The sequence below is a fragment of the Cervus canadensis genome, chromosome 17, assembly GCF_019320065.1.
Source record: "Cervus canadensis isolate Bull #8, Minnesota chromosome 17, ASM1932006v1, whole genome shotgun sequence".
NCBI classification, from domain to species: domain Eukaryota; kingdom Metazoa; phylum Chordata; class Mammalia; order Artiodactyla; family Cervidae; genus Cervus; species Cervus canadensis.
The window spans coordinates 41,029,415-41,090,362 of record NC_057402.1 but is presented as its reverse complement, the minus strand read 5'-3'; the positions used below and the strand labels follow the sequence as shown (position 1 = coordinate 41,090,362).

At 43.5% G+C, this 60,948-nt stretch overlaps 1 protein-coding gene across 1 annotated transcript; it reads right to left on the bottom strand.

Annotated features, from left to right (window-relative positions):
- Positions 1-1,977: 1,977 nt before the first annotated feature.
- TMC3 (transmembrane channel like 3) lies at positions 1,978-52,984 on the bottom strand. Its single transcript, XM_043490106.1, has 22 exons — positions 52,896-52,984; positions 50,863-51,009; positions 45,387-45,462; positions 41,664-41,745; positions 35,181-35,287; positions 33,954-34,052; positions 33,709-33,851; positions 30,449-30,596; positions 29,729-29,772; positions 28,157-28,304; positions 26,115-26,224; positions 24,390-24,468; positions 22,132-22,371; positions 20,647-20,775; positions 20,320-20,387; positions 17,281-17,409; positions 15,646-15,756; positions 14,257-14,382; positions 13,536-13,614; positions 11,727-11,769; positions 9,190-9,439; positions 1,978-2,797 (listed from the first exon to the last, which is right to left on the bottom strand). The coding sequence occupies exons 1-22, from the start codon at positions 52,982-52,984 to the stop codon at positions 1,978-1,980; spliced, it is 3,267 nt and encodes a 1,088-aa protein (XP_043346041.1).
- Between the last annotated feature and the right edge of the window lie 7,964 nt (positions 52,985-60,948).

Sequence of the window (60,948 nt, the reverse complement as noted above, 5' to 3'; positions counted from 1 at the left end):
TAGATATAATTAAGGTCTCTGACTAATTAACTCTGAATGAATCAAAAGGACATTATCCTGAATGGGCCTGACCTAATCAGGTGAGTCCTTTAAAAGATAATCCACGTCTTGCCAAGAGAGAGATTCAAATGTTAGAAGGCCTTCTCTTGCTGGCCTTGAAGATACAAACGGCCACACTATGGAGAGGATCATGTGGTAGGGAAATGCAGGCTGCCCCTGGGAGCAGAACACCTCAGTCCTACAACCCCAAGGAAGTGAATGCTGCCAACAGCCACACAACATTGGAAGGTGACCCCCTAGCCCCAGATGAGATGCAGGCTCTTGGATGACACCTTGCTTGAGACCCTAGCTGAGCATCCAGGTGAACTATGGAAACTGAGTTGATAAATAAGTGTTGTTTTAAGTTACTAAGTTTGTTATGTAGTGAGAGGGAGAAAACAAGTACAAAATGTGTTATGTATCAGTTACCAGTTCTGCAGAAATGAATAAACACCATTCCTCTCTCAAAGGAACTCAACAGTCTGATGGAGGAGACAGAAAACTTAAAAGATAAATTTAAAGTGAAAGAGTTATCATGGAAATAGGACAGGAGTGCAAATGGGTATAGCTCTGTTCTTTCCTTGGGGCTCATTGGCTGGGTGCCATCAACCTGGAATTTTCTGTGTCTGTGCATTCCTCCTTCACCTACTACATGGAGAAAGCCTGTTGGCAGTAAGAGAAAACAAGGTCAACAAACAGAAGTAGAGCTGAGAGGTGAAAAGACAAAATCCAGAAGATGTTTGATAGCCAGGTCCAGTTGAGCCTGAAGCTAGCTTGATTCTCATCCCTCCTAGTTAAAGGAACCAATTAACCTTGGGGATTTTGTTACCTCCAACCCAAGGGTCCTGACTAATTAATACAGATATATGTGTGTGCTTCATCACTTAGTTATGTCTGACTCTTCGCAACCCCATGGACTGTAGCCCACCAGGTTCCTCTGTCCATGGGATTTTTCAGGCAAGAACACTGGAGAGGGTTGCCATTTCCTCCTCCAGGGGATCTTGCTGGACCCAGGGATCCAACCTGTGTCTCCTGTCTCCAGCATTGCAGGCCGATTCTTTACCCACTGAACCATGGGGGAAGCCCTAAGACAGATACATAGTTGGGTAAACAGTATGGTACATTCTTCAGTTCAGTTCAGTTCAGTCACTCAGTCGTGTCCAACTCTTTGCGACCCCATGGACTGCAGCATGCCAGGCCTCCCTGTCCATCACCAACTCCCGGAGTCGACTCAAACTCATGTCCATTGAGTCGGTGATGCCATCCAACCATCTCATCCTCTGTTGTCCCCTTCTCCTCCCGCCTTCAATCTTTCCCAGCATCAGGGTCTTTTCAAATGAGTCAGCTCTTCGCATCAGGTGGCCAAAATATTGGAGTTTCAGCTTCAACATCTTACATTCTTAATAAATTTTAATTACTCTGGTCACTATCAAACTGATCATTACTGTGAAGTAATTAAGCACTGTGAAATCTTTAAGGGCAGCCAACTCATTTTGGGGTGCTTATCAGGGAGGACTGAGATATGTATGCTGCAAGAGAACATTATAACACAAACAGGTCACTCCTAAGATTCAGGACAAGGGTAGACATGTCACGTAAGGGTTTTGCAATTAGGTGAGCTGCCTGGCTTGCTTATGATCTGGCATCACACTGAATGGAGGTCAAAGGTTGATTTTTTTGAAACAATCTCCTAAAGTGTCTGGACCCAGAGACCCCCGGACACAGCCCACTTGTGTTCAGTTGCTGTAGATTAGGGAGTCATGGCCCTGTGGGTCTCTGGGCCACAACCAGCAGACGACGTGCCTGGATATGCCCCACTGATCACATCCGCTGGGTGTGTTTGTCTGTCTTCCCAGAAGGGGAGGGACCATGCATTGTCAACCACACCACACTCCACCAGTAGGAGTGATTTCTAGGACAGGATGCCAGAAGAAAACCCTAGACATTTGAACAAATCAGGTCATTCAGACCTGCAGTCAACTCCTGCCTCGATATTGCCTTCCTCCGGCCAAACTGGCCCGCAGACCTTGGCCACTTGGGCTGGCTGTGGGTGACCTGGAAGTACTGGTTGGTGCCACTGTTCTGCTGGTCCCTGCTGGATGCCGCTGACATGAAGTCAGATTCTGTGATGGATGGTTCAAACTTGGCCTTAGCCCTGGGCTTCAGAGGGTGCTGGGGGTATTGGAAATTCTGGGAGCGTGCTTTTTTGTGCATGTACATTGGCCTGTCAAGTTGACCCCCAAAGCCATCATTCCAAGATGTGTAATGTGTTGGTCTCTGGAGCTCAGGAGTCAGGGCCTGACTTCCTGAACTTTCGCCAACATAAAAATGATGCACCCCGTGGAGGTCAGTCAAGGAGCGCGGGTGGAAGGCCTGTCTGCTCACCTGTCTCCTCGGAACCTCCTCCTCTTCTTCACTGAGCTGTGGAGAGGCCAAGGGTGCACACCGTCTCATGTTCCTGGGGTACATGTCCGCAGTGTCCCTGGAGGTGTCTATCTTGAAATGTCTTTCTGGCCAGAAAGTTGAATGTTTCTTTTGCTGAGAGTCACGTTCATTAATGAGATAGTATCTGGGGGCATGGGACCGAGGACTATGTGGCACCAAGGCTGAGACCACTGACCCATGGTTGATTGGCTGAAGATCTTTTCGGAAAAGAGGTTCTGAGTGAACGTCTTCAATGTGCTTTGTAAACATCCCAGGTGTGCAGGATCTGCTCCTATGAAGGTCACTTGTGCTCATACATGGGCCACATGGATACCTGAAAGACAGAGGTAGTTAGACACCTGTGGCTTTGGTGTTCTCAGAGCCCCAAGCCATCCAAGTGTTGCAGGACAGGTGGCCGCTACCACTACATTTTCACCAAAACCTGCTCTGAAGTATCAGTGAGTGTCCAGTGGGGACCTCCCTGGTGGTCCAGTGGTTAAGACTCCACGTTTCCACTGCAGGGGGTGCGGGTTTCATCACTGGTTGAGGAGCAAAGATCCCACATGCCATGAGGCCAAAACACCAAAAGGCAAAACAGAAACAATATTGTAACAAATCAAACCCCACTCATCAGGGCCACTCCCCCACAGGGGAGAGGAGAGCGCCCAACTCCTGCAGGACATTCAGGAAACTCATCTGCACAGGTTGCTGACCACACTGCACACAGGCTGGTTCAGGGGACTTACTATCCTATCCTAAACTTCCCAGTGGTAACCTCAAGGATAGCATTTGGAAATCGTAGTGTCTTTGTCCTCCAATATGAAGGTAAACCAGGGTCAGGTCCCTTTGAATTCAGCAGTTCAGTAACAGAAGCTACAAGGTAGACTGATGTGAGGCAATAGCAGTAAGAGCAGGCTTCAAGAAAAGGAACCAAGGACCACTATTATTAGGTGCACAAAAGCCTCAGAACCCCTATTCCAAATGCCACCTTGAATAACATTATAATAAAAAACATCTAGGAAAAATTTTTAAGAAATGTGTAGGACCCTGTATTAGTAATAGCCTGTGTAGTGTTAGTCACTCAGCAGTGTCTGACTCTTGCAATCCCATGGACTGTAGCCTGCCAAGCTCCTCTGTCCAGGGGATTCGCCAGGCAAGAAAACTGGAGTAGGTTGCTATGCCCTCTGCCAAGGGATCTTCCCAACCCAGGGATCGAACCTGTGTCTCTTGCATCTCTCACGTCTCCTGCATTGGCAGGCAGGTCTTTATCACTTTTGCCACCTGGGGAGGCCCAGTAGTCTGCAGGGCACCATAAAAGAAAAGCACACACTGGATGCCTTAAACAGCAGAAATTTATTTTTTCACAGCTCTAGCAACTCGAAGTCCAAAATCAAGGTGTTCTTAGGGTTGGTTTTGGTCAGACTTCTTTTACTGACTTGTTGACAGTCCTCTTCTAACATTGTAGCTCTTGTTTAGTTGCTAAGTCATACCCTACTCTTTTGCAACTCCATGGACAGGACTGATCCTGCCAGGCTCCTCTGTCTCCATCCTCACATGACCTCTTCTCTGTGTACACACAGAAGGAGACAGAGTTCTGGGTGTCTCTCCCACTTTTTATAAGGATGCTTCCTATTGGATTAAGCCACCCCTCCCCCCTCCCAGTTTGGCCCCCATTTAACCTCTAACCTCCTTATAGACCCTGTCTCCAAATACAGGTGGTTAGGGCTTCAGTATATAAATTTTGAGGGGATACAGTTTGGTCCATAACATTCTGGCTTTTGGCCCCCCAAATTCATGTCCTTCTCATGTGAAGAACACTCACCCCATTCAACATCTCCAGAATTCTTTAGGCCTAGGGGCTTCCCCAGTGACTCAGAGGTAAAGAATTCACCTGCAATAAGGGAGACACAGGAGATGCAGATTGGATCCTTGGGTTGAGAAGCTTCCCTGGAGGAGGAAATGGAAACCCACTAGAGTTTTCTTGCCTGGGAAATCCCATGGACAGAGGAGCCTGGTGCACTACAGTCCATGGGATCACAAAGAGCCAGACATGACTGAGTGACTAAACCACAAGGACAACATAGTGTGTCTAGGGATTGTGGAGTGCATTCTGTGAACATTGCCCCTGATCATCTCTGCCATGTAGCTGTCCAGATTCTTGGACAGTTCCTCCCCATAATGTATGGACAAAGATTGTCACCTTTAGTTACGCTGCCACAAGTCAAGAAACTACCAGAAGCCAGGACAGGCTTGGAACAGATCCTTCTCTAGAGCCTTCAGTGGGAACAGGGCCCTGTCAACAACTTAGGCTCAGATTTCCAGTCTACATAACCAAGAGACAATACATTTCTGCTGTTGCACTAAAAAAAAAAAAAAAAAAAGAATGTCACCTGCCATTTCTTTAAACCAAGAATGTAAAGCCATCAGGCACGCAGCTACCCAAAACAGTGCACCCTGAAGGAGTTTCAGAATAGAGAAAAACAAGATACTGGCCCTAGGTAGTTGAGATTCAAATCAAATGAATGATTTCAGTGAGCCCAGACTCTTGCATCTTTCCATAGAGGAACAGGGAGCTCAGCTCGGTGCTCTGTGATGACCTAGAAAAGTGGGATGAGTGTATGGAAGGAGGCTCAAGAGGGAGGGGATATATGTATACATATGGCTGACTCATGTTGTTGTGCAGCAGAAATAAACACAATATTGAAAAGCAATTATACTCCAATAAAAAAATTTTTTTAAAGCACTAAAGTCATTAAGTTGAGACATCTGTATTTTGCAACTAGCAGTTATCCTTTGATGTTCCACAGCATGGTTTTTTTCCAGCAAAACTTCCTGTGTATTCTGACTTCTCCCTTACCTTTTTGAAACAGTCCCTCAGAACTCTCTGAGATGCCATGTCCTAGGCCATAGTCCTCACTGTGTGTGTGTGTGTGTGTGTGTGTTAGTCACTCAGTCATGTCTGATTCTGCGACCCCATGGACTGTGGTCCATCAGGTTCCTCTGCCCATGGAGTTCTTCAGGCAAGAATACTGGAGTGGGTTGCCATTCCCTTCTCCAGGGGATTTTCCTGACCCAGGGATTGAGCCTGGGTCTCCTGCATTGCAAGTGGATTCTTTACCATTTGAGTTACCAGGGAAGCCCAGTCCTCAGTAAGTCTGCTGACTAAAACATAAGTCTCAAACTTTAGGTTGTGCGTTTTTTTGTTTGTTTTTTTTCAGCCGACACCTCTCCAGGACTATTGGAATCCCTCCTTCTTGCCAGAACCCAATATGTACACAAAGACAATTCCTGTTAACTTACTGTCTTTAAAACAAGACAATCCCCCTGCCAAATAACCCTCCTATGTTTTACCTATATTGTTTTCACTGTGTTACATTCTGATCAAATATAATTCTCCATATAAGTTAGGGGCAGTGCGCCTTTTTGATATCCAGTCTCCATGAAAGACTGCAGGGTTCTGCTTTCTTATGTGTAGGTACAGTTGAATAATAATAATAATAATAAAATATATTATATATATAAATAATATACATAATATAATATATAATAATATATAATATTATATCTATTATATAATATAAATATAACATAATAATAATAATAATTGACCCATATAATGCAGAAATGGTCTTGCCAATAACTTAGCCAGCCTAGAACTAAAATATAAAAGATCTTGCCAATAATATAGTCAGTCTGGAGTGAAAACAAACAAAAAAAGATAAAAAATTTAAACAACAAGGACCTACTATATAGTACAGGGAACAATAGTCAGTATTTTGTAATAACCTATCATGAAAAAGAATCTGCAAAAGAATGAGGTGAAAAGAAAGTGAAAGTCACTTTGTGACCCCACAGACTATAGCTCACCAGACTCCTCTGTCCATGGGATTCTCTAGGCAAGAATACTGAACTGGTTAGCCATTCTCTTCTGCAGGGGATCTTCCTGACCCAAGTATTGAACCCGAGTCTCCCGCATTGCAGGCAGATTCTCTACCCTCTGAGTCACCAGGAAAGTTATATGTATATATCTATGTTTATATAACTGAATCACTTACTAATGTGACTTTGTAAATCAACTATACTTATAATAATAATAATAAGGAGACAATGTTCTAATTCCAAAGAGACTCAAAGGCCTTAGTGGTTCAGCATCACACTTCTTTCCAGACTCATCTCCTGCCCCCCTCCCAGGCTCTCCTTGTATGTGTGTGTTCAGTTGCTTAGTCGTGTCTGACTCTGTGACCCCATAGGCCCCTCTCTCAGGTGCACTCTGTCCATGGGATTCTCCAGGCAAGAATACTGGAGTGGGTTGCCATTTCCATCTCCAGGGGATCTTCCCCACCCAGGGATCGAACCCACGTCTCCTGCATTGCTGGTGGATTCTTTACTCCTGAGCCACCAGGGAAACCCCTCCAGGCTCTGTTTTCTATGGTCATTTTCCAAAGATGCTTCACTTCCTTATAACATCATACCTTTGTTCATGCTTATTCTCTGCTATGGTACATTCTTTAATTTTTTTGTTTTTAATTTTTAATTTTTTTTGTTTTTTCTTTATAACATTCTCTCTATATCCCCAAACCAAAAATATAATAAATGGAAACTGGTTAAATAAATCATAGTCTGTCTGTATAGTGGAATAGTAATGGACCTTTTCAATTACTAGTATAGTAATATATACCTCATCTTTATTGAGGTATAATTGACATATAAAAATTATATATGTTTCAAGTACACAACTTGATTTAATATATGTATATATTGTGAAATAATTACCACACTCAAGCAAATGAACACATTCATCACCTCACATAGTAACCACTTTTTTTACACAAATACCATTGTCCGGTTTTTTTACTCTACTGCAGTGTCTCCTTTTTTCTTAAACTTTTTATTTTGTATTGGAGTATAGCAGATTAACAAGGTTGTGATAGTTTCAGATGCACAGCAAAGGGACTTAGCTTTTACATATGCATGTATTCATTCTCCTCCAAACTCCTCTCTCATCCAGGCTGCCATATAACATTGAGCAGATTTCCCTGTGCTAGTTGGTTATCCATTTTAAATATAGCAGTGTGTACATGTCCATCCCAAAGTTCCTAACTATCCCTTCCCCTCATTCTTTCCCCTCAACCCCCTGGAAACCATACATTTGTTCTCTAAGTCTATGAGTCCCTTTCTGGTTTGTAAGTCCATTTGTATCATTTTTTTTAGATTCCACATATAAAGTAGGTCATACGGTATTTCTCCCTCTCTGTCTAACTTACTTCGCTCAGTATGTAAATCTCTTGGTCCATCCACATTGCTGCAAATAGCATTATTTCATTCTTTTCAATGCCTTGTCTCCTTTTAATGGAGGGATTTAATTGACTAAGAACTGCAAACTTTTTTTTAACTGGTGTAGGTCTTAGGCAATACTGTCTATAACCAACCAAGAATTCTCAGGAACATATTCTAGTTTGTTTCTTAATAAATAAAAAGAATTGTACATTGTCACCAGGTGTGTTTTATCCCAGAAATACAAGAATTGTTCTTTTTAAATCAATTTAAAAAGTGGCTTTTCATCAATACTAGTTTACGGGATTTTCCTTGTGGTCCAGTGGTTAAGACTCTGTGTTCCTGATGCAGGGAGTGTGGGTTTGATCCCTGTACAGGGGAAATAGATCCCACATACTGCAATTAAGACCTGGTGCAGCCAAATAAATAAATAAAAGTTTAAAAAAAAACAGTTTATTACTCAATACTATTCTTGGCTTTTCTCCATTAGTGAGCTCTTACTTAGTCTTTAAGGCTGAAGTCCAATATTATTTCTCCTATGAAATATTTATGCATTCTCCACATAGACTTACCCCGTCCTCTGAAAGTACATGTTTATCACAGAAGCATAGCATTTATCACATTATATAAAAATTACCTACATCACTCTCTCACTATTCTGTCAACTCCTTGAGGCAGAGATGTGTCTGATCATCTCTGCAGCTATGGTAACCACAGAGACTAGGATAGAGTTGATTCTCAATAAAAGCTTGTTGAATTAGACATTAGAGAATTCTTTACAATAAATTTGTTTTGGGAATTCATGAGTTAGAGTGTTGCTGCCATTGATAAGCAAACAACTGACACACCAATTAAAATTAATCCCTCTGGGATTTCTCCAGTGGTCCAGTGGTTAAGATTTCACCTCCCAATGCAGGGGGTGCAGGTTCGATCCCTGGTTGTGGAACTAAGATCCCACATGCCTCCTGGCCAAAGAACCAAAACATGAAACAGAAGCAATATTGTAACAAATTCAATAAAAGACTTTAAATATGGTCCATATTTTTAAAAATCTTAGAAAAATATTGATTTAAAAGGATAAAATAAAATTAATCCTGCCCTTCATTAAAGTAAGTCCCCAGTGGAAAAAAAATTTTTTAAGGCATTTTCTTTTCATACCCTAGGCTGGCAGGAAGGTTTGCTTATAGGTTATATGGCAGAAGGCTGAGAAGGAAGAATTTGTCCTGCTTGATAAACTTTGTCCTTTCATTTCTTCCTCAATCACAGCTGTCACAGGAAGAAGTGGCCTTGTGATGTTCAGCAGAAATGGAATGTAATGGCTCTCACTTCCTTGGAAACTATTAGGGCCTTTGAAGCCTTAATGGCTTTTTATGCTGCTCTTTATGGCCCTGGGCCATCACGGGAGGGTATCACCGAGGAGGCAGATTTTCTGCCGAGTTGCAGATGACTCACCTGGTAGAATAGTGCCTAGACCTGGAGAAGCCAGGAAGAGGGGAACTGGGGCTGCCAGGCCCTGGCTGGGGGCTTGGGGTCGTGGGCTGGGCAACGGTCTCCACCCTACTACTCCTGCTGCTCGATGAGTCAAAATTGACCACAGTGCCGTTGTTCTGGGGTGTCGCCGAGTGAGCCGAGGACAACTGGCTGCCGAGATCACTGTCCTTGGGAAACCTCTTGGTGGTTTCGTCCTGGGTTTGGATGCGGGCTGCAGGAAGAGGGAGGGCAAGAGGAAGACACACTCAGGTTGGTGTCACTGCCAGTATCCTGACTTCCTGCAGGTGCATCTAGAGTTGTGTGCACTTGCGGATACTCCTAGCTGGATGGGTGAAACTTTATCATTCAAATCATTTCTTCACTGAGAGTTGGAGTTGGAAGGAAGTGTTGTTTAGTCGCTCAGTCATGTCTGACTCTGCGACCCCATGGACTGTAGCCTGCCAGCCTCCTCTGTTCATGGGATTTCCCAGGCAAGAACACAGGAGTGTGCTGCCATTTCCTCCTCCAGGCGATCTTCCCAACCCAGGGACTGAACCATATCTCCTGCATTGGCAGGCAGATTCTTCACCACTGAGCCACCTAGGAAGCCAGAAAGGAGTGTAGGAGGAATCAAAGGAACCCCAAGCCTTTTTAGGTGCACCATCTAATGGCCCCATTAGCTCTGGGGCTCTGGTTGTTTATCTATGTAATGGATACAATGGAGCTTGGATGATAATTATGGTGTTTTAGAAACAATTCAGAGAACTGTGAAAAATAAATGTGGTCTTGGGCTGGGAAATGGACGTTAGAGGATGATACTGCTATCCTGAGAAAATTTATAGAAATCCTAATTTTTGAAGGTAACTGGAACTAAGCTGAATTATGCTCCATTGGCAAATAATACTTGACAATGACAGTGGAATTTGGCCACCTGATGCAAAGAGCCGACTCATTAGAAAAGACCCTGATGTTGGGAAAGATTGAGGGCAAGAGGAGAAGGAGGTAGCAGGATTAGATGGTTACATGCATCACTGACTCAATGGATATGAATCTAAGCAAGCTCCGGACAATGGTCAAGAACAGGGGAGCCTGGTGGGCTGCAGTCCAGGGGTTGCAGAGTGGGACACGACTTAGTGACTGAACGACAATGAAACAGTGGAATTTTGTAACATAAGCTACAGTCTCTTCCCACAGCAGTTTTTATGTGTAGGCTTGCTCTCTGAGAAAGTGGTTGGAGCGAACACAACCCTGAGGCCTCAAGACTCTTAATCAGGCATTTTCCTGGAAGGAAACACATCCCTCCCAATTAGCTCTGGATTAAAGCAGACGAAACGGGACTTCCCTGGTGGTCCAGCGGCTAAGACTCTGAGCTCTCAGTGCAGGGGGCCCAGGTTCCACCCCTGGTCAGGGAACTAAGCGCTTGCATGCCATGACTAAAAATCCCATGTGCCGAAACTAAGACCTGGGGCAGCCAAATAAAGAAATAAATAAATATCAAAGAGCCATAGAGTTTAAAAAAAAAGGAAAAGTAGACAAAAGAACCGGCCAACAGAGCCTTTTGGGTCATCTTCTCGTTCATTTTCTGCAGGAGAACACGAGCCACACAATTTTGCCATTGTCTGGTGATCCTTCTGGCTCATACCATGACCTGTCAGTGGCTCCAAGTGGCAGATGTGTTTCCTTTGAGCTGTACCTGTCCACTTTCCCCTCCCTTCAGCCCACGATCCTCTTTATATTTTCATTCTTTCTACAGGGATGTTCTTTCCTTCTCCCCGGATAAGCCTAGATGGGAACAAGTGTGTCCAGGAACTGCTGGGCAAGACAGGAAGATGTGAGCCCACTGGGCTTGGATTCCTTACTGGGAAATCTGTTTTCATGGCTGGACCTGCCTACCTGACATTGTTCTGCAGGTGGGGGACACAGAGGCCCCCACATGGTCATGGGGGATATGACCCAAGGGGCAGAGACAGGGGAGGGCATCTTGCAAGGAAGAAATGAGCCACTGAGAGGAAGTACACAGATGTAAACAAGGCCAAGACATTCTTATGGGCTTCCTCCAGAATTTTGTGCTGCTTTTTCTTGCCTATTTCAATATTTCCTTCTGATTTCAGGCATGTTTTGGGATTATTCACAGGCCTAGGTCTGATGTAAAAATTATAGATACAGACCAACATTTATATCCTAAGATTATTTTTTAAAGAAGGCTTTAGGTTATAGTTTTTGTTTCATTTTTATTTTATTTATTTTTGACCACACCTTGAGGTATGTGGGATTAGTTCCCCAACCATAGGTGTAGGATCGAACCTACACCCTCTGCATTGGGAACACAGAATCTTAACCACCAGACCACCAGGAATTTGCCTATCCCTAGATTTTTATCGGGTCTAATTAATTGTGAAAACTGAACTAGAGTAGGAAGTCTTTTGGTTGGTGTTGTTTTTGTTAGTGTTGAACCTTAAACAGCTGTTTTTTAAAAATGCCTACCAACTGAGACATCAGGAACTCTTGTTTGTACTTACCTTCTACCATTTGGGCAACCTTTTTCCTATCTTCAGATCTTGCCTAAAATATAAATGATAATCATACATTTGTTTTGGATTTAGCAGGAAGGAGTAACAAATACTATTCTTACGGGGACTGGGGAAGGTGCTGGGGAAGGTGCTGGCCATCATTGCTCGTAGTTGGGCCATGGCCAAGCTACTACCATCACCTGAGGACAGCATCTGCTGAACCTAAGCCTGTGACTTGAATGAATACATGCTGACACCTGAAAGCTGAACTTTAATCCCTGGCAAGTTTCACTTTTAGGGGCAGCTCTTTGATAGATTTTTGTTGAGATTCTGCTAAGAATAGTTTGCCTGAGACACAAAAGAGAAATATGGATCCACCATATGGGAGATGTATGTTTTCATAAAAATGCACTTTGCAACTCTGGCTGCATCTCTCTCTCTCTCTTTCCTTTCTTTCTCTCTCTCTTTTTCTTTTTTCTTTTAGTGGCCAAGCCATGCCGCCTGTAGGATCTTAGTTCCCGCATCAGGGATTGAACCTGTGCCCCCTGCAGTGGAAACCCAGTCTTAACCATGTGACTGCCAGGGGAGTCCCCAGATACATTTTTTATTTGACTTGTTATGAAATGAGTTAGTGTTTCTTTACATTAATTGATATTTATGAGAGTTTAAAAAAAAGAAAGGTGGGAGTTTTTCACATGGGGTTCTGGGGCTGGGGTGAAGCAAGTGAGATCTCCAGGGGCCAAATTTAAGGAGGAGCTCACTCTTGGGGCTGTGAGAGCCCAGGGTCGATGTGACCCTCAGAGTCTGTGCCTCTAAACTGGGCACCCTAGTGCCTCGCTTGCCTCCTCCTAGTCCCAGGCCTAGGGGAATACCTGAGATGCGTGCAGAGGAGGAGAAATTGTGGAAAAATTGGTGAGTACTGGTCATTCTCTGATTGTTCTGAGATCTGTGGTTTGAGCCCCAGACAGGAGAGAAGGTATAGTAAGTCCCCTACACATGAAACTTCAAGGTACATACTTTCAAAGATGTGAACACACATCCCATCAACGTCTGGCCTGAGTGACACCTCAGCTTACCCTCTGTTTCCTGTTGCTGATGATCCTTCAGCTCTACCATCTCCCACCTCCACTCCCTCCTCTAGTCAATGACTCTTCTTGCCTGTTCACTCGATGGGGGCCCCTGTGCGCCAGCTGTTGTACTGTGCTAATATACTTTTCAGGGTACTGTACTGTAGGATTAAAAATGCTTTTTTATTTTGTATGTCTGTTTGTTATGTACTTTTTATGTGAAAAGCATGATAAACCTATGACAGAATAGTGATATATAGCCAATTATGCTAGCTGGGTACCTATGCTAACTTTGTTGGACTTACAAATACACTCTCTGAACAGAACTTGTTTGTTATGTAGGGGACTTACTGTAATGACAACCAGAAATTAAAAGATAGGGAAAAGGTGGGTCTTTGAGTCTAAGCAGTGTCTTTGGACTCTGATTCCAACTTGACATGGGGCTGGGGAGGAATCCTTTCTCCTCTCCTACTCAGCAGAGCCAGGAGAAGAGTTTAGTCCATTGTAAGCTCCGTGTGGGCACAGGAGAGGATGCTGAAATGCTGAGGGCATCAACAAAGTCTCTGGGATAGGAGGCTCATTCTGACACCAGAAGGCCTGGGTATTCTTGTAACTATATTATCCTGGGAGGTCCTGACAGGGGGAGGGAGGGCCAAGAGTCCAAGCATGACCTCACTTGTATTCCCTAGCCAGGGACATCAGTCAGATGGCTGACACACCTTCACAACAGCAAAGGTTACACAATACTTGCATTTTGGATCTGCATTCTGAGCTGGTGGTTGCTGAGTTTTAAGGATCTTGCGATGCTCTGCAGGTAATAGATGAGCATGCTAGGGTGGAAGAGCACAGGGTGGTGAGTGTACTTCATCTCCTTTTTCAGCTTTTCTGGCCATGTTCCCCGCCAGATGTGGGCGACCAGCCAACCCCCACTCCCACCCCAGCCCACCCTCTGGGGACAAAAGGTATCAGCAAGTTCTCAGGCTGGTGAGCACCAGGAAGGGGCAGCATTCCTTTTCTCTCTCCTGATTTTTCAAAGCCACCTCCGTGGACCTGAAATTCTTTACAGGTGACAACAGTAAGGAAGGAGTGAAGATGGGTGAGGCATTTACAGTGCATCATGCCAGGAATCTTGGATCCACTATTTGATGTTCTTTTCCCTTTAAGTCAAAACAGATGCTACCAAGCTGCACTGTAAAATTCCATGTTGAGATTAAACCTCTGGAAAGTAAAATAATGATAATGACACTGAACACCATGATAATGGCCACAGTGATGGCCCAAATGCTGGTGATGAATCCATCATGCTCTGCCTCCCTGGTCCCCATGGGATTCAGTGTTCCTGTTCAGATCATCAGGCTCCATAAGTGACTTTTGAATGAACTCACTGAATTTATACTCTAACTGGGAAGCAGTGATTTTCTTGTTGGCCAAACACATAGAAGTCCCCCTACAACTGGCAGGAAAGTACTCACAAAAGTAGCAGTACGGCTGGCAGGATGACCACAGGGCTACTGATGTACCCAATCACAGAGCCAAACCACGCGGGAAAGTCCTTCTCAATGGTTTCTGACACGATGTCATAAATTTTCTCTTGTCCACTGTGAGAAAGAAAATCATAATTCCAGATTATATTGCTTTTGGCAGAAGGATCCTGTGAGCCATTAAAAAAGGGGGGCTAGTTGACCAGAGGCCAATCCTCAAGTCAGCTTCAAAGCTAAAATAAGTATCCGATGAATGTGGATGATATGTAGGGTTCCTAAGATGATCCTATCTGAAGTATCCATTTAATTAACATGTAGGCTTGAAGTCAATAATTACATGGGGGCATGTGTGTGTGTGTATAACGTATACAAAGACAAACTGTAAATGTTACATAAATGTATCAAAACTGACTTAATGGGATTTCCCCAGTGGTCCAGTGGTTGAATCCATGCTTCCAATGCAGGGGGCGCAGGTTCGATCCCTGGTGGGGGAACTAAGATCCCATAGGCCATACAGCCAAAAAATAAAATTAAAAAAAAAATTTTTAAAACCCTAATTGAAAGCAAATCCTAGGTGGAGATAACTCTAGGGACTTCTGTCTTGATGTAGCTAGATAAATGTAGAATCAAAAGTGACACTGGGGACTTCCCTGGCTGCCCAGTGGTTAAGACTCCATGCTTCCAATGCAGGGGGTGTGGGTTCGATCCCTGGTCAGGGAGCTAGGATTCCACATGCCTCATGGCCAAAAAAGTCAAAGCATAAAAAACAGAAGCAGTGTTGTAACAAACTCAATAAAGACTTTAAAAATGGTCCACATCAAAATATCTTGTTTAAAAAAGTGACCTGCCCTGAGCTCTAGAAGGGTAAGACTGCCCAGGTAGAATTTCTTCCCAGCACTGAGGCAAGGCCTTTCCCCGTTTGGATTTTAAGTTGGCTTTAAGATGAGCACAAAGATGATCATATTTGAGGGCAGCTGGCTTAGCAAGAGAAGAACACTGGTCATGGATTCAAAAGACGTGAATTTGCAGTTTCTCTCTGCTGTTGACCTGCTTTGTGAGCCAGGAGAATTCAGTTCAATACAGGAGTCCTTCCCCTTCTGCTGTCAGTAGCTCCAGGCAGAGCCAACTAAACCAAAATAACTTACCCATGGGTGCATGCTCAGTCATGTCCAACTCTTCTGAGACCCCAGGGACTGTAGCCCTCCAGGCTCCTCTGTCCATGGGATGCTCCTCTATTAATGGCAAGAATACTGTAGTAGGATGCCATTTCCTATGCCAGAGAATCTTCCCTGCCCAGGGATCTGACCCAAGTCTCTTGTGTATCCTGCATTGGCAGGCAGGTTCTTTACCACTAGCACCATCTGGGAAGCCCTGACTTACCTGAATGGTCCACAATTTAGAGATGGTTTGTACCGGACAATAGCAAAAATGGTTGGCAGCATGCATAGAAAGAGCATAAACAGGAGCATTGCCAAGTAGAAATTGTTGGATCTGCAAAGAAAACAAGTGCCAGGTGTTGAGTTCATTCCCTGGCCAGCTGCCACTGATGCATATGTATCACCCCACTTCTCCTTCCCCCCAAAACACCAACACAGAAACTGTAGCCCTAATTCTCTGCAAACAGAAAAATATCCTCCTCCATTACTGCTAAGGAAAGGGTCTGTCACAGGGTCACAGGCAACTTAGCAAACTAGAAATGGATACTCCAAGGAAATTAATGATCACCCAGCCCAACCTGCTCATCTACTAAACACTTGCTGAGCATCTGTCCACCTCAAACCAAGGGAGGGATGACCCCATGGCCTTCACATAGTAAACCTAATTCATGGAAAAAATCTTAGAACCTTTATCCCACCCACCTGAGTCCTTAAGTAGTAATTCCCTCTCCAGTTGCCAGCCTTGAGCTTGTCCCCTATGTCTGAGGATGGTGTGACTCCTTCATTGTGGTTCTTAACTCTCTCACTTGGTTGTGTCTCTCAGCCTTTTATCTGATCTGCTCCTGGCTGCTCAGGGTGAAAAATAGTCTCTGCCTGATTAAGCCCTGGGCCCTGGGCTCTAAGTTAGTATCTGAAGGCTCGGCCACTCAGGCTTCCCCTGAGGACAGTGCAGGTCTGTTTGGTGTTTTTAGGACTGTAAACAGCCCTGAAAAGAGAATGAATGATCTGTTCACCTACAGATTCTCAGACAGCATGTTCTCTTTAATGAAATAGACTGATTAGAAGAGTAAAGAAAATATCGGGCCACTTAGAACATAGTAGGTAGGTGAGTGTTAATCTGTGAAGCCTTTCTCTATTTATGTATACACATTCTTTATGCATGCATGCTAAGTTGCTTCAATCGTTGAGACTCTGTGCAACCCTATGGACCGTAGCCCACCAGGCTCCTCTGTCTATGGGATTTCTCAGGCAAGAATACTGGAGTGGGTTGCAGTGCCCTACTCCAGGGGATCTTCCCAACCCAAGGATCGAGCCTGTGTCTCTTATGTCTCCTGCATTGGCTGGCAGGTTCTTTACCACTAGCACCATGCAGGAAGCCCACACATTTTATATAAAATATATATATACATATAAATATGTATATATATATATATATAGGAGCTGAGAAAGCTCAGATGGTAAAGAATCTGTCTTCAATGCAGAAGACCTGGGTTCAATCTGAGTTGGGAAGATGCCCTGGAGAAGGGAATGGCAACCCACTCCAGTATTCTTGCCTGGAGAATTCCATGGACAGAGCCGCCTGGTGGGCTACAGTCCATGGGGAGTCGGCCATGACTGAGTGACTGACACTAGATGATGATTAAACTTCAGGAAAAAGTTGTAAAGGAAGTGTCATAAGCTTGAAGAAGAGTCGTGATTCCTTCCAAGGTCGGGGTGGAGGGGAGCAGTGGGCATTGGCAATGGCTTCAGGGAGGAAATGCAAATGGACAGTGAACAAGATTTTGACAGGCAGAGCGCTGGGGAGACCCCCCCTGGATAAGGTGAGTGTGGTTGATGTAAGTTCTCTCCACTCACTGACCTGGAGGCCCGGAAGACTTGCTGGTGCGGCGCATTGCAGGTCAGCACAGCCCAGCTGCGCAGGTACATGAGCCCAATGAGCTTGAGGACGTTGAAGGCAGGGAGACATGGGGAGAAGAAGGCTCCCATCCTGAAACCACAAGGGGAGCCCAGTTAGCTACTGTTCTCCTCGGGTCTGCCTTGGTTCTGAGAGTTCGAGATGTGTACTCTGTGCTTAAATAACTGAGGAAGCCCCTGGAGATCTGAGATCCAAAACCTCCACTTTCTGGAAGCAAGACTAGTCACTTCTGCAGATGAGCTGAGAGCCTATTTTAAAATAGCCTCTTAAGAAAAACCAGAAAGGACTTCTCTGGGGGTCCAGTGGTTAAGACTGCAAGCTCCCAATGTAGAGGTTCCATCCCTGGTTGAGGAACTAAGATCCCACATGCTGCACAGCATGGCCTAAAAGAAATTCTCTTGACACAGGAATGCTGAGTGTCTTTTCACAGTTAGCAAAGGGAAGACCCTCTTCTGGTCAAGATGCAAACAGTGGATAACCCTACGGTTCTGAGTAGGCTCTAGATTTTGCCTGTCTATGGTGAGGGCTGGGGCTTCCCTGGTGTCTCCTGCCTGCAATGCAGGAGATGCAGGATATGTAGGTTCAATCCCTGGGTCAGGAAGATCCCCTGGAGGAGGGCATGGCCACCCACTCCAGTATTCTTGCCTGGAGAATCCCATGGACGGAGGAGCCTGGTGGGCTACATGGAGTCACAAAGAGTTGGACACAACTGAAGTGGCTAAGCATCTAAGCATCCATGGTGAGGGCTACATTAATCAGTTGTTGACTTTCAGTTTCCATCAACGTATGTGCAGCACAGCTACTTTTGTTGCACCTTGGGCTGAGCATCCTCACACGTTTTGGCCCATTTAACCTTCTGCAATCATAGAGGAGGAGTAGGGACTTCTCTGGTGATCCAGTGGTTAAGAATCTGCCTTCCACTGTAGGGGACACAAGTTCAATCCCTAGTTGGGAAACTAAGATCCCACATGCTAAGCGACAACTAATCCCTCATGCTACAACTAAGACCCGGTGAGAGAAGACCACACACAGCAATGAAGACCCAACACAGTCAGAAATAAAAGTAAATAAACATATTAATATAAAAATAAAATAAAAGGAGGGGTTAGTATCCAAAGTTGGGTCTGGGAAAATTAGGTGATTTGCTCAAAGACTAATAATAAAAGGGTGACCTACATCAACCAAATTGAGTGCTTTTGGGAATGACAGGCCTGGGATAAAATGCCAGGGAAACAGAGATACAATTACCCTGCAAATAAGTGCCAAATAGGGAAAGAAATCCAGATCTTCTGACTGAAGGCTAATCTGCTTGGACTAGATGCTCATTCAATACAACACTTGTCAAATTTGGATTTAGCAGCAGGAAGATAAATATAGATACAAGGATAGGTTTGATAAGTAAAACTCTTTAAAAAAAGCTTTTGGTTTCTCACATCAGGCAAAAAGATCACTGTCCATGTGATGTTAGGCAAGACACTTAGCTTCTCTTTTCTTCAGTTTCTTCATATTTAAAATGGAGAAGAAAATGCTAATTACCTCGTAGGGTCTCTATAAGGATTTAACCAATTATTACAGGTAAAAAGAAAAAGTGCCCGATATCTAGCAAATGTTAAATAAATGTTATGTATTATTTTAATACTATATTTATGAAAATATTTTTCAAAATAAGTGGACTATAAGAACACAGAATTAATTTTTTTTTCTTGAAATGAGAACTTTAAAAAAAAAATTTGTTTGGCTGCACCGGGTCTTAGTTGTGACACTCGGGATCTAGTTCTCTGACCAGAGATTGAGCCCGGGACCCCTGCATTGGGAGCTTGGAGTCTTAGCTCCCAGACCATCAGGGAAGTCCCAAGAACACAGAATTTGAATAAAGGAGTATCACTTGATTCTCCATTTCTCCTGCATTTTACTGTATGATGATGAAGAGACTGTGTCTTGTGAATGTATGGAACATTCAGGCACTTCTTCCTTTTCTTTGTTTGCTTGTATTTTAACAGAGAGCACTTTAGGGGGTCCAGGAGGGAAAGCCAGAAGTGGAAGAATGATTAGGGAGCTCTCCACCATGCCCCCAGGGACACACCTGTCCATAAGGATCAGATGATTCCCTTCCAGCCTTTAGCATCTTTATGAACATGATTGCCATGGCTGGGAGTTAACCTGGGTAAACAGCCTTCCCCTAGGATGGGTCTGTCTATCCGGTAGATGGATGGTCATGCACCTGGGCTTAGTGAAAAGATGAAATGAGAGGACTTCCCTAGTGGCACAGTGGGTAAGAATCTACCTGTCAATGCAGGGGACACAGGTTCAGTCCGGCAAGGTCCTGTGTCGCTGTTCGATCCGGGAAGATCCCATATGCCTTGGAGTAACTAAGCCCATGCACTGCAACTACTGAATCTGTGCTTAAAACCCATGCTCCTCAACAAGAGAAGCCACCACAATGAGAAGCCCATGTACTGCAATAAAGAGTAGCCCCACTCACTGCAACTAGAGAAAGGCTGCACAAAGCAACCAAGACCCAGTACAGCCAATAAATAAATAAATATTCTCAAAAAAAAAATGAAAGGAGAGTGGGGAGCTGAGGGCAGGCTCCCCGCTGGGACACAGTTACTGAAGGAAATCCTCCTGAGGGGTCAGCAGCCGCTCCTCCTAGCCTCCCCCTGCCATCAGCCCCACCTTCCCCAACAGTTTATTCTACTGGTTCTTGGTTCTTGTGCAGTTTTGTTTGCTTATTTGTTTTGCAGGAACTGATAGTGGTCTAAAAATGGACTATTTCCTTCATCATTCCTTTCCACAAAATGCTTCAAAAACCATTACTGAAATGACTATTCATATGAAATCCTTCAATCACAAACTGTTTATGTCCTTTACTAATTCTTATGACTGTTTACTATGGTCACACCCCATCCAGTCGAAGTAAATAAAAATCTCACCCCAGATTGGATATGAGCACAGGCAGGAAGAAGAAGCTTTGATACATACCAAATCATTCCTTGGTTGTAGACTAAATGTAACACGTTCTCTGCAATTTTGAATTCCCCGTATTCCGGCTACAAGGGAAAATGAACTTCTGCATTAAAAAACATTCCAAAGTTCTTTGTGTAAACTGGTTCATTATCATGACATGCATAGAATTCTTTGCTCCCATTGTCTGTGTGGCCATCCCAGAAATAGTGAATGGGAAAAAAAACGAAATGGAAACTTAGTTTTGTACATTCTTTCTCTCGTCCCTCACGTGTTTTCTCTTAGCCATGTCAGTTTCCTAGCCTGGCCATCAGGAAAGGGTGGATCCAGCAGCATCTTACTTACAAACTTGCTTTCCAGGTCCCAGCACCAGTAGTCACTTAAGTACCGAACGAAAAGTCCTCGGAAGAAGTCTATGAGCAGAATGCTGGCCACGGTGAAGAGCATGTCGATGATGGACAGCTTCAGCATCTCCTGAAACACAAGGCATCCTTGTGTGCCACCATGCCCAGACCTTCCCATGGCCACTTTCTCGTCAGGATCCTCCCATCTCTGTTCATTTCCATGACTTGAGCCACTGGGCCCCCTCCAGTGGTGACTCCATTTTTGGCACACGGGCACTCAATAAATATTTGTTCATCTGGGGACTTCCCTGGTGGTCCAGTGGTATAGACTTCACCTTCCAATGTAGGGAGGCCAGGTTCGATCCTTGGTTGGGGAGCTAAGATCCCATATGTCTCGGGGCCAAAAAACCAAAACGTAGATCAGAACCAATATTGTAAAACATAAATTCAATAAAGACTAAAAAATTGTGCATGTGCGTGTTCAGTCATGTCCGACTCTTTATGACTCCATGAACTGTAGCCTGCTAGGCTCTTCTGTCCATGGAATTTTCTAGGCAGGAATACTGGAGTGGGTTGCCATCTCCTTCTCCAGGGGATTTTCTCAACCCAGGGATGGAACCTGTGTTTCCTGCCTTGACAGGCTGATTCTTTACCACTGGGCCACCTGGGAAGCCCCAAAGTGGGAAGACTAAAAAATGGTTCACATCAAAAAACTCTTTAAAAAAATTTGTTCGTTTGAATTTTTATATTTGAGGCCAGCATTACACCAAACCAGGAAAAAAAAAACCAACCTATGATTGGGAGCCATTTAGTAGGAGACCACTTGAGGCATGATTATGGGATAATACCTAGGGAGGGAGATTCTCTGTATAAGACAATAGAGCAAATGTGAAAAGCAGATGGGTTCAGAGCACAGTTTAGAGCAGATGCCTGCATTTGGGGCATCACTCTGCTTTTACTATCCGTGTGCGTGTGTGTATACTCAGTCATGTTCGACTCTTTGTGACCCCATGGACTATAGCCCACCAGGTTCCTCTGTCCACGGGATTTTCTGGGCAAGAATACTGAAGTGAGTCACCATTTCCTCCTACAGGGGATCTTCCTGATCCAGGGATCAAACCCACGTCTCCTGTGTCTCCTGCATTGTAGGAGGATTCTTTACCACTAAGCCATCAAGGAAGCCTCTTAACTATCTGTCATGTGGGTTAATTACTTAACCTCTTGTGCTTCAATTTCCTCATCTCTGGTTCTAAGGATGATAACAATAAAATTCTAGACTAAGCACTGACAACAGGGTCAAGCACATGGTTAATACTGCAGGAGTCTTTACACTGATTATTATTATTTGTTTTGAGACCTGGGCAATCTTAAACCCCCAATTAACTTATTTTCCTTTTCTATAGAAGAAGCATAATTGACTCAAAAGGGTTTTATAAAGGACAGCAACCAAAATAAATAAATAAATAAATTAAGGACAGCAACCTACCTGTCCAACGTAGGTCTCCCAGCATTGGTCTTGTGGACTCCGGGTGGAGACTGTGGTCTTGTTGGCTCCTGAGAGAGGTGAGATGTAAGTTGGAATGTTGGCCTCTTCCAAGGCCCATGTGCCGTTTCTCCTGAGCCCTATTCCAGGCCCAAGTGTGGACCATCTCTCTTCTGCAGGGGCTGCCCTGGTGGCAAAGGTAGAATCTATCCAGTGACTTGTGCTATTTTGGGGAGTGGCTTCCTGCAGACAGAGAGAAGGAAGAAAAGAGGTTGCTCAGTTACAGTTAGTTCCCAACATGTGAACAAGTTCAGTTCTGAGATCGCATTCATAAATCCAACAAAGTCAGCCTAGGTATCCAACAAACACAATCTGCTGTATAGTACTGTACGGTCATAGGTTTATAATACTTTTCACACAAATAATACATTAAAAAAGACCCCAAAAATAAAGAAAACATTTTTATTCTAACAGTACAGGACCTTGAAAAGTACAGTAGTACAGTTACAATTTAGCTAGCACACAGGAGCACGTTCACATCTTCGAAAGTACACAACTTGAAGGTTCATATGTAGGGGACTTACTGTATTTGTAAATAACAATCTATCATGAACACCAAGGGTATCATTGCAATGCTTTGAAATAATCTCTTTCTATATCTCTGTTTCTGTCTCCATCTCTCTATCTCTCTCACTCTCCCACTCTCTCTAGCTTGGTTGATAACCACTTGACTAGGAAGGGTCCAAGAATGAACATTGTAATGAATAGTGTTTATTGGTCATTAGTAAGTGTCAGAGGCTGTCCTAAGTTATGGCCTGTTCTATTTCTCATTCTCACGAGAGTGTCAGGTAAGAATAATTATTCCATGTGATAGATGAGATGTGATAGATAAGATAGATGTGATAGATGAGGTGAGTGCTCCGTACTAGGAATGGATGTTATAGATGTGATAGATGAGATGAAGCTCAGCTAAATGAAGTAAGATGCTAGTAGGTGGCAGGTGGGGACCCGGTCTTTGCAACACCGAAGCCCTGATGCAGAAACATTACTCCCCGTGGCCTCCGCTGTCTTACAAGCTGCAAGATTTGATGTTAGTCAGGTATGGCTTATATAAACAACCCTAAGAAACCTCCTCTTCCCTGCCTCACCTCCCCCTACCCTTTGGGATATTCTCACAGGTGGATCAGGTTTAACATGAACTCCAAACCTATCCTAGGCTGGGAGTGGATCCCCTGGTGGGTACTGGGAGGGGGGCTGCTCTGAACTGTTCTCCATAAGATGTTTATGTTCTCCTGATTTTCTGAGTGGGTCACATGGCCTACAGTTCTTCCAGGATCATTTACCAGAGCTGTTGATGGCTTTTCCTGGTGGAATTCCAGGAAAAGAGAGTCAGGAAACCCAGATTCTCATTCTAGCACTTATCAGTGACTAGCCATCAATTCTGGCCTCAGTCTCTCTATCTTGGGACTAATTTTCCCATTCTTATGTTGAGAAGACCACAACTGAATTGAATTTCCAACATGAAGAATGGAGTGCAAGTATAAGCAGTAATGCTGACAATACTGACGATTGCCCTGTATGTGTATGTATATGTGTGTGTGTGTGTGCATGTGTATATGTATATATATATATATATAAATATATATGTTTGTTTATGTGTATATGTGTGCATGTGTATATGTGTGTCTCTGTGTGTACTGTGTATATATGTGTACATCTGTTTGTGTGTATGTATTCGCATGTATGTATATTGGCATATGTGCTGCATGCTAAGTCACTTCAGTCATGTATGACTCTTTGCAACCCCATGGACTGTAGCCCACCAGGATCCTCTGTCCACGGAATTCTCCAGGCAAGAATACTGGAGTGGGTTGCCATTTCCTCCTCCAAGGGATCTTCACGACCCAGGGATTCACCTGCACCTCTTTCGTCTGTTGCATTGGCAGGCAGGTTCTTTACCACTGGCACCACCTAGGAAGCCCAATGTGTGTGTATGTGTGTGTGTGTGTGTGTGTGTATGCATATATATGCATGTGTTTATGTGCATGCATATGTGTGCGCACATATGTGTATGTGTGTGTATGTATGCACGTGTGTGTTCACACATATATGTGTATGGGTAAGTGTATGCATGTGTGTGTGCATGTGCATACATGTGTGTAAATGTTTGTGTGTGTGTATATGTATATGTGAACATGTGCCTGTGTGTGGTATGGGGAGGCAGTGGGCAGTTGGGCAAGTTCTCAGGGCAGAGCACTCACCTCAATGCTCATGCTGTTAACTTTGTCCAGGAGGGTGATGATCAGACTGTAGAGGTTCCCCAGATAGAGTACGAGGACCCTGAAAGCCACAAACCCACCTTGAATGAGCAGACCACCACACAAAACCCTTGCTTCTGTCTGATCCATGCTTCTACCATGATTCTGGAGTGACTATCATGCTTAGGCTAAGACAGTGGTTGGTTGTCACCCTTGGTTTCCTTCAGAATCAGACTGTGTAAAAAAAAAAATGGTAGCCTGAACTCATGAGGGGCAAGTCTATCGATGCCTCTGTTTCTCTAGTTTTGAACAAGAACAATGAGGCCAATCTGTATACTAAGAATGCAATCATAGTATTGCTTCTCCCTGGTGTCTACCTGTGAGGGAGCTGCTGAGGAATGCTCTTCTCTCTCCTGGGTCGACAGAGGAGGTGCTGAGCGCAGCATAGAGGCAAGGGTTTGAGCCCGGGGGCTGGGACCACCCCTCCCCCCAGAGCCACCCTGGATGAGGGGTTTCCACATGCCATCCCCTGATCTTTCAAGTGTTGTTTTTCTATCTTTGAAATGACAGTTGGACTTCCGTTGGACTTCAAGGCTGGCAAATAACAGCCTTTTAGCCAAATCCTACCCTCTTCTATTTCTGGAAATAAAACTGCAAGAAACACGGCCACACCCCATAGATGCTGTATGGTCCATGGTCACTTCCCTACTATGACCTCAGAATTGAGCCTTCATAGGCCTTCATAGTCTCTCTTCAGAGATTTCATAGAGCAGCACAATCAAAAAGAGGTACTTGGTCCTTTACAGAAAATATTTGCCGACTCCTGAAAGAGAGTCATTCTTCACAAAGTGATCTGGGGGAAATTTGTTCTGTAGAACATGATCCAGTGTTACAAGAGGAAATACAATACAATCAAAGCACTGGAGGCCCCAGAGGGTTAGGAGACAAGTAAGCCATGTTCTAATATCCCTGCCCTCTGCAACCATCACCCTAACAGAACCTCCCCTAAAGCTGCATGTCTACTGACAAAGAGGCTGCTCCAGGGAGGAGACGGAGATTTTTCAGTAAGACAGTGTTGAAGCCAATGCTAGCAATGAAATGTGGTTTCATGAGGCCAGCCCCTCTGATCTCCCCTGTCCTCAGACTGCTGTGGCTCACATCTGCATCTACCACCTGCTGAACACCCACTGACCATCCTGACACAGCCCCCATGCTCCCTGACTTACCCACAAGAACCTCTATGGGTCTGTGCTTTGGGGAATTATGAGTAAAGCATTATGTTCATCTCACATCTGGAAAGACAGCAAGAGTCTCTCACCTCTTGTGGTCAATCCAACCGAGGGACTCCAAGTGTGGGCAAAACAGGGCAGCCTTTCCTTCATCTTCTGGTCCTTTCTCTCGCATCTGCTTTTTCTGCCTGTTTCCCCCTCTTCTCATCCTCTCCATCCCTCCCTCCTTCCTCCTCTTTTCTCATCACCACCCTTTCATCTGCCTCTTCCATTCAGTCCTCCTGGTCCTTCCTCCCCAGCCCCCTCCTCTCTCCCTACCTCCTCTTCCCCCTCCTTCCCATTGTTCAACCTCGGTAGCTAAGACACTCCGTAGGGCTAGTCCTGTGCTAAGGTTGGCAGGGTGGGGCAAAGCAAGCCCTGGCTCCTGAGAGACTGAGTTCCCACAGTGGGTGGCCAGACAGTGGACCCATAAGGAAACCTCCCAGCACAGTGGCCGTACCTTGCCAGCTGGAAGCGCAGTGTGGTTCGTGGGTGGTACATCTCCAAGGCGGCGATAAGGTCGAAGGCCGATGGTGCCAGCATGGTGACGAGGGAGACCACCACACTCACCTACAAGAGAATGCATGCCCCACCAAGCTCCTCCAAGGGCCCCCCACCCCTGAATCTCAGGCTTCATCACCTGACAGTTGATCTCATAGCCTAATGTTTGTTAGGGGAGAAGGGTATTCAGAGAATCCTGCAGTTCTTACATGGAAAACCTCCCCCAGATCTTAGCTAATAGCTGTTTGACAAGGCCACTTTGCCATGGGTTTATTCTTTGCAGTAGTGGCGGTGGTAGTTTAGTCACTAAGTCATGTTCAACTCTTTGCAACCCCATGGACTCCAGTCCACCAGGCTCCTCTGTCCATGAGATTCTTCAGGCAAGAATACTGGAGTGGGTTGCCATTTCCTTCTCCAGGGGATCTTCCCAAGCCAGGGATCCGATCCATGTCTCCTGCATTGCAGGCAGATTCTTTACCAACTGAGCCCCCAGGGAAGCCCTATTCTTTCTAGGAACCTTCCTTAAACTGAAGACTCTCATACATGCCATTTGGGATTTACTGGTGTTTTGGCCACCTTCTTCAATTACCATCTTATTCTATGTATACTCTCCTTACCGTGGATGGAAGAAGAAAATAAGTGTAGCTGTTAAGAACAGAAAAGGAAAGTCTGAGAGGTAATAAAATTCTTTCTGCACATGCAAGATTATCTAGAGCATTACTTTTGAATGACTCTTGTTTCTCTGTATTTATGGCAAGTGAAAGCAGAGGCTTAGCTGGTACATGAGAGGTGTGAGCTAAAGAAGAAATAATTTCTGAATTTATCTTTCAAAAATTTATCTACCTATCCACACACAAGCACATATTTCTATAACCCACTTAGTTGACATAAAATACAGAGGTATGAGAAGAGACTCTATAATGCAGTCTCAGATTCTGGAAAATTATTGTACGTTGGGGATGAATATATTGCCTGCACACTTTGTTTTTAATCATTTTCATAGAAGTGGTCTGAGAGATGGCATTTGTGCTACTTCTGCCATTCAAATATTTACAGGTAAATCAAACCAAACTTTCAGGACCAGAGTCTTATAATAATTAGTAAGAATTATAAAACTGTTTATAACCTTCCTCTTGGTAATCTTCTATTCGTGGGAACAGTCACATAAATGGAGGGGAAAGGACCTTTACAAAAATGAACCATTGGTGTGAGGCTATTTGGGGAAGCATTATTGTGACTTAGAAATACAGAGGGACTTCCCTGGTGGTCCAGTAGTTAAGAATCCACCTTCCAGTGCAGGGGATGCAGGTTCGATCCCTGGTCAGGGAACTAAGATCCCACATGCCTCGGGGCAATTAAACCTATATACTGCAACAAGAGAAGCCTTCACACTGCAGCAAAGACCCAGCACAGGCAAAATATAAAAATACGGAAACCGCCTAAATGTTCAACAATCCCCATGTGGTCAACTTCGACACATGCAATGGAAGACAATGCAATTGCTAATTCAAATCCTGGTGAAGTCAGTTTCTGGAAACATGCATATAAAGAAACACAAAGCCAAGAAAGCAAAGCACAGTCAGCAGTACAACTCCAAGGGAAAGAATGTACATATCTTGAGGGTGGTTTTGAATCAAAACCTTCCTCATTAAGACTGGGCATACCATTCAGCCAAGCCCAAGTGTTGCCACTCTGGTTCCAAGCCCTTGTGATCCGTGCTCTAGAATAAGAGGACTACAGTTTTTCCATGGAGATACTTCCAGTGAATCCACTTAAGAAACACCACAGAGGGGACTTCCCTGGTGGTCCAGTGGCTAAGACTCTGTACTCCCAGTACAGAGGGCATGGGTTTCATCCCTGGTTGGGGAACTAGATCCCACATGCTACAACTAAAGATCCTGCATGCTGCAACTAAGACTTGGTGCAAATTAATTAATTCATTAAAAATAAAAAATAAGAAACCCAGGAAACAGAGGAGGGTCTGCCACTGTGTGTGGGTACCTCGTTCTTCTCCCAGAGTGTCAGCTCCTTCTTGGACTGCGCCAGCTTCTGGGACCGGTCCACCACGAAGTAGATGAGATAGATGCTCCCGGCGAGTGAGACAAGCACCAGGATGTTGGCCACAACCCGCAGGCAGATGGTCACTGCCCTGCAGGGAGAGGCAGGTGTGGGGACAGTACGCCAGGCTCCGCACAGGGCATCCAGATGCATATCTTCCTCACATTTTGACAGAATCAGGAGGATTCAGGATTTGTGTGTGGGAGAGAAATGATAACTGGGCTTTCTGCTGATCTGTTTGCTTGTAATAACGAATCACCAAATGAGACATTTTTGAATGGGAATGTGTTCAGGATGGCTGCAGCTTTCACATTTGAGGGAACATCAAAATCACCTGTGAGGTTTGCTCTGTGAGACATGCTAAGAATGTGGAGTCTTGGGTCTCACTCTAAGAGATGTTAATTCTGTCAATCAAGGTGGGCATTGGAGGGATCTACATTTGCAGCACCTTGCAGGTAATCCTCATGTGGGTGGTGCTCTCTGCCCCCTGGGAACATAGATGGAGTCCCATCCTTTCATTTCATAGCTAAGGAAGCAGCAGCCCCGAAGAGTCAAGGGCATTTCGGGGTCATAGAAATAATGACAAATAGAGGGCTAGAATCCATTTTCCAACACCCTATGGAGAGTCCATCTCCCCATAACAACTGCTTCCTCTCAGGCGCTGGTGTTTCCTTAACTCCCCAGGTCTCCAGCATCCCCTGGACAGGCTTTTTCTGCACCGCAGGAACTAACCATGAGCTTAAACCACCAGTGAGGATGGACCTAGAGACTGCCATTCAAAGTGAGGTAAGTCAGACAGAGAAAAACAAACACAGCACAATTATCACTTATATGTGGAATTTAGAAAAATGGTAGAGATGACTTATTTGCAGAGCAGAAAGAGAGACTGATATAGAGAACAAATGCATAGACCCCAAGGGGGTAGGATGAATTGGGAGGTTGGGATCAACATATAAACACTGCTCTGTATACCAGTCAATCCTAACGGAGATCAACCCTGAATATTCATTGGAAGGACTGATGCTGAAGCTAAAGCTCCAATACTTTCGACACCTGATTCAAAGAGCCAAATCACTGAAGAGACCCTGATGCTGGGAAAGATCAAGGGCAGAAGGAGAAGGGGACAACAGAGGATAAGATGGTTAGATAGGATCACCAACTTAACGGACATGAATTTGAGCAAACTCCAGAAGATAGTGAAGGACAGAGGAGCCTGGCGTGCTACAGACCATTGGGTCGCAAAAAGTCAGACATGACTGAGCAACTAAATACTCAACAGGGCACTACATCCCGCATGCCACAACTAAGACCGGTCACAGCCAAATAAATAAATAGTAAATATTCTTAAAGAGGGAAAAACTATAGGGTTCCCACATACCACATTACGAGATGGATAGATGTTAAGAAAAAAGAACTGCCTGACGTTGTATGAAAATAAGATAGACTCTGGTGATTTTGCCACCAAATTAAAACAGCTTATCAAAGACTCTAGTATGGGGAGTTTGTCATACATACAGGTTTTTGCTTTTCTTCTTTTCCTGTTCTTCCAGTATAGCCTCCTTTAAAGAAAGACACATACGGTATTGAAAGCTTAGTATTTTCATTAGTCATAAATTTTTACAAATAGTTTATGAGAGAAATGACTTATCCAGTATTTTAAATCATAAATTTGACATCTAGACTTCATTCTATATCAGCACTTTGTATAATAATAGACTAAAAAAGGCAAATGGAGAATGGAAAGAAGAAATGGAGAAGTAAATTATTGAGATCATCAAAATGATCTAAATCATGTTTTTCTCAGAAGTGGCACCATTTAGCTGTAATGTTCTTATTCAGGAGCTCTGTCTCTGAATGCTTTTACTGTGTTATCTTCTAAATCAACACTAAGAGCTTGTATCTCCCACATAGATGTATTTATTCATTTACAAGTTATATGCATGCAACAAGGTAGTAATCCATATGCAAATTAACACAGATACACACATGGAAATTTTAGAAGGATGAAATTTTTTTAAAAAGTTCCAGTGTTTTTCTCCTGCACACCATCGGATTGTTTGGGGCATGTGGGGGACACATCATGTCACGTGACGTTGGAGACTGTGGCTGCCTTGGTCTGAGTGCCGTGGGAACGGGACCACGCTGACCCCCGACAGAGGGCCTGCGGCTCTTGCTGTAAAGGCTGTGGTCTGCAGAGCCCCGACTCCTGGCAGCCTGGACGGCTCGCTAACTCACCCTGATGCTGTTCACAATGGCTGCGGTTTTGCTCTCGGCCGCCTCTGGGTTGCCGATGAGGTAATCCCAAGCGCAGAACACCCGCCAGCAGAACGTATAGTGTTCACTGGAAGCACTGGCGAGGCTCGTGCGCGAGTTCTTAGCCATCCTGCACGAGAGGACCAGAGAAAACGTAATTCAAAAGAGACACATGCACCCAATGTTCACTGCAGCACCACTCACAACAGCCAGCACGTGGAAGCAACCTAAACATCCACCAACAGAGGAATAGAGGAATATGTGGTGTGTATAAACAAGGGAGTATTACTCAGCCATAAAAAGAATAACAATGCCATTTGCAGTAACATGGATGCAACTAGAGATCCTCATACTAAGTGAAGTTGGTCAGATAAAGACGGATATCATATGATATCACTTTTATGTGGAATCTTAAAAAACAAAAAAATCTACAAATGAACTTACCTACAAAACCAAAGCAGAGTTGAGATGTATAACATAAACTTACGGTTACTGGGGGTGGGATAAGAGTGGGGGAGGGGATAAACTGGAACATTGGGATTGACACATACACATTGATATATATAAAACAGATAATTAATAAGGATCTGCTGCATACCACAGGGAATGCTACTCAATACTCTGTAATGGCCTATATTGGGAAACAATCTGTGAACATATGTATATGTTAGCTTCCCCCAGGTGGCGCTAGTGGTAAAGAATCCACCTGCCAATGCAGGAGATGCAAGAGATGTGGGTTCAGTCTCTGGGTCAGAAAGATCCCCTGGAGTAGGAAGTGGCAACCCACTCCAGTATTCTTACTTGGAGAATTCCATGGACAGAGGAGCCTGGTGGGCTACAGTCTATAGGGTCACAGAGAGTCGGACAGGACTGAGCGACTGAGCACATGAGCACACATAAATAGGTGTAACTGATTCACTTTGCTGTACACCTTAAACTTACACAATATTGAAAAGTCAACTAAACACTAATTAAAATTTTTACAAAAAGACCAGAAAGGGTCATGCAAGAACAGTGTTGGAAACAGGCTCAGCCACTGGGGGCTGCTGTGAGTCCATGCGGAGCAAGGAGCCCCATCTATGTGTGGACAGGCAGAGCCCTGGCTGGGTTCAGCCCCGCTTGTGGCTTGTGAACTCAACCACCGCTTTGAACAGTGTGAAAACAGCAAATTCTTGGGTGAGTCCTTTGCATAAGCCCTCCCATCACTAGTGGTCAGAAGGTCCCTCTAAGTGTGTGCACTCACTGCACTTGTGCAGCTGTGGTTGTGAAACAAATTTGAACTGAATCAGCTCTCCTTGGAGCCCCTGCCCAATGAAGCAACCGCCCCACCAGGTGGGAGCCTGTCAGATACCTCTTATACAGGACTTCGCATTAGATGTAAGGCGGGAGTCACGATTCTGTCCTCAGGAGAAAGTGCTCCTGTCCTTCAGGCCAGCGGTCCCCAGGCCCTGGGCCAAGCACCAGTGCCAGTCTGTGGCCTGTTAAGAACCAGGCCGCACTGGGCAGCTAACGAAGCTTTATCTCTACTTCACTTGCACCCCTTCCCTCTCTCATCACCCCCAGATGGGACTGTCTAGTTGTAGGAAAACAAGCTCAGGGCTCCCAGAGTGTGCACTATGGTGAGGTATATAATTATTTCATACCACAATGTAATAATAATAGAAATAAAATGCACAATAAATGTAATGTGCTTGAATTATCCCAAAACCATCCCCTAACCTGTCCATGGAAAAATGGTCTTCCGTGAAACTGGTCCCCAGTGCCAAAAAAGTCTGCTGCTCTAGAGCATCTCTCCTCTTAGAAGCTTTTCCCTCTTTGTCTATCCATGTTTCCTGCTCCAGAGTTGACAGCAATTTGTCTCTTAAACTCTAACATCCAGCAAAGGGTTCATGTTGTAGGTGGGGTCTTGAGGCCCCCCAGAGGCTAAGCTGGAAAGCTTCCTGTGAACTTTCGGTCCTCAAGTCACTCTGCATCTCCCTGTATGTGAGTATGTATGCTCAGTCACTCAGTTGTGTCTGACTCTTTGCAGCCCCATGGACTATATATAGCCCACTAGGTTCCTCTGTCCATGGAATTTATCCAGGCAAGAATACTAGAGTGGGCTTCCATTTCCTTCTCCAGCAGATCTTCCCAATCCAGAGATGGAACGCACATCTCTTGCTTCTTTTGCACTGGCAGGCAGATTCTTTACCACTAGCACCACCTGCTGTTTTTTCTGTTTTATAATAATCTAATTATAACCATAATTATAAACATAACCTTACATATCAATAAACATATTTCAACAATATTCTTATTTGCTGATTTTTATCATGTTCCTGTTTTTCTTTAACTTTTTATTTCTTATTGGGGTTTTGGACTGCAAGGGGATCAAACCAGTCAATCCTAAAGGAAATCAGTCCTGAATATTCATTGGAAGGACTGATGCTAAAGCTGCAACTCAAATACTTTAGCCACCTGGTGCAAAGAACTGACTCATTGGAAAAGACCCTGATGCTGGGAAGGATTGAAGGCAGGAGGAGAAGAGGACGACAGAGGATGAGATGGTTGGATGGCATCACTGACTCAATGGATATGAGTTTGAGCAAGCTCCAGGAGTTGGTGGCGGATGGGGAAGCCTGGTGTGGCACAGTCCATGGGGTTGAAATGAGTTGGACATCAACTGAACTGATAGCAGATTAACAATGTTATGATAGTTTCAGGTGCAGAGTGAAGGGACTCAGTCATACATATACATGTACCCATTTTTGTGTGAACTCTTAAGGTACTCAAGTCACTGCACATCTCCCTAGGTTTTATCTGCTTGATGATAATGATGATGATGACTGTTTTATCTTTTTTTATCCTAACCCCTTCTCCCTGAACTTTGCTATGATGACACAAGAGGCAGTGTGATGAAGACAAGCTGGTGTGTTCACAGAATCAGAGCTTCCCTGATGGCACTAGTGGTAAAGAATCCGCATGCCAATGCAGGAGGCACAGGTTTAATTCTTGTATTGGAAAGATCCCCTGGATGTGGGAATGGCAACCCAATCCATTCATGCCTGGAAAATTACATGGACAGAGTAACCTGGTGGGCTACAGGTCATACAGCTGCAGAGTCAGATACGACTAAGCAAGGAGGCCATGCCTAATCTGTAACGTGAGCAGATGTATGCCCTGACTTTGCAGGGTTAGTGACAAGATGAAATGAGATCATCCACAGCATTTGGCATGGATTTTGAGGAACTGAATGGACATACTTTTTTAAGAGGATGATAAAGCTGTAAGCAAACACCGCCATCCCCACCAGGAAATAGGCCAAGGGCAGCCGGTAGCCAGCTCTCCCGATCCGTCTCTCCCTGCCATAGTAGCCATAGAAGAGGACTGAGTACTGGAGGTAACCCTGCAGAGAGAGCACTTGGCGTCATTTCTGACTCCCAGGGTCTAAAACATTCACAACCCCCTCCCACCTCAAGACAAAAGCGTGGCTGGGCATGAACCTCACCCCCAGAGACCAAACGGTGTCCAGATCTTGGGCAGATGCAATATGCTCCTTGGGGATGGTCTTGCTGGCTGTGCTTCCAAATGGTTGGCCTGCAATGAGCTGGTGACAGAGGAAAGGCGATCATGCAGTCCTCTGGGTGGGAAGGGACCGGAAGAAAAGGGGCCACTGATCTCCATGCACCTGTGAAGATGCTTCACCTACAAGACTCTTAGGAGGTGGATTCTGCTTGATACTTATTGACGAGGAATTCATCATGAGTGGCCAGACTTTCATTTGCCTGATTGGGGCCAGTCTGAGTGTACTCTCTAGTCTGGACATGGCTTCTAAGGGAGGATGATTGAAGCCACTGGCTTTCTATAATGGCATAGGAAATGGTCCCATTTGCTTTGCAAAGATAAAGTTTAGTTGAGAAATGGATTTTACTTTAACACAATGTCTGCACACTGGCCCATAAGCCAAATCCAGCCTAACACTTCCTTTTGTGTGGCCCAAGAGCTAAGGAAGGTTTGAGTGGTGGTGGTTTAGTGGCTAAGTCATATCCAACTCTTTGCGACCCCATGGACTATAGACCCCCAGGCTCCTCTGCCCTTGGGATTTCCCAGGCAAGAATGCTGGAGTGGTTGCCATTTTCTTCTCTGGAGGATCTTCCCAACCCAGGAATCAACGCCATATCTCCTGCTTGACAGTTGGATTCTTTACCACTGAACCACCTGGGGAGACCATTGCACAGGTTGGAAAAAAATCCAAAATTGCTTCCCAGGTGGCTCAGATGGTAAAGAATCTGTATGCTATGCAGGAGACCTGGGTTCAATCCCTGGGTCAGGAAGATCCCCTGGAGAAGGGAATGGCTACCCACTCCAGTATTCTTGCCTGGAGAATCCCATGGACAGAGGAGTCGGGGGGCTACAATCTATGGGGTCACAAAGAGTCAGACATGACTGAGTGACTCACTACTCATAAATAAAATTTTATCAGAATGCAGCCATACTTACTAGTGACCTAGGGCTTATTAGTTACCTTTGTATGATGTGGCAGATTTAAAAAGCCCATGAAGACTGAAATATTTACTATCTGGCCCTTTACTGAAAAAAGTTCACCAAGCCCTGTTTGGACACACAGATTATCCTTCCCACGAGGATAATGAGGGTTCCTGTCTTATACTACAGCTTTAAACATCTCTTCATTATAACAAACAGCACTTTTAAACTCTCCTGATATAGTTCTTACCTCTGGAAGAACAATAAAAGCACCTGTCATAATCATGAGCACAATATTGATTCCAAATAACCATCTCAAGAATATGAAATAAGAGGCAACACCAGATCCAAAATGACCTAAAGAAAGACAAGGTAAGGAGCACAGTTTAAAGTAAATCCCCCCAGTGCAAGAAGTTCACTGTAAAGCAACACTGATTGTTTTTCTTATATCAGCAGGACATAGACTAAGAGTGCCATAATGTCCCTGTCAGGGTGTTGACCCATGATGATCATTCAGAAGGATTAACACATTCCTTAATACCTACCAGTTACACACATACATCCTTAATCCCTAATGTCATACTTTCCCTAACATCATATGGACCTAAAATGCTTTTATCAGATTTACATTCCACCTATGTTCAGAAATATCAGCCTATTTTTGAGGATTTAAAAGATTTCTTTTTCATTTTGCATAGTTTGGAAAATTCCAAGGGTATGGTAAGGATTCTTCTGTCTTAATTTCAAAAGAAATAACAGCGTGTTAGATGTTAGGGAAAAGTGGTCAAAGGGGTTATAAGAATTCCCCTTGCCACTTTTCCATACATCTAAACTTATTCTAAAATAAAAAGAGCATTTAAAAACAAATTTCTGGGACTTCCCTGGTGGTCTAATGGTTAAGATTCCCTACTTCCACTGCAAGTGGTACAGTGGAAGGTGGCAGATGGTAGGTGGACCACTCCCTGGTCCTGGAACTGAGGTCCCCACGTGCCCCACAATGTGGCCAAAAAATGAATAAAAACAAATTTCTATTGAGAAAACAAGGGGGCTTAGATAAAGTTGGATGGGGATGTAGGTGACACTTGTGATGACTTTCTGGAGCAGGTGGACTTGTATCATACTTTGGAAAAGTAGCATCTTGAAATTTTATTTCAAATCTAGCTTATGTTTCATAATAAGTAGGAAAACACAAAACATCACAAAGAAAGCCAAAAAAAGTCACCTACTCTAAGGCTACTAAATTAAAATCACTACTAGAATTACTTTCTAGTAATTTTTAGTGGAACCATCCATTGTCATCCATATGTGTCAACCATATGTGTATTTTTTGGTATAAAGCTGTCATATCTCTACACATCTAGGGTTAACAATCTATTATGAACATTTTCTCATACTAAATATTTCCCTATAAAATGAATTTTATTGTTCCATCCAACGAATTTTACACAACTTATTTAACTTAAACCCCACTCCCTGACTCTTTGGAAGTTTCTAACTTTTCACTAGGTAGAGTATTTGCTAGCATAAATGATTCTGCAGGAATCAGTTTCTAAGGTCAGATTTCCTAGAAGTAGAGCCTGAGAAAAGGATTCAACTAACATGATATATATATCCCAAAGAAAGGCAGTGCCAAAGAATGTTCAAATTACTGCACAGTTTCACTCATCTCACATGCTAGCAAAGTATTGCTCAAAATTCTCCAATCCAGGCTTCAACAGTACACAAACTGTGAACTTCCAGATGTTCAAGCTGGATTGAGAAAAGGCAGAGGAACCAGAGATCAAATTGCCAACATCTGTTGGATCATCGAAAAAACAAGAGAGTTCCAGAAAAATATCTATTTCTGCTTTATTGACTACACCAAAGCCTTTGACTGTGTGGATTACAACAAACTGTGGAAAATTCTTAAAGAGATGGAAATACCAGACCACCTGACCTGATTCTTGAGAAATCTGTATGCAAGTCAGGAAGTAACAGTTAGAACTGGACATGGAACAACAGACTGGCTCCTAATCAGGAAAGGAGTACGTCAAGGCTGTATATTTTCACTCTGCTTATTTAACTTACATGCAGAGTATATCATGTGAAGTGCTGGGCTGGATAAAGCACAAGCTGGAGTCAAGATAACCGGGAAAAATATCAATAACTTCAGATATGCAGATGACACCACACTCATGGCAGAAAGAGAAGAACTAAAGAACCTCTTGATGAAAGTGAAGGAGGAGAGTAAAAAAGTTGGCTTAAAACTCAACATTCAGAAAACTAAGATCATGGCATCTGGTTCCATCACTTCATGGCAAATAGATGGGGAAACAGTGAGAGAATTTTTTTTTTTTTTTTGACTCCAAAATCACTGCAAATGGTGACTGCAGCCATGCAATTAAAAGACGCTTGCTCCTTGGAAGAAAAGCTATGACCAACCTAGACAGCATATTAAAAAGCAGAGGCATTACTTTGCCAACAAATGTCCATCTAGTCAAAACTATGGTTTTTCCAGTGGTCATGTATGGATGTCAGAGTTGACCTATAAAGAAAGCTGAGCGCTGAAGAGTTGATGTTTTGAACTGTGGTATTGGAGAAGGTTCTTGAGAGTCCCTTGGACTGCAAGGAGATCCAACCAGTCCATCCTAAAGGAAATCAGTCCTGAATATTCATTGGAAGGGCTGATGCTAAAGCTGAAACTCCGATACTTTGGCCACCTGATGTGAAGAACTGACTCATTGGAAAAGACCCTGATGCTGGGAAAGAATGAAGGCAGGAGAAGGGAATGACAGAGGATGAGATGGTAGGATGGCATCACCAACTTGATGGATATGAGTTTGAGCAAGCTCTGGGAGTTGTTGATGGACAAAAGAAGCCTGGCGTGCTGCAGTCCATGGGGTGGCAAAGAGTCGGACATGACTGACTGACTGAACTGAACTGAACATGATATATTGAGGAAACAATCTCAGGAGGAAGAGGGTCAGGGGGTCAGGGGAGGTCAGGGGAAAGAGCTGAGCAAAAATGTGGTCTCAACTTGAGCCTGGCTTAGCCTAACCCCATGGGGAGCTCTGGAGGGCAAGTTGCATCATATTGTCGGTTCCACTTTGAACAAGAAGCTAGACTTAAATACCCCTTAGTCATCACCTGTAAGCTCTCCAGTGGGGCTGGGGGAGCAAGTGATGTGTGCCCAACATCTGGAACCATGTGGGCCAAGACTAATCCTTGAGAGAAGGGAGTGGCCAGAAGACATAGCAGCCAGCACTCGGAACAGCTGAAAAAGGGTGGACCAGACAAGTAAAGGGATCTGGGCAGGGGACCAAGTGTGACTGATTTTGTTGTGGCTGCTGTTTCCTCTGGTTGTTAGGGAATGGAAGGGTTCTATCAAACAGTATAAACATTTTGAAGGTGTTTGGTTCAAATTACCACTTTCCCCTAGAAATAGCATCCCAAATGACATTTCTACCACTGGTATGAAAGGGATTAATATCACTTAAATGTTAAAAATACTTTTCCCCTCCTCAATCTGTAATCTAACTTTTACCTCTATTTTTTATATACGTAAAATTACTTTTATGTGTAGTTAAATATAACAGTACTTTCTTGGATGATTCCTTCTTTACTTTCAGATTTGACAGGCTTCCATTCTGACATCACATTACTTGTATTTCTTTTGTTCCCTCATGGTTTCCTATTTAAATCAAATCCCTTACGATTATACAGTGGAAGTGACAAATAGATCCAAGGGATTAGATCTGATAGACAATGTGCCTGAAGAACTACGGATGGAGGTTCGTGACATTGTACAGGAGACAGTGATCAAGATCATCCCCAAGGAAAAAAAATACAAAAAGGGAAAATGGTTGTCTGAGGAGGCCTTAAAAAAAGCTGTGAAAAGAATACAAGGGAAAGGCAAAGGAGAAAAGGAAAAATATACCCATTTGAATGCAGAGTTCCAAAGAATAGCAAGAAGAGATTAAAAAAAAAAAAAGCCTTCCTCAGTGATCAATGCAAAGAAATAGAGGAAAACAATACAATGGGAAAGACTAGAGATCTCTTCAAAAAAATTAGAGATACCAAGGGAACATTTCATGCAAAGATAGGCACAATAAAGGACAGAAATGGTATGGACCTAACCGAAGCAGAAGATATTAAGAGGTGGCAAGAATACACAGAAGAACCATACAAAAAAAATCTTCATGACCCAGATAAGCATGATGGTGTGATCCCTCACCTAGAGCCAGACATCCTGGAATGCAAAGTCAAGTGGGCCTTAGGAAACATTACTACGAACAAAGCTAGTGAAGATGATGGAATTCCAGTTGAGCTATTTCAAATCTTAAAAGATGACACTGTGAAAGTGCTGCACTCAATATGCCAGCAAATTTGGAAAACTCAGCAGTGGTCACAGGACTGGAAAAGTCAGTTTTCATTCCAATCCCAAGGAAAGGCAATGCCAAAGAATGTTCAGATTACTGCAGAAATGCACTCATCTCACACACTAGCAAAGTAAATCTCAAAATTCTCCAAGCCAGGCTTCAACAGTACATGAACCGTGAACTTCGAGATGTTCAAGCTGGATTTAGAAAAGGGAGAGGAATGAGAAATCAAATTGTCAACATCCACTGAATCATCAAAAAAGAAAGAGAGTTCTAGAAAAACATCTATTTCTTCTGCTTTATTGACCATGCCAAAACCTGTGACTGTGTGGATCACAACAAACTGTGGAAAATCTTTAAGAGATGGGAATACCAGATCACCTGACCTGACTTCTGAGAAATCTGTATGCAGATCAAGAAGCAACAGTTAGAACTGGACATGCAAAAACAGACTGGTTCCAAATAGGGAAAGGAGTAAGTCAAGGCTGCATATTGTCACCCTGCTTATTTAACTTATATGCAGAGTACATCATGAGAAATCCCAGGCTGGATGAAGCACAAGCTGCAATCAAGATTACCGGAAGAAATATCAATAAACTTAGATATGCAGATGACACCACCCTTATGGCAGAAAGACAAGAAGAACAAAGAGCTTTTTGATGAAAGTGAAAGAGAATGAAAAAGTTGGTTTAAAACTCAACATTCAGAAAACTAGATCTTGGCATCCAGTGCCATCACTTGATGGCAAATAGATGGGGAAACAATGCAAACAGTGAGAGACTTTATTTTTATGGGCTCCAAAATCACTGCAGATGGTGACTGCAACCATGAAATTAAAAGACACTTGCTCCTTGGAAGAAAAGCTATGAGCAATCTAGACAGCATATTAAAAAGCAGCACATTACTTTACCGACAGAGGTCCATCTAGTCAAAACTATGGTTCCTCCAGTGGTCATGTATGGATGTCAGAGTTGGACTATAAAGAAAGCTGGGTGCCGAAAAATTGATGCTTTTGAACTGTGGTGTTGGAGAAGACTCTTGAGAGTCCCTTGGACTGCAAGGAGATCCAACCAGTCCATCCTAAAGGAGATCAGTCCTGAGTGTTCATTGGAAGGACTGATGTTGAAGCTGAAACTCCAATACTTGGGCCACCTGATGTGAAGAACTGACTCATTGGAAAAGACCCTGATGCTGGGAAAGATTGAAGGCAGGAGGAGAAGGGGGTGACAGAGGATGAGATGGTTGGATGGTATCACTGACTTGATGGACATGAGTTTTAGCAAGCTCTGGGAGTTGGTGATGGACAGGGAAGCCTGGTGTGCTGCAGTCCATGGGGTGGCAAAGAGTCGAACACTACTCAGCATCTGAACTGACCTAATGGAGCTTTAAAGTGAAAGATCTAGGTTATTCTTTAAAACAGTTGAATCAATTGTTCCAGCATCAATTATGGCGCTATACTACATGTTTCAATTCCTGTAGTTTCTATAATGTATTTTATTTAACATTTTGGTTATACAAGTTCATTTGAGTTTTTCCTTTTAAAAAGGTTTTCAGTTAGTTTTTTTTTCTCTATGAGTAATACACAAAACACACTGTATTGTAATTTTATTGAAATTGCATTAAAGCTTATGAATTGATATTGAGAAAATCAATACCTCCCAAATACTAAATCATTCTATGTCTCTTCACAAAATGTTTTAAATATCTCATGATCAAATTTTAGTTTTCATTTCAGACTTCTGGTTATATTTATTCCTGTGTGTTGCATTTGTGTGTTTGTACTGTGTGGGTTTTTATTCTTTTAAACATTTATTTATTTCATCTGTGCTGTGCAGCATTTGGGATCTTAGTTCCCTGAGCAGGGATCAAACCCATGACCCCTGTGTTGGGAGTGTTAAATTCTTAACCACTGAACCACCAGGGAAGTACCCCTGTGTGTGTGCTTTCAAATGTTACTGTGATTGATTTAATTGGGGGGGGGGGTGTACTTTTCTAAATGAGTACAGTCACCTCTCTCAAAATGCTAATCTTTGCATTTTGTTTTGCAATCGCCCATGTTATCCTTTTATTCATCTAACAGTTTTTCCTCCCTATTGTTTCTGGGTTTATATTGTGTCTAAGGCATGAACTGACAGATAACTGACAGAGCCCCAGCGGAATGTGGGGCTGTTTTTATCCTGGGAGGTGGTAGGGACAGACAAGCACTGTGTCTCCCACCTCCACAGACCCCTGGGCAGCCTCAGTCAGCACTGTGTGTACAAGGGCCCTGACTGCCCTGTGTAGGAACCAGTTTGCCCCAGACCCATCTCAGACCTCACTGCTGGCTGGCCACCAGCACCACCTCCCACCCCACTCCTCCAAGTGCCAGCACTTACTTTCGATTCTCTTTATCCTCATTTCCCAGGGAATGAAGATGACCACAAAGTTACAGGCCAGACGAGCAAACTTCCGCCACAGCTAGAGAGGAGGGAGCAGGATTAGAGGACTTGACATCCATGAGGGTGGCAGTGACTGTGTGGAGCCCAGGTGCTACGTGCGGGTGAGGCTCCCAGCAGGCATGCTGTCGCTCAATCACGTCTGACTTTTCAACCCCATGAACTGTAGCCACCAGGCTCCTCTGTCCATGGGATTCTCCAGGCAACAATACTGGAGTGGGTTGCCATGCCCTTTTCCAGGGGGATCATCCCAGCCCAGGAATCAAACCCAGGTGTCCTACCTGCAGGCAGGCTCTGTACCATCTGAGCCACCCGGGAAGCCTTTTAAGAGCAAAGTGAACACAAAATAAAGCAAAACCAAGGAAGAAATGGGTCCTAATTTCAGGCCTGGGTTATTGAGATTTGGTAAGGCTTCTAAGATCATCAAGAGCAGATATGTACTAACAACATGTGTTATAGCTTATGAACAATCTGTCCATCCAGAGTGTGTACTGAGCACCTATGTTGTGTTTCCAGTACCTCGGATACAAATCATGAGCAAGACATGTAAGGTATCAGCTGGTGTGGAGTTTGCATCCAGTAGAGGGGAGGAAACAACAAAGAATTCAACTCATTAGAACTGGGGGATAGCTCTTTGAAACAAAGTGTCAAGGAAGGTCTATCTGGGGAGGTCATACTTGAGCTGAGATGTGAATGAAAGTTAATCAATAGTTCAAAAAATAATAAGTCCTTAGAGGAGCTACCTAAAAAGGGAGAATAGCCAGGAGAAGCCTGTGGGTTAGCATGAGCTGGGCATTTTACAGAAAAGAATAAGGAGAAAGGAATGTGATGAGGTCAAAAAGGTAGCAAATGGCTGATCTGGTGGGTCAGAGGAAGGAGTCTGGATTTAATTCTAAATGTAATCTGTACACAATGTACATTAATGTAAGTAAGATGGAATATTACCCAGGCATAAAAAGGAACAAAATTGGGTCATTTGGAGAGATATGGATGCACCTAAAGTCTGTCACATACAGTGAAGTAAGTCAGAGAGAAAGTACGTCAAGGTTGTATTTTGTCACCCTGCTTATTTAACTTATATGCAGAGTACATCATGCGAAATGCTGGGTTGGATGAAGCACAAGCTGGAATCAAGAAATATCAATAACCTCTATGCAGATGACACCACCCTTATGGCAGAAAGCAAAGAACTAAAGAGCCTCTTGATGAAAGTGAAAGAAGAGAGTGAAAAAGTTGGCTTCAAACTCAACATTCAGAAAACTAAGATCATGGCATCCGGTCCCATCATTTCATGGCAAATAGATGGGGAAACAGTGGAAATGGTGAGAGGCTTTATTTTTTTAGCTCCAAAATGGCTGCAGATGGTGACTGCAGCCATGAAATTAAAAGATGCTTGCTCCTTGGAAGAAAAGCTGTGAAGAACCTAGACAACATATTAAAAAGCAGAGTCATTACTTTGCCAACAAAGATCTGTCTACTCAAAGCTATGGTTTTTTCAGTGGTCATATATGGATGTGAGAGTTGGACTATAAAGAAAGGTGAGTGCCAAAGAATTGATGCCTTTGAACTGTGGTGTTGGAGAAGATTCTTGAGAGTCCCTTGGGCTGCAAGGAGATCAAACCAGTCAATCCCAAAGGAAATCAGTCCTGAATATTCATTGGAAGGACTGATGAAGCTGAAACTCCACTACTTGGGCCACCTGATGTGAAGAACTGACTCATTGGAAAAGACCCTGATGCTGGGAAAGATTGTAGGCAGGAGGAGAAAGGGACGACAGAGGATGAGATAGTTGGATGGCATCACCGACTTGATGGGCATGAGTTTGAGCAAGCTCTGGGAGTTGGTGATGGACAGGGAGGCCTGGCGTGCTGCAGTCCATGGGGTTGCAAAGAGTCGGACACAACTAAGCAACTGAACTGAAGTCAGAAAGAGAAAAACAAATATCATATACTAATGCATATGTGTGGAATCTAGAAAAATGGTACAGATGAACCTATTTCCTGGGCAGAAATATAGACATACTTATAGAGAAGGGACATGTGGACATGGCGGGGGGAGATGGGTGGGACAAACTGGGAGACTGGGATTGATACATGTATATACTACCATGCATAAAATAGATAGCTAGTGAGAAGATGTTGTATAGCACAGGGAGTTCAACCTGGTGCTCTTTGATGACCTAGAGAGGAGGGGTGAGGGTGGGTGGGAGAGGATATATGAATATATATCATTGATTCACTTTCTTGTACAGCAGAAATTAACACAACATTGTAAAGCAATTATATTCCAATAAAAAAAACACAATCATTGATCACTATCATACGAGACATAAGAATAAATAGTCAACCCCGAAAAAGAAAAAAGGGTAGAGGAATGATGTTATGAATGAGGAGGGGAAGAACCAAAGTGTCAGAATGAAAAAATCTGCTGTCTTCATAGTGGATGGTAAATGCTTTGGAGAAACAATTGATTAATATTTATCAAGAACCAAAAAACATGGATCATCTTTTTTTCTACAGAGGTCATAGTTTTGACATGTATCCTAGAAAAAGACTTTTAAAAGACTGGAAAAGCCATCTGCACAAAGACAATCTTTGAAGGTCTGTTAACACTAATGAAAAATTAGAAGCTATTTAAATATCACCAGCAGGCAAGTAACTAATTAAATTAACATCCATCTTACTGATGGAATATTACAGAGTCATAGAAAACAATAAGTATAAAAACATGGTGAAAAATAAACATAGAAACATGGAGAAAAATCCTTGTTATGGTGTTAAGTGAAAAAAAGCAAGACAAAAATATTTATGCACTATAATTACTCTGAGGCTTCCCTCGTGGCTCAGATGGTAAAGAATTCACCTGTCAATGCAGGAACCGTGGGTTCAACCCCTGAGTGGGGAAGATCCCCCGGAGAAGGAAATGGCAACCCACTCCAATATTCTTGCCTGGGAAATTCCATGGACAGAGGAGCCTGGTGGCTACAGTCCATGGGGTTGCAAAGTGTTGGACACGAGTTAGTGACTAAACAACAACAACATAATTAGTCTGATGTGAAAACTATATATCCAATGACTGAAATGTGAAGTTTAAAGAAAGATACTAGCAAAGCAGTAAAAGTTATTCTTTTCTACTTCATCCCCCACCAAAAGATACTATGGAAAGTAGAGGATTATAGTGGAAGAAATATTTTTTTGTTGTTGCTTTTGAAGCATTTATGAAAACTATTGGAATGTCTTTATTAATAGATACTTTCAATGTATACCAAAGTTCAACTGCAAGTAACTGGATGGGAAAAGTAACAAGCAATAATATAGCACTGTATTATAAAATGAGTGTTGGAATATGCCTCATTAGTGAAGAAAACCCACACACAAAAGTGGACTTCACTTGGGAAAGAGGCCAGATCATTCTTCCAAGGGAAGATCTCCTTTTGCTGATGAGTTGGGCTTCCTTGGGAGCGCACAATTTGTTAAGTGACATCATCAGGACTTAAAATGCAAGTTTTGGGAAACTTGGACCTTCGAGCTCACCATACTGTTCAACAACTATTAATGATGGATGTTTATAACACTTGTAGTACAGCAAGTTCAAGGTTAAGTACAACTGCCTGGGCTAGGGGACCAGAGGAAGGGTGGGCACCTGCTTGTGTGTGCTCTTTACCTCTGCACCGGCCGCTTGGTAGCCTCGAGTCCTGGTCAACCGCCCTTCAAACTTCAGCACAATGTCCTTCGCTCGCCTGAGAGAGGAAATAAAACATGGTGGTGAGCACAAGTTTATCACCCTGGTCATCCTGGCAACACATGTAAATGTGCAGTAGGAATAGATAGCCAAACTGTGGAGAAGAGATGCGCTTATGCAAACCTTGCATTTCCTAACTTTTGATAACCAGTTGTTGTTCAGTCTCCAAGTTGTACTTGACTCTTCGAGACCCCAAGGACTGCAGCACGCCAGGCTCCCCTGGACTCCACTATCTCCCAGAGTCCCTCAGACTCAGGTCCATTGAGTCGGTGATGCCATCAAACCAACTCATCCTCTGCCACCCCCTTTCCCTCCTGCCCTCAATCTTTCCAGTCAATCCTAGATCAAACCAGTCAATCCTAAAAGAAATTGGAAAGGCTGAAGCTGAAGCTCCAATACTTTGGCCACCTGGTGAGAAGAGATGACTCACTGGAAAAGACCCTGTTGCTGGGAAAGACTGAAGGCGAAAGGAGAAGAGGGCAGCAGAGGATAAGATGGTTAGATGGCATCACCAATTCAATGGACATAAATTTGAGCAAACTCTAGGAGATAGCGGAGGACAGAAGAGCCTGGTATGCTGCAGTCCGTGAGTCACGTCAAACACGACTTGGTGACTGAATAACAACAGCAGAGACAATGGCCTATATCAGTGAAATAATAATTCGTTTCATTTCATTCACTCATTATAAAATTTTAGGTCAAGTTTTTCTTTTCTGATTGGGATATAGGTGCTTTATGATGTTGTGTTAATTTCTGCTATTCGATGACGTGAATCAACTGTATGTATACATATATCCCTTCCCTCTTGCCCCTCCCTCCCCACCCCCATCTGACCCCTCTAGGTCATCACAGAGCCCCCAGCTCAGCTCTGTGTTACAGCAGTGGAGCTTCCCACTGGATGTTTATTTGACACATGGTAGTGTGTATATGTCAGTGCTATTCTCCCAATTCATTCATTACATTTTTCCATGCAAGCAACTTTCTGCACACCTTTTTGGGTCAAGTACAGAGGAACACAGAGGTGCATAAAATACAGTTGTTCCCTTGGAATAACCCACTAGCTAATAAGGATGACAGAGACCTCAAGCAACCATGGGAGAGGGTGGGCGTGTAAGGACTGAGTAGGGAGCCGAGGCAGCAGTGAGCCAGGCTGGGACCTGGGACCCTTTCCTATAGTGTGTGCACCTGGACACACCTCCCAGGCAACAAAATACAAAGAAACTATAAAGGACTAAAAACAGCTGCTTGCATGCACAGTTGGGGCAAATTATGGACAATAAGATACAAAGAGACCAAAACCCCAACTGTCACTTCTGAAGAGTCAGGAACAAAAACAGGGTACTGTACATGCCCCCTGCACACGCACCACCTCAGGTGGGCAGACACCTAAGCCACCCCTCCGGCCTGACCCCTGAACACACCCTACCCTCACTGCATAAAAGGGGCAAACTTGTACCCTCCCCCGCTTCAACGAGTTGGCAAACAAGGGAATCTGTTGTCTGTTCTTGTTCTCCCCTGCTGCAGCAGGGACCCCAATAAAGCCTCACCTGAATTTCTTGTCTGGCCTCTGTTTAATTTCGGTTGATTAAGAAGGCCAACACCCAGTTGTGGATGTGACTAGTGATAGAAGCAAGGTCCGATGCTGTAAAGAGCAATATTACATAGGAACCTGGAATGTCAGGTCCATGAATCAAGGCAAATTGGAAGTGATCAAACAGGAGATGCCAAGAGTGAATGTCAACATTTTAGGAATCAGCAAACTAAAATGGACTGGAATGGGTGAATTTAACTCAGATGACCATTATATCTACTACTGTGGTCAAGAATCCCTTAGAAGAAATGGAGTAGCCATCATAGTCAACAAGAGTCTGAAATGCAGTACTTGGATGCAATCTCAAAACTGACAGAATGATCTCTGTTTGTTTCCAAGGCAAACCATTCACTATGAAGACCTACAAGACCTTTTAGAACTAACATCCAAAAAAGATGTCATTTTCATTATAGGGGACTGGAATGCAAAAGTAGGAAGTCAAGAAACACTTGGAGTAACAGGCAAATTTGGCCTTGGAGTACAGAATGAAGCAGGGCAAAGGTTAATAGAGTTTTGCCAAGAGAACACACTGGTCATAGCAAACACCCTCTTCCAACAACACAAGAGAAGACTCTACACATGGACATCACCAGATGGCCAACACCAAAATCAGATTGATTATATTTTTTGCAGCCAAAGATGGAGAAGCTCTATACAGTCAGCAAAAACAAGACTGGGAGCTGACTGTGGCTCAGATCATGAACTCTTTATTGCCAAATTCAGACTTAAGTTGAAGAAAGTAGGGAAAACCACTAGACCATTCAGGTATGACCTAAGTCAAATCCTTTACAATTATGCAGTGGAAGTGAGAAATAGATTTAAGGGACTAGATCTGATAGACAGAGTGCCTGATGAACTATGGACAGACATTCATGACACTGTACAGGAGACAGGGATTGAGACCATCCCCAAGAAAAAGAAATGTAGAAAAGCAAAATGGCTGTCTGAGGAGGCCTTACAAATAGCTGTGAAAAGAAGGGAAGTGAAAAACAAAGGAGAAAAGCAAAGACATAAGCATCTGAATGCAGAGTTCCAAAGAATAGCAAGGAGAGATAAGAAAGCCTTCCTCAGCAATCAATGCAAAGAAATAGAGGAAAACAATAGAATGGGAAAGACTAGAGATCTCTTCAAGAAAATTAGAGATACCAAGGGAACATTTCACGCAAAGATGAAAGACCGGCTTGGTAAAGGACAGAAATGGTATGGACCTAACAGAAGCAGAAGATATTAAGAAGAGGTGGCAAGAATACAAAGAAGAACTGTACAAAAAAGATCTTCATGACCCAGATAATCACAATGGTGTGATCACTCACCTAGAGCCAGACATCCCAGAATATGAAGTCAAGTGAGCTTTAGGAAGCATCACTATGAACAAAGCTAGTGGAGGTGATGGAATTCCAGTTGAGCTATTTCAAATCCTGAAAGATGATGCTGTGAAAGTGCTGCACGCAATATGCCAGCAAATTTGGAAAACTCAGCAGTGGCCACAGGACTGGAAAAGGTCAGTTTTCATTCCAATCCCTAAGAAAGGCAGTGCCAAAGAATGTTTAAGTTACTGCACAATTGCACCCATCTCACTCACTAGCCAAGTAATGCTCAAAATTCTCCAAGCCAGGCTTCAACAGTACATGAACCGTGAAATTCCAAATGTTCAAGCTGGATTTAGAAAAGGCAGAGGAAGTAGAGATCCAATTGCTAATATCCATTGGATCATCGAAAAAGCAAGAGAGTTCCAGAAAAACATCTATTTCTGCTTTATTGACTATGCCAAAGCCTTTGACTGTGTGGATCACAATAAACTGTGGAAAATTCTGAAAGAGATGGGAATACCAGACCACCTGACCTGCCTCTTGAGAAATCTGTATGTAGGTCAGGAAGCAACAGTTAGAACTGGACATGGAACAACAGACTGGTTCCAAATAGGAAAAGGAGTACGTCAAGGCTGTATATTGTCACCCTGCTTATTTAACTTATATGCAGAGTACATCATGAGAAACACTGGCTGAATGAAGCACAAGTTGGAATCAAGATTGCCAGGAGAAATATCAATAACCTCAGATATACAAATGACACCACCCTTATGGCAGAAAGTGAAGAAGAACCAAAGAGCCTCTTGATGAAAGTGAAAGAGGAGAATGAAAAAGTTGACTTAAATCTCAACATTTAGAAAACTAAGATCATGGCATCTGGTCTCATCCCTTCATGGCAAATAGATGTGGAAATGGTGGCAGACTTTATTTTGGGGGGCTCCAAAGTCACTGCAGATGGTGACTGAAGCCATGAAATTAAAAGATGCTTACTCCTTGGAAGGAAAGTTATGACCAACCTAGATAGCATATTTAAAAACAGAGACATTACATTAGCTGTCTAGTCAAGGCTATGGTTTTTCCAGTAGTAATGTATGGATGTGAGAGTTGGATTATAAAGAAATCTGGGTGCCAAAGAATTCATGCTTTTGAACTGTGGTGTTGGAGAAGACTCTTGAGAGTCCCTTGGACTATAAGGAGATCCATCCAGTCCATCCTAAACATCAGTCCTGAGTGTTCATTGGAGGGACTGATGTTGAAGCTGAAACTCCAATACTTTGGCCACCTGATGCGAAGAGCTGACTCATTGGAAAAGACCCTGATACTGGAAAAGACTGAAGGCAGGAGAAGGGAATGACAGAGGATTAGATGGCTGGATGGCATCACTGACTCAATGGACATGAATTTGGGTAAATTTCTGGGAGTTGGTGATGGACAGGGAGGCCTGGCATTTTACAGTCCATGGAGTCACAAACAGTCGCACATGACTGAGAGACTGACCTGAATTGAACTGAACTGAACTGAAGGATGCCAAGGACCCTTCAGTAACAGCAGTGGGGACAGCTCCTAACCCAGGCCCCATCACAGACCAGCCTCTCTACAGGTAACAGATACATGCTCTGTCCTCCCAGACAGGTGGCTGTAGGTCCAGACCCAAGGCTGGAGTTCCCTGCTTTCTCTGCCTCAGCAACACTCTCTTGAGCCCGGAGCAGTCAGGGTTCATTGATCTCTCTGCCTTCCACAGACCTGGTGAGTCTCCGCACGTCCAATTATTGGACCATTGCTCCAGTAGTTTCTCAAGGTGACTGGGAGGAGACAGGTGACGGAGGATGACAAATGCAGGTCTTGAAGGACGAGCTATTCTCCGAGAGCTTGATGGCTGGCCTGGGCCTCCCTGGTATCGGCGTCTCAGAGCCCTGGCTACACTTATGTAGAAAGGCCTGGTTCATTCCTTGAATCCTGACTGAAAAGTTATCATTTGCTTTGCTCTGCCTGCTGGTTAAAAAAAACTCACTCTCTTACAGTTCAGATAATTATTAATCATCAGAGTTTCTGTATGCTTTTCAAAATTCTGATAGAATACATGGCTTAGATTTTTTTTTTTGATGTGGACCATTTTTAAAGACTTTATTATTATGTTTCAATATTGCTTCTGTTTTATGTTTTGGGTTTTTGGTGTTTTTTGTTTTTTTGGCCCCGAGGCAGTGGGATCTTCACTCCTTGACCAGGAAAGGAACCCACAGCCTCTGCATTGTAAGGCAAAGTCCCAACCACTGGACCACCAGTGAAGTCCCTACATGACTTTTTGTGTGTTTTTGAAATAGAGTTGATTTCTGGAGAAGGCCTTGGCAACCCTCTCCAGTATTCTTGCCTGGAGAATCCCATGGACAGAGGAGCCTGGCAGGCTACAGTGCTTGGGGTCACAAAGAGTCAAACAGGGCTGAAACAGATTATGACACCTACACTTGCAATAACCAATTGGTGCTGTCGGGGCCCTTACCTCAGCGCCCTCAGCTTCTGCCCCATGGTCCAGGGTCGACAGCGAATGTTTGCCATGAGATCTTTCTGGAACTGTATGTTCTGGAAGATTTGTTCTGGATCTTGGCTGTCCCCCGTTTCATCAGCAGTAAAGCTGTCCTCCAAGTTGCTGAATGGATCAGAGCATTAAGGAGGAAATCAGATTAGTAGAATTACTTCCAGCCAAGATCTTACCCTGGGTAAGTTCAGCCTCTTGCTCTCTGGGGGTCATTTGTATGAAGCTGGTGTGTGTGGAAGAAGAGAGGGATCTGGGGCATTGGAGAGAGAATCCAGTAGTGTTAGCAGCCACTGGAACACATTCACTGGGTTCTATAACTTTGATGGGTCAGTAAAAGACAAACCTTCGAAGGATAAAAGATGCTATCAGAAGCTGTCGTAAAAGGAACCGAGAGAGTACTTAGGTAGGATTCCTGAAGAGCAGCATCTTTGGTGGCAAAACAATTTCTTTTACAGGCTAACTGAAATAATCAGCTTAATTTTAAAGAAAGGACTCCTCCTGCCCCCTAACTCTGGATGTAAAATAAATAAAAACCAAACTATCTCATCTAGAGAGCCCCCCCACTCCGCACTCCTGCTTGGATTCATTTGAAATCTGAGATAAGGATGGGAAACAGGCAGCTGTTTCTATGAACAAATTAGCTAAACAAATTTTCACAGGCAAATATTTCAGCGTATTAGTTACTCTCTAAGGAGAACAACTTTCCAGTGTGTAGCAACATTTATTCCCAGTGAAAATGAATACACTAATTCTAATGCAAATTTTTTTCCGTAATGTTACATATTATTTCTTATCTATTGGAATATAATTGCTTTACAATGTTGTGTTAGTTTTGTAACTGGGAAAGGTTAATTTTGAATTTATGTTGGAACTGCTTCTGTGACTTTAACCCTTTTTTGTTATTAAACATACATAATGGCCTGCCTGAGCCGCCCACCTGTGAAGGATTGCAAGGAAATGAAACTAACACATCCCCCTGCCTGAGGCTTGTCATTCTAGGGGATATTTGTAAGGATTGAAGTCTTTTTACTTTTGCTTCCTCACTTCCTCCCATCTCTGATCGAGGAAAGGACCTGGCAACCCAGCCCTAACAGGATGGTTATTTTGAGGCGCTAGCCTGCCGTCTTCTCCGACAGCCGGCTCCCCAATTAAAATCTGTTCCTTGCCTCAAACCCTCCTCTCTCAGATTCATTGGCCTGTCGTTTGGCAAGCAGAGTCAGCTTGGACTCCCTAACAGTTTCTGCTGTACAACGAAGTGAATCAGCTTAAAGTATAACATATATCCCCTCTCCTTGGACCATTCCCCGCCCCCAGCCCGTCCATCCTTCTAGATCATCGTAGAGCACCTGAGCTGAGCTTCCTGTGCTTAATTCAAAGCTTAATTCAAAAGGTCATATGTACCCTAAAGCAACTTTTCAGGAGGGGATAGAGTATTGTGCTATGGCTATTTCTTCAAGGAAGCACTTAAAGGTAAGGGGAAATAATTCCTTTGTTTTTTCTAATTCAGATTGTTTTCACTTACTCCAAGGAGAATTTTCTCCAGCTTCTCCGAATTTATGGAGGTTTTAATATACCTTTGTAAATGTTTAACAAATTCAAGTAACACTCCCCCACTTCTAACTAGTCTATATTCTAACAGAAACCTCATTTATTATGACAGATGTATCACCTGCTCTCTCTTGATATTGCTGATGGAGTAAAGAGAAGAGAAAACAGATAAAGGACGTCTGTGGGTTTGGCCAGCAATAAAGGCAGGTTGGGGTGTAAGCTTTTTGATGCTGATCAGAAGCAGGTAGACACTACCCTCTGTGCACGTGGCTGAGGTTGTCTTCCTTGATGGATAAGGACCTGGATAAAGGAGTTTCTGAGCTTATTCTGAAGGAGAACCCAGGAAGATGGGCACTTGGTCCTCTGGAAAGATGCAAGCAAGGGGGACCCAGGCTTTTCCTCCTCACACACCTGCCTTAACTGCCCGGTGGATGGGCGGGACGGCTCACCTGAGCAGCAGGGACTCCTGATAGAAGTAGTGCTGGTTGGCGTTTCTCCGAATGCTTCTAAAATGCTGGGATGCCTTCGGTGGTTTCATGGGAGCCAGCTGGCGGCCAGGGATCAGGAGGGGTGGGCAGGGCGCTGAGAAGCAGGCAGGCAGGAGTCTGCTGTGTGAGTTGCTCTGCCCTCCAGTTCTCAGGACCAGGTCTGTGCGTCTGCAGTGATGCTCTGAGCAGAGAAGCCAGGAAGCCACTCATGCATATGCATGTTAAGGTGGCTGTAGCAGCAGAGATTGGCTGGAGTTGAGACAGCGAAAGGCAAGAGGCTTGGCCAAGTGATCTAAGACCACTTGGTGCTGCCCAAATAATCACATGGGTGACCCCTTGTGCCAGGAAGGGCTCTGCTGTTTGCAAAGCACTTTATATCTGTTACCATGACTGGTGTTCAGAAAATATTTAGGGAGGATGCAAGGCATAGCTTGTTTGTTTGGTTTTTTAATTATCAAGAAATACTTTAGAGACAGTAAGAATCTTGTCCGTGTCCGTGTAATAGGGAAGAATAAGTCTGACTCCCTATTAAATCTGTTTCTTTTATTTTAACCTTTGTATTCTACTGTGTTAAGAATGTCACCTATAGCTTGAAATACACAGGAGGGCCCATTCTTAAGGCCCTGATCTTTAAGGGTGTAACACTTTTCCATTCCTATAGAGATGAAAAGTTGCAGAACAGAAAACACTTTGTCTTGTTGGAGATCTATAGGAATACTTGATCTGTCTGGACAGCTATGGGAACAAAGGACTCCTACACCAAGACTTTGAACAATCAACCATGCCTCCTCCCCTGTTGTGTGCACTGTCACTTCAGTCGCCTGTGATTCTTTGTGACCCCATGGATGGTAGCCTGCCAGGCTTCTCTGTCTATGGGATTCTCCAGGAAAGAATACTGGAGTGGGTTGCCATGCCCTCCTCCAAGGGATCTTCCCCCCAGAGATTGAACCCCCAGAGAACACTTATCATAAGAGAAGTATCTCTTATGTCTCCTGCATTGACAGGCGGGTTCTTTACCACTAGCTCTATTTTACCATGATAGCATACCATCATGATTTTCTGGGTCATGAAGATCTTTTCTAATTACCCCTCTTTACCACTACCAATATTCTCAGCTTTATTTTTCTGTTTTGAAAAAAGTCAAGCCTACGGAAATGTTGATAGAACAATACAAAGCATACAAGTACTGTATACGCATAATCTAGACCCACCAATTGCTAACATTTTGTCACATTTGCTTTAATTTTTATCTATACATTTCCACCCTACACCATTTAAAAGTAACTAGAGGGGACTTCCCTGGTGGCCCAGTGGTTAAGACTCCATGCTTCCAAAGCAGGGAATGCAGGTTTGATCCCAGGTCAGGAAACCAGATCCCACATGCCATGCGGTGCAGTAAAAAAAAAAAGTTAACTATCAAAAAAGTGGGCTTCCCAGGTGGTGCTAGTGGTAGAGAACCTGCCTACCACTGCAGGAGACATAAAAGATGCAGGTTCAAACCTTGGGTGGGGAAGATCCCCTGAAGAAGGAAATAGCAACCCACTCCAGTATTCTTGCCTGGAGAATCCCATAGACAGAGCAGCCTGCTGGGCTACAGTTCATAGTGTCGCATAGAGTTGGACATGACTGAAGTGACTTTGCACGATTGCACATCAAGAATGTAGCTTAGAGAAGGTAAGAAACTTGCCCCTGTTCATGTAATAGGGAAGAATAAATCTAACTCCTTATTAGATTTGTTTCTTTCACTTTAACTTTTGAATTCATCCTTAAGTCCAGGACTTTCCAATAGTTTCACCACATAAACCTCCATTAAAAAAAAAAATTGACCCAAGAAATTATTTGCTTGCAGTAATGTTGGTTGAACTGAACTAGAAAAGGCTCTTTCTGTTGAAGACTCTGCACTGTCAGTACACTAGAGACACCACAAAGAGGTGAGTCTTGGAACGGGCCAAGCACTAGACAACCGGGCAGAAAGGAAATCTGTTAGCAACTCCAGGCCTGGGGCTTAGGAGGGGGACTGCATTCATGCATTCTTTTGTTCTTCTATTCATTTATTAGCAAGTCATTAGATTCCTCTTCCTGTCTGTCATGCATGGGTCTGACAAGCAAAGCCAGAACCCTAGCCTGGGACCTTGGGGTTCAGGGGCTGCTGCAGACAGGAGTTTAGATCCTGGGGCTCAGGGTATGGGAATGAAATAGAGGCCTGGACACCAGAGCTGGCCCTCACTCAAGATGGACTTGAGGCGTTGTGACATCTGGTCACCTGTCTGTTAATCTGCCTGAGGTCATTTGACCTGATAATCCATCTAGTAATATTAGATAAAATTTGTGTTTATCAAATGGACAAAATGGCATATATAATAGAATTGCTTCTATTGGTTGGTTTGTGTGCGTGTTATTTTTTTAGGAAATGGCAATCCATTCCACTATTCTTGCCTGGGAAATCCCATGGACAGAAGAACCTCACCGGCTACAGTCCAAAGAGTCGCAAAGAGTCAAACACAACTGAGCGACTATATATATATATATATATATATATATTTGTGTTTTTAGAGGGGTGAAATTGAAAGTGTTAGTCACTGAATCGTGTCCAACTCTGCGACCCCATGGATTGTAGCCCACCAGGTTCCTCTGTCATTTAGAGAGATAGGAAAAGGTACTGATAGCAAATTTTAAAGGATTCTACAGAGATTTATTAAAACAAATTATGCTGTGTTTTTTGAATATTGGTAGAATGAGCTTTAATGTGCTCTGATGTGTGTGTGGTCTTTTTATGGTTTCCTTCTCCTGATTTTTAAAGTTCTTTTTGAGTCCACCGGGCAGTCATTGTGGCGATGAGCACCAGGTGAAGGGATCGTTGCCACTCCTTAGCCCCAGCACAAGGGACTCAGATTCACACACACCCTGCTCCCGTCCCGCCTAGCTCCTCTCTGGGCCCCCAGCTCTTCTGGGCTCCCCCCGGTTGGTTAGAAAGAGGAAATGCAGGCAGGAGATGCTAATTTCTGAGTGCCAGGGATAAATGACTGGGCTTGCATCTGACTTCCTCTGACAATCTGATTAGCGGCTTTAGATGTGCTGGATGGTTTTAAGTTAAGCCAGCATGTGTATCTAGATAAATGACTAAAAATCCTTCCAATGCTAATAGTGGAAACACTTTAAAAAATCAGAAAGGATCCAATGTCAAGATGCACTAAAACCATTATTTTCTAAATCAACTGCTTACAAATTCTGGGTGGTGTGAGAAGGAGGAAGATAAACAAGATTGAAAAGGAGAGAAAAATCACGTGGAGGTCTATTTGTATAACATACAAATCTCTTTCAGTTGGAAAAGAAATAAAAATTTGTTATAAATCCCAGGAGGTTTTAACAGAAATCATGAGGCGGCTTAGTTTACAGGCAAAATAACATTGATTCCCTTCATCATCTACAAAAGGCATTCCCCACTTGCTGCTAAGTGAATACTAATACCCCTAAGGTACTATCTGAGTCCCATCAGCGATGCCAAGCTCCCCTTTCTAAGTTATCAAGTGTTTAGCTCTGGATTTTACAAGAGAGACGTTTCCATTTCTGAGATATATTTACGTGCCTGTTATATTGTCTGAGTGACACTAAAAGCTTTTGTTTGAAGTTTAGAATTACAATTTGGGTCCAAAAAATGTTATTTAGGGGAGACGTTCAAGAATTGTTTCCAGTTTTCTAAATAACAAGGGAATTTGTTGAGACATGAGAGCAAATTACTGTTGTTGATTTCCTCCTGAAGTCATCTCCTACAGATTGAAGTTGAAACTGAGCAGACACTGAGATTTCCCTGAGGGAGATTGTGAAACTTTGTTACTCATTTAGTTATGAGAGGTTGACCACAGGGCAGGAGGGTGGGGTTGTCCTCTGCTACACTTGCCCCTGCGGTAAGTGAAGACAGATTATCACCACCCCAACAGAATCCTGTGGAAGAAGGCAGTGACTGTTAGAGGGGTTGCAACTGGGATACGAAAATAGAAATCTCCTGTCCTGCTCTGCAGTTGTGCTTTCTCAAAAAAAAAAAAAAAGAAATTCTTTTTCATAGATGATTATATCTAAACCCATAAACTGCTCTAAGGGGACTTCCCTGGTGGTCCCAGTGGTAAAGAATCTGCTTCCCAATGCAGGGATGCAGGTCTGATCCTTGGTCGGTGAACTAAGATCTCAAGTGCCATGGGGCAAACAAGTCGGCAGGTCACAGCTAGAGAAGCTTGTGCATCACAACTAGAGAAGCCTGAAACAGAGACCCAGCACAGCCTAAATAAATACATATTTTTAAAAAGTAATAAAATTAAATTAAAGAAATAAAAGCCAAGTGAGAATTGTAACTAGATTATTGATGACCCACTATGGGTTAGTAGTTTATGATGTATCCTTAAAAAGCTCATTGAAATATGGGTTATGTGACTGATACTTGCTTCTACCATGGTTAAAGCTTTCTCTTATTTTGACAACCCCTGACCTTAACCTTTCACTCAAGGCTACCAAAGGGCTTGGATTACCCTCATCCTATTTCTTGACATTCTGCAAGTCTGGTTTTTATTTTTGCCATGTTAATTTCCACTCACATTTTTTTTTAACCCTTTTGGCCTTTCTTTATAACTATCTTTTCTTATTACTTCAATTTTGCATCTATTGTTTCGGAAAGAACACTTTGATTTTATTTCGTTGAGAGAAGTCAGTATGGGCTAAGAATTACATTTTGTTTTCTGTAGTCAGTCTCCAAAAATATGCTTTTTCTCTACCTCTTGCATGTTTCATGTTCATTTCCTTTTTTAACGTTATGGGATTTTTAGTTAATTCTTTCTCTGTCCTTGCTCCTTGAATATCCAGTGTTCTTGTTGTTTGGTATTTGTTCCCCAATAATGTTCTTTAATTTTTCTCACTGCTTCAAGGATGCTGTTAGATATAATCTCTCAGCTTGTCACTGGAGGAGACTGCTGGGTGATGACTTTGTGGGGTGAGGCAGTGGTTCAGTTCGATGTCATTCGGTTGTGTCCAACTCTTTGTAACCCCGTGGACTGCAGCACACCAAGCCTCTCTGTCATCACCAACTCCCGTAGTTTACTCAAACTCATGGTCATTGAGTCGGTGATGCCATCTAACTATCTCATCCTCTGTCGTCCCCTTCTCCTCCCACCTTCATTCTTTCCCAGCATCAGGGTCTTTTCAAATGATTCAGTTCTTCACATCAGGTGGCCAGAGTGTTGGAGTTTCAGCTTCAACATCAGTCCTTCCAATGGATATTCAGGACTGAATTCTTTTAGGATGGACTGGTTCTATCTCCTTGCAGCCCAAGGGACTCTCAAGAGTCTTTTCCAACACCACAGTTCAAAAGCATCAATTCTTCGGCACTCAGGTTTCTTTATAGTCCAACTCTCACATCCATACATGACTAGTGGAAAAACCATTGCCTTGACTAGATGGACCTTTGTTGACAAAGTAATGTCTCTGCTTTTTAATATGCTGTCTAGGTTGGTCGTAACTTTTCTTCCAAGGAGTAAGCATCTTTTAATTTCATGGCTTAAATCACCATCTGCAGTGATTTTGGAGCCCCCCCCCCCACAAAAAAAAACCTCTCACTGTTTCCCCATCTATTTGCCATGAAGTGATGGGACCAGATGCCATAATCTTAGTTTTCTGAATGTTGAGTTTGAAGCCAACTTTTTCACTCTCTTCTTTCACTTTCATCAAGAGGCTCTTTAGTTCTTTACTTTCTGCCATAAGAGTGGTGTCATCTGTATATCTGAGGTTATTGATATTTCTCCCAGCAATCTTGTTTCCAGCTTGTACTTCCTCCAGCCCAGCATTTCTCATGATGTACTTTGCATATAAGTTAAATAAGCAGGGTGACAATATGCATCCTTGACGTACTCCTTTCCCTATCTGGAGCCAGTCTGTTGTTTCATGTCTAGTTCTAACAGTCACTTCCTGATCTGCATACAGATTTCTCAAGAGGCGGGTCAGGTGGTCTGGTATTCCCACCTCTTGAAGAATTTTACAGTTTTTTGTGTCCACATAGTCAAAGGTTTTAGCATAGTCAATAAAGCAGAACTAGATGTTTTTCTGGAACTCTCTCACTTTTTCCATAATCCAACGGATGTTGGCAATTCGATATCTGGTTCCTCTGCCTTTCTAAAACCAGCTTGGACATCTGGAAGGTCACGGTTCACATACTGTTGAAACCTGGCTTGGAGAATTTTGAGCATTACTTTGCTAGCATGTGAGATGAGTGCAATTGTGCGGTAGTTTGAGCATTCTTTGGCATTGCTTTTCTTTGGGATTGGAATGAAAACTGACCTTTTCCAGCCCTGTGGCCACTGCTGAGTTTTCCAAATTTGCTGGCATATTGAGCTCAACACTTTCACAGCATCATCTTTTAGGCTTTGAAATAGCTTAACTGGAATTCCATCACCTCTACTAGCTTTGTTCATAGTGATGCTTCCTAACGTCCACTTGACTTTGCATTCCAAGATATCTGGCTCTAGGTGAGTGAGCATACCATCGTGATTTTCTGGGTCATGAAGATCTTTTCTGTTTAGCTCTTCTGTGTCTTCTTGCCATCTCTTCTTAATCTCTTCTGCTTCTGTTAGGTCCATACCATTTCTGTCCTTTTTGAGCCCATCTTTGCATGAAATGTTCCCTTGGTATCTCTAATTTTCTCTAATTTGAAGAGATCTCTAGTCCTTCCCATTCTATTGTTTTCCTCTATTTCTTTGCACTGATCAGTAAGGAAGGCTTTCTTATCTCTCCTTGCTTTTCTTTGGAACTCTGCATTCAAGTGGGCATATCTTTCCTTTTCTCCTTTGCTTTTCACATCTCTTCTTTTCACAGCTATTTGTAAGAGGCAATGGAAGGGGAGGGAAACTAGGAGCATTGTCAGCCACAAATTGGCACTTGCCATGGGCACTTGCTGTCTACTTCCACAAGGATTAAATCAAGTTCTGCTGCAGCTGCTGACCTTCAACACCCCCTGAAAGGAGCTCAGGGTGGAGAGCAGAAATCAGGCACTCTGTGCTCTGGAACAACTGGTTGAACAGGTCTTCAGATAGTTAGATATTCTCAGGAACTGATTTTATGAGCCCAATTCTTGCATCTCCTCATAGCTAGAAAAGCACTAAAATCTTTCATGGTGATGATTTTTTCTCATGATTAGCAGAAGCTTCATGAGACCAGCAGAAACTTTCTACCAAAAAAAATATGCTTGCTTGCACGTATTCCCACTTCACCGAAATCACATCTCTACTGTCTTTTCCCCCCTGCCTCTTTGGAGCAGTTTCTCAGAGATATCTGAGGTGCTGTCTCCCAGGCTGCAGTCCTCATTTTGCCCCCAAATAAAACTTAACTTGCAACTCTCACATTGTGCATTTTTTTAGTTGACAATATCCCGGAAAGAAGAACTGGGGATTTGTTCTGTTAACTCCTCCCTTCTTGCACTCGTGGGTAGTTCTCTCCTTCCGTTCTTTGTTCACATGTCCTCTTCCTCAGATACCTATGTGCCTTTGTCTGTCTCCTTTCCTTCTCTGTTAGGAAATTTTCCACAGCAGGAAGATCTCATCACTGTGGAGAGAGTTCTAATCTGTGCAAAATACCCACGCTGGAGACTTCCTATTCGGAATGGCCACTCTTGCTTGGATCACCTCTGTCTCGATAATGTAATTATGAGTATTCATAGTATTTGTCACTGTAACCAGTTCAAGTGTGCAGTTCAGTGGTATTAAGAATATTCACACTGCTGTGCAACCATCATTCCCATCCATTTCCAGAATTCTCTTCAGGGTGCAAAACGAAAACTCTGTACCCATTAAGCAGTCACTCCCCCCACCTGCCCTTCTCTCAGCCCCTGGCAGCCATCATTCTGCTTTCTGTCTCAGTGCATTTGACCACCATGCTAGGTACCTCATGGACTCCCCTGGTAAAGAGCTCAGATGGTAAAGAGTCGGCCTGTGATTCAGGAGACCCAGGTTCAATCCCTCTGTCGGGAAGATCCCCTGGA

Excerpts from the sequence above, each read along its gene's own strand:
- TMC3 (XM_043490106.1), bottom strand. The coding sequence starts at position 52,984 with ATGAAACCACCGAAGGCATCCCAGCATTTTAGAAGCATTCGGAGAAAC. Across the intron at positions 51,010-52,895 it reads CAGGAGTCCCTGCTGCTCAG|CAACTTGGAGGACAGCTTTA; the intron begins GTGAGCCGTCCC and ends TGATCCATTCAG. Across the intron at positions 29,773-30,448 it reads CCATTGTGAACAGCATCAGG|GAGGCTATACTGGAAGAACA; the intron begins GTGAGTTAGCGA and ends CTTTCTTTAAAG.